The sequence below is a fragment of the Sturnus vulgaris genome, chromosome 18 (assembly GCF_052056855.1).
Source record: "Sturnus vulgaris isolate bStuVul1 chromosome 18, bStuVul1.hap1, whole genome shotgun sequence".
Lineage (NCBI taxonomy): Eukaryota > Metazoa > Chordata > Aves > Passeriformes > Sturnidae > Sturnus > Sturnus vulgaris.
This window is the reverse complement of record NC_142260.1, coordinates 10,618,199-10,690,287: the sequence shown is the minus strand read 5'-3', so window position 1 is coordinate 10,690,287 and position 72,089 is coordinate 10,618,199.

The following is a 72,089-nucleotide window of genomic DNA, read 5'->3' as shown; positions in this document are numbered from 1 at the left end:
TAGGTCTACTAATGCTTAATTTTGCTTGTGAATGAAAGTTTGATTTATATATAAAGTGTTCTGAAGACTCCCACAGATACAGAAATATCTGTATAAATATAGACTGTCCTTTGAAAAGAAAGCAGTTCTATGGATGTCCTGCATTTCCCAAAGGATGCTCAGCTGTAATTTAACAGTTCCAGACTTCTGTTTTTCAGGACTGTAGGAATCTCTTTCATGGAGACTTTTGCATACTCGTCTCTGGGCATGAAATAAGATCCATTTAGATCCATTTAGGATCTTCTTCCCAAATTTCTTCTTTTGTGTTCTTTGTTCTGGCTGGACTTTTCAGAACCTCTGTAGCAACAGGTTAAGCATTTTCTTTTAGATTTATGGTCGAATAATGGATCACTTACCTGGAACAGTTACCTGTTTATCATTGAGTCTACAAACAGGATTTCCCAGCCATTCCTCTTTTCCATCATACTGATGATTTCTTCCCATATCATACTAGTTATTTTGTGTTTGGGACTGCCACATCTTGGCAAATCCTCCTTTTCAATCTATTTGTTCATTGCAGACATCAAAATTGCAGAGCTGTAAATTGGATTGAAAAAGTTTTCTTGGACCGGGTCAAAAGTGAAACAAAGACTTTTGAATGGATACAGTAAGATAATAATATTCCCCAAATGAAGGGAAGAAATAATATTTTTCGTATTGATGAGTTTTCCAGAAGAGCCTGCAGGTTTCACAGAGAGGCACAGTTTAGCAGGGTGGGGTGGGTGTGATAGTGGAAAACTCCTTCAGTGCACAAAGAAGGAATTTTGGTGTTGTCTTAAACATTGCCACACCTGAGTTATTCCCTGCTGCTTCTGTCTCGCTGCAGTTTAGCTCTGAACCTCTGGGCATCCTTTGAACTCTTCCTTCAAAATTACTTCTCCAGGGATTTCAAATTACTTCTCTAGGGTTTCATTCTAACCAAACCTGCTGTTCTGCTTTTGAGGCTGTGTTGTGTGCCTTGCTATGCATGCTGATTTTTAGGTTCAGACCCCTGAGCTGTATTGAATTTGGGTCTCTCCCTTCTAAAGGCAACACAGAGTAAACTGAAGCTGAAAACTTCAGGCAGATCTAAGCCAGAGGAGCTTCTGGATGCTTTTAGCACCACATTAAGGGAGGGAACTGATGGAGAATTCTCAGAGGAGACTTCAGTTAAGTTTTAAGTGAATGAAAGTCACCTGCAAAAGAAAAAGTGAACATTTCTTATCACGTTCAAAATTACCAGGAAAGAAACAATGATCTTTAAACTGCTAGACAAGCAATTTAGAACGTTTAGACATATAATTCCCCTTAAACTCAGCATTTTAAGGTCTATGTTTATTTTTAATAGATTTATTATTAAAAAGGAACTGGGAACTGTTGGAAGTGTGAAATACCCCCTGAAATGTGATTTAGAATATTTCAACCATTTAAAGAGTAGAGTTTCTATTTTTGAAACAGAAAAGGGCTGACATTTTATGCTATTTCATCTTTTGGACATCTCTGCTAAACTTCAACTTAACGCTGAATTGGTTGCATACCAAAATTTGTTTTTTAAATCGGATTGTTATGTTTACACTCCTTGAGCTCAATTCTGTATTTAAGTCTCAACTACCCTAGATACTTCTGTTTCCCCAGGGAGATTGTCTTTTTCAGCTCTATGTGAGTTATATTTCATATTTCATATTTAAATCACTACATAGAAACATTGAACCAGAGTTGAGGTGTGTACAATTAATATAATAACAATCTTCCAGCTAAAACATTAATAATTTTTTTTTTTTCAAAGCCTACATTTAATGTTCCAGAACAGGAAGTCATAGAACATAACCAAGTTCAACAAACAGTACAGAAGGCATAATGCTTATTAATAGCATCACAGCACCATGTGCCAGTGACAGGTGGTGATCTACAAATGCCACCTCACTCCACCCCAAGCTTTCAGTGGGGAAATGAGAGCCTTCAAAAAGTGCAATTTCATGGCAGAGTTATTGGTAGATTACTGTAAAGTAAATTTCAAAGTTAATATTTATGGTGTTTGAAAACATGCTTTTGGGATCAATGGCTGGGTAGGATGCTGCAGCCTGTATTTATATGGATTTGCAAGAGCTGCATGCAGTGCAGTCACATATTCTGGAGTTTCCTAAAATAACCCTGTGTCCTAATTTTTCAAGAAGTGGGAGGAAAGAAATTTGTATGAGAGGGTCACAATTAGAAAATGTAAAATTACGTTTAAATAGAAATCTTTTCCAGAATTTCCCATTAATTTCATTATTTTGTTGAGCTGTAGTTAAGTGTTTTCACTGATGTGATTTTCAAAATAAAAATGTCTATTGGCTTAATTTTTAATCCGTAACTGATACACTCATATTGCTTACTTCTAAAATCAAATATGATGTAAGAGTGGTGATAATAAACACAAAACCAAGTTTTCAACTTCAGTGTGGTGTGCAGAGGCAGCACAAGGAGATAGCATTTGCCAGTTATGAACTGCCAAGAAAGAAAAAGTTTTAGATTTATGTCAGTCATTTTATGAAATAATTTTTTGAGGCTTTTTTGAGCTATTTTTTTAGAGGTGCTTTAAATTAAAGAACATAAAATTAGGATTATTAGGATTAAGGCAATGCTTTTATCCACCATGGTAGGTGTGAATATGTTGAGAAAAGAAGAAGCAAGACCAAAAGTTGCTCTGCCACCCTCTCCTCTGTCTTGGGGGGGTGGCAATTGTGCTGTGCCTGCTGTGACATTTAGGGCTCAGCTCCATCACTTGGCTGGAGAGTGCATTAAATCCTGAACTAAAAAAAAAATAAATATATATATATATATATAGCTATAACTTCAATAATAGAATATTTAATATTGGTACTTACAGATCGACTGATATTTTGTCTCTAGTTGTGTTTTTTGGTTGGTGAGGTTCTTTAAAGCTTCCTGTGATGTAAAAGGGAGTGAGTTTGGGGCCAGGCTCAGACTTCTGCTCCCCCTCAGAATGGTGATGTGAGAGCAGATTTTATTTATAGATTTTATATATTATATATATAATATATATATAATATCAATCATATAATATCATATCTATAATATAATATAATATAATATAATATAATATAATATAATATAATATAATATAATATAATATATCATATCATATCAATCATATCATATCATATCATATCATATCATATCATATCATATCATATGTCATATCATTTTAAATAATAATATATAAAATAATATATATATATTTTATATATAATATCTAACATACCTCTTCCAGCCCTGTCACAAAACTGGAATTCTTCTGTACCTAATTAGAGGGCCTGAAAAAGAGGGAATTGGACCAAAACCCTACAAAATTAACTTCATCAGAACAAAGTGGAAACAGAAGAACAGCCCAGGGTGGCTCTGTAATAAAAACACTGCAATCCTTACAATGCTGGCTCGCCTCATTTAGATTTCTCACTCAAGACCCTGTCTGAGTCTTCCCCCACAAATTTCATCCTTATATTAAGGATGTGCCTGCTGGTGATGCTTATGGGATGTCAGTGGCCTGCTCGTAGCCTCATCAGACAGTAATTTCTTGGGCAGATACTTTTTTCCCCTTTCCCAAGGTGTTTTCTTAGAAATAACATAGAAATTCCTGGGTAAAATCACTGTAATTTTGAGAACAATGCTCGTCAAAAAATCAGTGTTATTAAGCTGAAGAGAAATTTGGTATGTTCGTAATTTGAAATCTGGTGGGGAATCAGGAATGTGACATTTTCTGAAAATACCCCAAATTTGACCAAGATTCAAGGCTTCCAAAAATTGCACTTTGCAGTAAAGGTGTGTTAGGTTAGCAGCTTAAATCTTCTGATTTCTGAACATTCCTAGGAGCAACAGAAGCATTGGGAATGTTCAATGTAGTTTTATATTATGAGAGTTACTCTGAAAAACCTGATGGAAGGCATTGAACTTGGATCCACAGATTAAAAGGCCAAATTAAACTTTTGATCATAACTTCTGCAGGTGCCAGCTCCCCATTTGCCAAAAGGCTCCACCATCCCCTCACCTCCTGGTAGCTACAGGGGGAACTACACCAGGATTTGTGAAAAGCATCAGAAAATCCCATGAGCAAATGAATAATTCTATCATCAGTGTTTAGTGAGTAGATTAAGGAGCTGTTTGCTGCTGGAAAAAAAACCTGAAAATACTTAATGGCTTCTCCCTTAATGAGATCAGTTCATGTGGAAATGGAGTTAGCAGTGGGTAAACATGACCATAACAATATTGCAGTACCTAAACACAGGTTTTATGCTGGGGCTTGATAGCTTTTCCAGGATTGATATTTGCCACTTTAGTATTCTTCTAGCAACCTTTTTGGGTGATGATTTAATAACTATCAAAGTGGGACTTTGATGCTGTACAAGGACTTGTTTTTGCATATTTATGAAGATGTGCTTGCATATTTGTAAATTTGATTATTCACTTGAGAAGATTTATGTGTGTAAATGGCTTGAAAAACCCCGTCCACTAGCAATTTGTTAGAAACTAATCTACTCTAATTTCATCTCCTAGGAATATTTTTAGGGTCAAATATTATTTTTAGTTCAAGAAATTAATGATTAGGCTTCTTAACATTCTGAACTTGTGTTTTCACTCTGACTTTAAGACAGTGCTAATGATTCCTAACTTCAGCTCTTGATTGTGCTGTCACCAGAGCCTGAAACATATCCCAAAAAAAGAAAATGCTTTTTGGAAGCCTTTTTAATTTCTGCCTCAGAGAATGCAGTGGACAGGTGATGATGAAGTGTAGGGGTATTTAAATTTCTCTTGGAAGCCCAAATCAGATCTGTCCTGCTGACAATGTCCTCTGCATATTGAGCCCTCTCTTGGTAAATTTAAATTATTATGATTACCCCCTTAGCACGTTTATGGAGGCCAGACACATGCACGTGAGTTTTCAGAGAAGGAGAAGCAGCAAAATTACTGTAAGAAGTACTGAAAATACTCCATGGCTTCTTGCTTAATGAGAACATCTTGGATCCCCCATCTGCTAGAAAGTCCCTGGTCTCTCCTGCATAAAAATATCTCTGCTGTTCACGTCAGCACCTCCGTGTGTTTATTACCTCGCCAGAACATTGGAGATTTCTTTTGGGTCTCACAGAAAATTCATAATAAGAAAGACAATAAAACAAGCCATGAATGGAAAAGCATTTTTGAGCTCAATTTTAGATTAAAGTGATTAATTAGACAAAAATTATATTATCCAAGTGTTTTGATTTCTTCCGTCAAAGCAACTCATCCTTCATTTTCTCCTCTTTTTGTCTGTACTTTGTTTCTCTTACAAAGACAATAAGTATCAGCGGGATTCCCCTTTTTTCTTCTTTCCCATTTTAACTTTTTTGGATATCAACAGATCAGGAATGTTAGTGAATAAAATGTGAAATACTGATGCTTTTAGACTCCTCTTTTGAGGAGGTTTTGAAAAATTAGAGTGAAAAAGGAAATAAATTTAGGTGAAAACCAGTAAATTAACTTCAACAGACATTGTATTTAACGGTTATAGAATAAGAAAGCAGGGCCAAATAATTTGAAATACTCCTTTTAAGTAGTATTTCTGGACTTTGAACAAATAGAAGTATTTATATTAAACAAAGCACAAAGTGAACAGAAAATAAAAAATAATGGGATGTACTCAAAACTTTTCCCTGTGAATTTTTGTTGAGATCCATTTGAAATTTTTTGAAGGAGTAAAAGAATATTAAATCATATAAGATAAAAATTATGCATCTTTTCAGTGTTTCTAGAACCAAAATGTGCAACCTTTTAGGATAGTCCTATTAAAATGTCCTTAAACCCAGTTATTTCAGAGTAGGTGCTAAGTGATGCAAATAAGAATTTTTTGTCAAGTATATTTATAATCCACTAATTTTTCCTTTGCAGGCGTATGGCAAGGGAAGTGTGGTCATGATGACATCCATCCTTCTTGTGCTGCCAGAATTAAATCTGTCCATGAAATAGATGGGCAGGCACAGTGAACCATTTTAAAGGATGGCAGAGCTCCCCTGGGGAATTAATGCCCAAGCCAAACTGCCTTCCTTTAAGGACTCTACAGCTCCTGTTCTCTGGCCATTTAATATACATGATGTCTTTAAATGCCCCAATATAGCTAAAACTACAATTCAGCTGAAATTTATTCTCTCTGATACCCATCTACATGTGGATGTTTGTGCTGTTCCCTCCTCCTGGCATATGAAGGTTTTATGTTGCATTTGTGAGGGAATGCCCACTGCCATCACACCTCAGGCCATCCCTTGGAGCTGCAATCCATTATTTCTCCCCATGTCTGTCTCAGGGAGCAGTTTCTCATAATTGCAACCTAAATGTTTAATGTGACAGAAGGAAGGATGGATGGGGAGAGGTCTGAGTGTGGAGTGTGGATGAATGAGCTTGGAAAAGGCAACAATGGCTCTTGCCATGCCTTGGTCATGCAGATAAAATTCTGGGGACAAAATGAATTAAGAGTTTCCACCTCTCCTGTTGGATACTGAGGGGTTGTTTGGTTGGTTTTTTTAAAGATTATGAATCCTATCCATGTAGCATTCAGAAAACAAATGCAAGGTGTCAATGGCTCCACCCTACTGAGTTGCTCGTTTAAAGAGATACAGTTTTTCTTTAACTGCTTTAAGGAAACCTTTCCTTGCAGCTCAACAACTAAATAGTTACACCCACTTTGTTTGTTTATACTTTCATACAACATTTTCCTTTCTAAACTCAGCAAATTTCTGCATAAGGTATGATTATAAGTAAATTCAAACACTTGCTTTTGGTTGTTTTGGGATTTGTTCCTGGAAATCTCCTCCTGTGAGATGCAGCTGCTCCCCTGGCTGCTGATCTCTGTGATTTTGGGGGTGCTCTTGGGACATAAGTGACACCCCTGGGTGTCCAGTGGTGAATATCCTGGGGGTGGCCTGGGGTGTCTCCATGGCAGGATCTCTGCTCCTGCTGTGCCACCGTGAGATGACCTCGATTGCAAAGAGACATTTCCCTGGGTGATGAGCATGTGTGGGGCTGATTTCCAGTGGGCAACTCCCCGTGCTGACAGAGCAGTGTTTGCATGTGCAACAAGTTCATTTGGGCACTGCCAAAGCCCTGCAGAGTGTCTGGGAGGAGCAGAATCCTCATTGTCTCCCCAGTGAACACAAGCACTCCCAGATGTGGTGGCTCTTGCTTGCTCCCTGCCCAGCCAGAGCTGCCAGGGCCTTTCAGAGCCCATGTGAAATGGCCAGCATGGCCTGAGAGTGCAAGGGCTCCTCTGGGCAAAAATCACCTTTGTAGCCACCGTGGCCTTCAGGGGCTGCAGCACCAGCGAGACCATGGAGAGCAGCACTGCAGAGTGAGAACTGTGTGCCTTTGTTAAAAAAGGCTTTTTATAACAGCCCCTACTCCCAGCCAGTCCCAAATTCACATCTAATGCAATTCACCAATACTACAGCTCTGGTCGTGTTCAAGAAGAGCTTACAGAGTCCAGATACTGAATTGTCCAGTTTATTGAAACAATAATAAGGATGTTTTGGGATAGCTGAAGGCAGTAATTTGAGGGTCTTAATATACATAATAAATGCTCTAATAAGGGGGCAATAATATACATATTAAATTCATTAATTACCGGGTACTCATATATACAGTAAAAGATCATTTGCCTGCCTGCAAATGTGCCTGAAGAATTGTGCCTCTGCCACGGCATAAATCTCCTGCCACGTCGTGCTTGGGATGCCTACTGCTGTAGGCTGGCTGCCCACAAAGACATCTGAGTCTCCTTGCCTCACTCCAAAGATCATCTCAGCCATGAAGATTTCCTCGTCTTTGCTGAGCTGGAATTTACAGGAGTGGCTGGAGGGCTGCAACATGAACATCAGTGGTGGGATTGAGGCAAAACCAGCCAGGCTACTCTGACAAAGCAGCAGAACCACTGGGCAGTTTTCTGCACATCGAGATACTCAGGGTGATGGAGGATACAGCATGTCCTCCCCCAGCTGCTCCCTCCTGCAGCTCCACTGGCTGACGGCATTTCCTCTGGGCCATCCCTGCAGCGTGCAGCTCCAGCTGGAAGGCGTGTCCTGGAGGGGCACTCAGGGCTAAGAGCACTCCGTGCACAGCATCTTCTGCACGGGCACTGCAGCCTTCCAAGGCACTGCCCACTCCAATGGCTTCCTGTGGCACCGGGCAGAAACTGCTTGACAAGCCTTGAGCAAAGGTGTGTGTGAGTTCCTCCATCAGGTCACTCATCCTCGAGCAACCTCTGGCCAGGCCCACAGCAGGCATGCACTCCTCTAAAAGACTTCCAAGGTTATTTTTCACATCGTGGTCATTGTCCTCTTCATTTCCAGCAGCACTGACATCCCCTCCCTTCTCATCTTTGTTTACTTCTTGCATCATCGTAGCCTTCTTCTGCTTCGATCCCAACATTTCCTTCTTCCTCTGCATCAACGCTGCTGTCTTCAATTCCATTCTTGTCTCCTTCCACACTTGCATGGTTACTTTCTATTTCTTTCCTTGCAAATGCCTCGTGTCCTTCTGGCCACTGCTGTCTGGATCACGTCGAATTTTCTGGAGTGCGAACCTGAGTATTTTTTTTAATTTCTATTTTCTTACCTTTCCACAATGTGCTTTTCCTTAGCTTATAAACTAGGTTGTCTTGCAATAAACAATTCCTGTTTTTTCGAAGAAAAATATTTGTGATCCTTCTAAGCTATTTCTCAGTGGAATCATGCTGAGTTGTAACTAGATTTAGAGATCTGTGCTATTAAAGGAACAAAAGTTAAAATGTGTCTACGCAAGTGGAAAATTTAGAATCGTTTTATAGATGCACCTGAGACATCATGAAGATCATTTTAATTTAATAAAACTCTCTTGGAAAAATTATTTTCTCTTCTTTTGTAATAATAATCCCTGAGAGCAGATACTGTTAAAGCTTGGGAGTACTGGGTAAAGTACTGAGTAAAACAGTGGTGACCCACTGCTCATATGGGTGCACTCAGGGAAGTAACATCCACTGGCAGCAATTCAGTACAACCATAGAAATACCTACTGTGACATGTTTGCTTTTTTCCCCTTGTGTTTGATAGCCAAGGTATTTGGTATACCCTGTGCAGGTATTAGATAATTTAAATCAGGGAATTTTTCCTGGCACTATGCACTTCTTTCCTAATTTTCCCTCTGTGATCCAATACAGTAATTTGCTTTATACCTTTGAATTATTTTGGATCCAAGTAGAAGTTGAAGGTGCTTCATAATCTCCTGACTTTTGAACGTGTGACTTTGCTGTTATTAACCCAGGGCAATGAAGGTGGGTCTATATCTTACCTCTAATCAAAACCAAATCTGCTTCACCTTCACTGTGATAAGCCTGGGCTTTGACTTTGTGTGAGCTCCACAGTGATTTGTGAGTGATACACAGAATGAAAAATCCTTTTTCCAGACAAAGGGCAGGCACGCCTCAGATATTTGCTCAGCTTGTTAGATTTACTTAAATTTCAAACAGCCAGGAAAAATATCAGCTGGGAAATTCTTACTATTGAAAAGAGATTTCAGAACATTGAAATAAATTTGTGTTTAAAGGCTCTGACTTACCAGCTGGGGACAGATCTACTCATGATAGAGATGTATAAATCTCCTTTCCTGGCCAACAACATCAACAATAAAAAATGGCATACCATTTCTAGGGCATCACCTGGATTCCTCTGAATTTCCCAGGTTTGAAGTCATGCCAGATGAAATTTATGTACAAACATGTTCCTGGAGTAAGGAGATCTATGTGTCTCTCCCAGACACAATGTGAGACTCAGTGTAGTAATAAATTGGCTTGATGAGCACGTGTGAGCCACCCCTGTTTTAGTGACAAACACCTCAGAACCAGGTTTGGTTTGGTCAGTTTTTTGCTCAAGGTACTTAGTCAGGTTCTGTTTTTCCCCTCTTGCCACTGTTTGAATTGCATGAGCAGCCAGAAAACCTGTGGGGGATCCCCTGCTATACTGGAAGCTTTGAGAATTAAAAAAAAAAAAAAAAGGTGTATTTGAAAACATTTCCCTGTGAATTTTCTATGAGATCCATTTGAATTTTTCTCACCATCTCCTGCTGGTTGTTTTGCTTACACAACATTTTTCATAGTGGAGTGATGGCTGATTCCAGCCCTGAACTGTTGCACAGGAGCAGATTTGAGCCAGTCTGTGCCCCAGCTGCTTGCAGGGAGGTTGGTTCAGGGTATGAGGGTGATTTTAGGGTAGGAGGGTGCTTTATGTGCTTGGGAAGATCAAAGATCACCATTAGTTATGCTGGGAGATGACTGAAGAACATTTTATCTGTGCTTGAGAAAAGAAGAATCTTTTGCTTCACAGCCAGTTTGTTTCTGGGATTTCTTTCAGGTGCGTTCCAGATTCCAGGCATTCCCTCATGGTTCCAGTGGGGGCTATAGAGGGTAGCTAAGGAAGCATCCAGATTAATATATTTTTGCCCAGGCATGAGTAGAAGAGCTCAGCTGATCATCACAGTTTGCTCAGTCTCCTGTTCCTCTTTTGGCAGCCTCTCTCCACCCCATTTCTGTGATTTCCTACACCATATATTGCTGTACTCAAAGAATTTCTGTCAATGCAAGGAAAAAGAATAACCAGAACTGCATATGATGAAATACTTTTGATTTTTAATCCATTCGTGGGCAGATCCATTTTTAAATGTCACTTTAAAATTGAGGGGTGCAGGTGCCATTTCCAGCTCTACCAGTGTTTGTTTTCCACTTACAGGAGACGTTTCAGTATCATTTAAAAAAAAAACCACAGAAAACAAACATGAAAATTAGAGTTCCTTACAGGTGACTTGAATTCTGCCAGCTCCCAACGTAACTTAGAAAAAAAACCCCAGTATTTTTCTTCCTCTTTCAGAGAAAATTGTGCAGGCCATTTAGATCTTTTTTAGGGGTTTAGCAAAAGCTGAAATTTAAAAGTTTCAGCTGCAAGTTAAGTCAACCAGACCTCTTGCTTTGTGGATTTGTAGTAGCAGGAGAGACAACATCAGGTGCTGAGGGTGACTCTGCTGTTGGCTGGCTATAAAGGATTGAACTGAATTGAAACTAACTTTATAAAGAAAAGATTCCATCTTTTCCATGTCAGAAAATAGGTTGGAAATTAGAAGTTTTTTTTTAAAAAAGTATGAAATCTTTTCAAAACTTATTTCACAGTTTCAGAGGTTTTTGTTTTCATATTCCGTGACTGTTTGTTGCTGGAGGGGGAAAATTTTTAAATAAAAAAAGCACAGAGTGGCCAGTTTTGGTGTGTTGGCATCCCTGGCTTAATCCATTTCCAGCTGACCAACTGAACCTTCCTCCTGTGCATTTTTTATACCCTTTTAAAAACCTGAGGTATCATCCTCTGACTGCAGACTTTTAATTTGACTATAAATTACTAAGAAAGAAAAAAAAAATCTTTTGTCCAAACAATTTTTACATGAATATAATCTGAACTGAAAATCCACATTTCCAAGTAACTTCTTCAAATATAACACCATAAAACAAAACCTTCGTTTAAATGAATACTTCAGGCTGGTTTTTAGAGAGTTAAAATTTTTATCATATCAATCGTTTTCCATTAGGAGCTACTGCATTTTGAAAATAACATCCAAGGAATAAGAGGTGATGAAATTCACACAACAAATAGCTATTCTGTATTCAATGCCCATTAGTTCAGTGCATCATTTCAAGTGTTCATTAGTCTCATGAAGCAGAGACCTTATCTCAGCAGGTTTTATAATTGAAGCTGTCTGCTGTGAGTGAAGGAAAGGGAGATGGCAGAACATTGTTTTAGATGGAGAAATGAATCTTAAAGGGAGAAGGGTCTGTTGAGAAGTTCTGTGGTTCCCTCTTGAATATGGGGGAATATCTGTGTGCAATTCATTATTATCGTAAATAATCTGGCAAAAGTGATTTACAAAAGGGCAGAAGAAATGACTTCTCTTTTCTCTCTCTCTTTTTTTTTTTTAATATATATTAATTTTGAGTTGTACTTTTTGTTCCTCGCTGAAACACAAAAGGACTGAAAAACAGAGGGTTTAGAACACAAGGTACTTAATGTTGGTAGTACAGGTGCTGCCTGCTCAGCCTGGTTTGGAAGGTGCCAAAAGAAATTATGTAATGAAATTATCAGTGAAAACATCTCAATGGAATACAACGGGCCAAAAAAAGATTTTTAAGCATAATTTCAAATAATTGTTGTTTAGTTTTGGTGGGTAATTTACTGAAATGAGAGGCAGAAGTGTTTAACAACAGTTCCACCAATTACTCGGGGCACAAATCTGAATATTTTGGTAATTTGTGGTTTAGAAAAAGGAGTGAACAAATTAACAACTTCAGAAATGTGTACCCTATTAAAAATTTAAAGAATTCCCAGCCCTATTACTTTCCATATCTATCAGAAAAACAAGACAGAAACTCCCCTTATTTCTTCAATTTTCCGACTAGCAAGTATGAAAAGGATATCCTCCAAATCTTGCCATTCATCACAATATCTGATCATGCAGCAAGGATGTTTTGGGTCAATTAACTGCTCTTAATAACATCAGTTTAGTCTACAGTGTGCCAAAATGTCAACTTCAGGCAATGCCTTTAGCTTTCAAGAGAGGCCCCAAACTCTCTGTTTTGCTGGGTTCCACTGCTTTGCAAAACCAGAAACGTGGGCATGCTGTAAAAACTGGCTCAGAGCACCAAGTTTCAGATTAATGGAGACTGAGAGCTAAATGTTTTATCACAAATAAGGGAGAAGAAATGAATAGGAATTCCATCAGGAGTCTATTAAAGCCAACCTTGTTGCTGCAAGCCAAGCTTGCTTGCTGCAGTCACAGAATCGTGTTCATTTGATATCAATGCAGGGTGAAAATATATTTGTCAGGCTAGGCAGAATTATTTAAGGGGGGAAAAAAGGTCTTGGTGTGTGTATTTTTCCCCCATATCCTCTCACAAAGGAAGCAACCCATGAGCCTCCAGTAATATTTTTAGGCTCTATACTGGTCCCAGGTGATGCTTTTCTTTTAGATAGTCTTGCAGTGACAGCAAACCTTTAACTGAAACATCTTTCACTGAAGCTTTCCTCATAAAAGGCTGAAAGAGATAACACAGAAAGAAGACAGGCTGTCAGGAAAATTGATGGTGGGAAGGAATCTCAGCTTTTTTCTTTCACCAAGCACAAACAAAGTGCCTGATCCGTTATTTAAGCTCTTCCCAGTGTTCTAGCACTCAAAAGTGGCCTGTGCAAAGAAAATAAAATGAACTCCATGTAACTCTTCCCACAAGGACATGGCAGGCCCACTCAAACAGGAGTCACTGAATGGTGGTGCCACAGCTGCAATGCTGTGAGGAGGCATTTTAAGGTTTAGTTGTGCACAATTCCAAGAAAGGAGTTTTCTTCTTCCCCTTCACAGGCACAGGGAAAGCAATTATCCAGGATTTCTGCTCCGTGGCCATGGCACACGTGCAGCTGATGGCAAAGCAGCTTGAAGGACAGCAGTAGTTGAAGTGATGTTGTGCTATGGCACCAGAAAAGTGCTGTTCCCTTGGGGTGAGGCAGGGGAGACAAAGAACTCGGTGTGGACTTTTCCCCATGAATTTTGTTCTTATCTAGACTGGGCTCTGTGCTGCTGGTTTTGCTTACAGAACGTTTTTCATCTCATGTTTAGATTTTAGTGCCATTTTGGTGTGAATGACAGTGTCCCCTTGTCACTCTTTTGTGAATGGGACCTGAACCCCAGCTTGCCCGGGGCTGATGTTAATATGAATGACCACGTCCCTGCTGTGTGAGTAAAATCAAAATAGCCAAAGTTAGCAGGCAGAATGCGTACAAACCAGCCTGAAAAGACTCCAAATAAAGCTGCCTGCCTCCATCTGTGTGTGTGTGAGTGTCTGTGTGTGTGAGCACTCCCTGTTTGTTAAATGCTGCTGCTTTTAGAAAGGGAGAAATATTGAATTATCCTGGAGAATAATACTGAGATAAATTTACTTACAATAAATAGAGTTATGAGTTTCTGCTTGTTTCAGACTAAAGTCACAGTTTTCTGGTGTACTCTCATACTTTAGAATTGTCTGTAACCATTGCCCTTGAAACCTTGAGTTCAGTGGCTACTTTCATGTAAAAGATCAGTGAGGTTGGAATCTGTAAATCCTTGTTCTGTCACTGTGCTGCTTTTCAGTGCTCCTCTCTTTCCTGCCTACTTATTTCATTATTCCTCTCAGGCCTTATTTCCTATCCCAGAGTCTCTTGCTAAATTTTCCTCTTTGTGATTTGTGAATTGATTTTTTTTTTTTAATACCTCTCAACAGTGAGAATGTGGGTTTTGCTGTTCCCCTTGGAACAGGCTGCAGGGAATCTGATTCCCACCTTCTCCCACTTTCTATAGGCATTGGTAGAAACAATGAGCACCAGGAGGAGTGGAGAGCAAGCTCTGTAGAGTTTGAGAGTCTTGTGGTGGATCTCAGCTTCAGCACTCAGCCACTGAATTGAATAAAATCCCTGTTGCTCAGGCTGTGTGCCACAAATCATGTAAAAGCCAGGCTGCAGCAGTCACCCCAGGATGGAAAGATTATCCTGGATCTCGTTTCTCTTCCAGCTCCTACTGCCCTGCTTAGAACTCGGGGAAATTGATTTTGCAGCTTAGCCTCCAAGGAGAGAAACTTTTCCAGACTGATATCTCCCAGGAGAGAAAAGTCAATTGATTACCAGGAATAATCCTCTCATAAAAGCAGAGCTGCAGGGTGGCTCAGAGACATGAAGTTTCTCTTTTTAGGCTCAGATTTCTGGAGCAGGAATAAGAAGCAGAGAGTGTGTGTGGAGGCACATGAGGGGCAGATGGGGGGGTCTGGGTGTCATCCAAGTCAGGTGTTTTGTCTCCTGCCTTCTCTGCCTTCCTCTTCCTCCTGAGTTTATCCAATCCACTCTATCAACCTCCACATGCTGTTTATTTCTAGCTTATAGCTTCTGTTTTTCTAAAAAAATACAATTTTTTGCTAGTCCAGGCCTTCATATATGGTTTTCCTTAGACCACAGCTAGAGTTTTGACATAACTAGAATAACATAACCTTAGGAGTAGATTACTATTTTTTTACAATAGATCCTTCTTAATATGGACAGGCAAACTGCTAAACATGCATCTTTTTCAAGAAAGGTAACTCTTTTGCAACTTTTGTCTTATTTTGAGTGATATGAGCAGTCTGAAGGTTCTTGTGTGAGTAGCTTTTCCAGGCAAGGAGGAAAGATTTCTCCAAAGACTGATTGATGCTTGGAGCTCATCCTTTGACCAAAAACCACACACCCAGGGCTGGTAGTTATGCATTCAAGAGAAATTTTTTGAGTACAGCTCTTCTTTTATTTTTTACTGGATGTATAATCATTAGAAAAATTTATTATCAGCATGTTCTTGATTCCTCACCTGAGTATCCAACTTTCCCTCCTCTGTCTTTTTATTTGTACAAAAACTTGGTACTTTCTCCTGCGTTTTCTGATTATTGTTTATTGGCTATGTGCCCCTCACCCTAAGGCAAAATCCACCTGAGAAGTCCCTAGGGAAAAGCTCAGCTCTGCATTGTTACTTAGTAGAACTTTGCATTCTCTGTGTAAGCATCCTGTGGGCATCACATAACCTTAAAAAAGAAAATATTGCTTTCCTGCAATATACTAAATTAAATTTTTCCAGTCTCAGTGGACTAAATTATCTGTTATACTGAGTTAAAGATTTGAATTGTTCTACTTTTTCATGGAATAGGTAATACTAGATAAGATAAAATATTTTGTGTTAGATCCAAAAATGAAAAGATAGCAGAACTCCTGCCAAATCAATATTATCATTTTTGTTTGCTTGTCATTTTTTGTTTTTAATAGGGGGAGGAAAGAGGAAGCAAATCTTGTTCCATCCCTGCTATAAATAATGTTATCTAAAGATGAAGTTAATTTGTTAAGTTGGGAAAAGTTGACTAAAATACAGTTACAGGATATACTTACATTTTTCCATTTAAAAATGAAAGACTCTTCCTCTAGGTGTTGATTTTTAAAGATTTCTGCACGTTTTCCTGGTCTTGGTAGACCAATTGGTAAATTGGTAAAAAGCATTTTAGAATCTCAAAGTTTTAATTTTTAAGAATAAGTGTAACTTTGGTCTTCTCCTAGATAATATTACAGAGAACTGAAGATATCAGTGTTTGGCCAATCCCAGCATTTTAAATTCTTATTGCAGTTGTAGGCTGTTAGCAGTGTAACACCTGTGCAACAGAAAACCTATTTAGGACTGAATTCCTGCAGCTGTTGGCATCTTAGATATTCTCAGCATCTTATTTTGCTTTATCTAAGCACAGTACTGTAATTGTAGATAATGCAATAAAATGCTATAATAATAAAATTAATGGGTAATTATGTGGGAATGATTTCTGCTCAACCACAACTCTTAAATACACTTCTGTTTTTCAGCTCTGTGAGTAGAAGTCTTCCTCGTTAGTTGCTGTAACGATTCATTTTTCATTTTGTGCCATGTTCCATTTCAATAAAGGTTGTTTCAGAGTTCAGTACTCCAGAAAAGGAACACTGCTGTCTGAAAATCAGTTTTTCAAATGTAGCTGAACTGATGGTTCAAGCAGCAATCCTTGGTCCAGCCTCTGATCACTGACAGGTTTCACTTGCCAGGTGCAGTGTCTTCTGTAGTTATTCACAGCTCTCACTTCTGCCCCACGTTTCCATAATTTATGGAAAACAAGTGAAGTAAAACAGAGGATGTCGTGTGTCTCACGTGGTGATGAACCTCATACAAAATGCTCTGGCACATTTGTTCTGCCCAGCCTGGGTGAGCTGCCCTCTGGAGCAGCATGGCTTTCACAAGACCAGGACACATCATCTTCCTCCTCTGCTGTAATCTTTGGGGAAGCATTCTCTGAAGAATAAATGAAGAATGAATAAATGAAATGAATAAATGCAGGGCTTGCAGTGTCTTTAACACAGCGTGTCACTCCTTCAGCCTTCCCCACTGCTTGTGGGAAATGAGCACGAGGTTCACTCTTTGCTGTTCAATTTATATCCACTAAAAGTGATTCTCATATCCCTTCCTGGCTGATTTGTATGTAGACATTGTGTAGCAGCGATTTTAGGGGAGGGAGCCCTTGTGTAGAATCAGGAGCAGAGATAAATTTTATTTGAGCATTTTATGTGAGCACAGCCCAGCATATTCAAAATTAAATCCATGCCTATTGAACAGAACAGCATTTAGGCAATGGCTGATCTGTAAGACCAGGAAAAGAATTTTTTCTTTCTGATCTTCTTTGTGGCAGAAGGAGGAAAGTCTTTTAACTGCTCAGAACATCTGCTAGGGAATGCCAGATTCAACTGCATAGCAGTGAAGGGAGTGTCCCATCTTAATTTTGTGCAATTGTCAATGCATTAAATTTCCCCCAAGTCACTTTGCCCACGACAGTTCTCAGCGATATCCCACCTTTAGCTTCACCCACAAGATTTCTCACCTTATTTTTTGCCCTTCCAGTAGAGGAGGGAGGGAGAGTGAGGCAGTCAGTGCTGGGTGGGTGTCTGGCAGCCAGACAATGCCAACCCACCACAGATGTGCAGGTTCAAAATTGTTTTATATAACAGTAGTGCTCCTTTGCTTTAGCCTGAGATTCCCTTAGTTGTGTTTTTTTCTTTTCTTTTACCACTTTAATATTTAACAATACTTCAGCTACAGCTGCCTCACTGCAAGTGCCTGAACTTTAAAACTTTCCTTGTGAAAAGTTTCCAAACACCACAAATCTTGCCATTGCTGTCATACTTGATGTGTGAGTTCTCCAGAACTTCCCATGGAGAATAAATGTTTCAGACAATTGGAAAGCTCTTGTGCCCTGGTTCTTCAATTTTGTACTTTTTTGGACATGACTCAGTGAGATAAAGATGTTCCAGTACATCTCCTGCAGAGGAACAGGAGAAATAACACCAACTTGTCATTCCAAATAAATTGTCATAAACGATTACTTAGGGGGTGAGAAGAAACAAGTTCACGCTATTTATTGGAAAAATAACAGTATAAAGCAAAAGCACTGAAGGATCATTAGGTTTTGTCATACTGTGAAGGAAAACTGGGAGCTTAGTTGTGTTCATATGTTCAGCCTTTGGCAGATAATCGTTCTGTAATTCTGTGCTGCTTCTGACAGCAGGAAAGTCATTGTCTCTTGATTCCCTCTCCCTTTTATTTGTATGGATCTCTGCTAAGCAAACCCCTTTAAATCATGCTCATTCAGGGAGCACTTTAGTCCAGTGGTCACACAGATGTTGTTCAGTCAGCTACAGAGATGGATTTAAACCTCCAATGCAGTGTTTCCCTGAGCTCAGATCATGCCTCAAAGCACTCTCAAAATGTGGAATGAGAATATCTGACAGTAATGTGGTTTTCTGATTCAAATCCTCAGTCTGAGGCTGTAACCCGATTTCTTTTTTAATTAGTTTAAAATCTCAATCTATTTCTGCCACAGCTTCAGTGTTTCTTCCCCTGCTCAGTCCAGATGGCACTGCAGTAATTTTGTGCTTTATTATATAAACATAATAATTTCATGGCATATAATTCATAAACACTGTCGTGTATGTATAGGTTTGTGTCTATACCAGAAAGGTTCCTCAAAATAAACATGAACTGTTTATCCCTATTTTCCCAGATGAAAAGCGAGCATTTTTGGGTGGGATGTTGCCCATCCTTGCTGGAGGCAGGATCTGAGATCAGATTCTTGACCCTAGGCCTGTTCATCTGAACATCCAAACCTGTGATATTTCATGTGGTTTCTTTTGCTTGCAGCAGAGTGGAGAGTTTGTTGAAAAGATTTTCTGATTATGTATGTTGAGAGGGTGTACAGATGTGCTGGAGAATAGCATTTGAACAGAAAAATAGTTTTCAAATTGAAGTCATAATATTAAAATTAGTATTAATTTTGAGAAAAACGCCTGCAAGGTGCTGTTCTATACCACAGACAAGAGTGGGAGAATAAATTGGTTGGTACCATTTCTTCAGGAGAGGGTTTTGGTGCTACAGTGGTTTGCAAATTGAACGTGAGTCTCCAGTTTTAAATTATTGCAAGAAGAGCAGGAGCCATGCTGGGCTGTATTTGAAAACGACTGTAGCCCAGATGATGTGTAAAATAATGTCTCTGCTTTGCACAGCAGTTCAGCAGTTATGTCTGTCTTGGTGTGTTTAGAAAAGGAAAAAAAGTCCCATCTGAAAAGAGCTAAAGAGCAAGCCACAGAAGGTTAGAAACCCAGATATCTCAGGCCTTAATGACCTGGAATTATTTAGCAGAAGGGCATAATTTGTTTTCCATGTGATTGACAGAACAAGAATTACTAAGCTTAAATGAAAGCAAAAGGGAGGCATCTAATCATTAGTGACTCACTAATGGTGAAACAGCAAAGTAGATTTTTGAACCTTATTTCTCAGAGGTTTTAAAGTCAGGTTGGATAAATACCAGTTAGGAAGGACTTGGACACAACACATATTTGCCTTGAAATGGGGCTGAAATAATAAATGGCTTCTCAAGACCAGTTTCAGACATATTTTCTGTGACTGTAGAATCCAGCGGGAGCTCCACTGAAATGTAGCAGCTAAGTCAGTAACCCCTGAAGATAAAAAGAAATACCACAATCTGTTATTTTCACTACTTTTGCCTCCTTCTAGATGAAAGTCTCCCATCATCACTTTTTGGCTTCCAGTTTACTGGATGACAGAGAAGTGCTTACCTTTATAGCCAATGTTACCTCCAAGTGACATGAAACTGCACCAATACAATATTTATACATTATTTATACAATATTGTGTCTGCTGCTGCTAGGATGATGAACAGCTTGCTTTTTCTCCTCACACAAAAGTAAATGGATTTAAAAGATGGCAAACAAGCGTCAAATAATTCTGTCTCTTATCATTAAACAAAGATTCAAAGATAACAGGATTGATATAAGGAAAAATTATGTTTCACGTCTGACTTCTTGAGCTTGAGAGCATGCTCAATATAGAGTTAACTGAAACTAAATGAAAAGAATAAAATATTTGCATAATAATATTCTGGAGGTCGTTGTTGTTCAGTCTGTTGAAATCTCCTGGAACACACGAATACATTTCTTTGTGAACCTGCTATTCCCCATTTTACCAATTTCATCTACAGCAGATCTCATTAATACTACCAGTAAATAGGAGAAATATTGTCTGATGTACTTGGAGATTAATTATGCTTGTGGCAGCCTCTCCTTTACAGGAAAAGGCAGTTCATTCCAACAACAGCAATTCTTTCCGAGTTCACTTCAAATGTCATTATGATAGAAAGCAATTTTGGGAATAATGCAAATGTGAGTTTCAGTAGCTGGGAGCTATTTTGTTTTAATGAGGTATGAAGGAACACACCTCACATGCACTGCAGCTTCCACTGCTGGCTTGGGAAAGCAATACAGAGACCATGAATATGATTAAATTTAGTACTGCTGTAATTCACCTAATGCTAAAGCTAAATTTAGGTAATTGCTCTATTTTATTTATGCAGATGACCCCAAAATAGTTTGTTTCTGCCAAATTATCCCTTATTAAGGTTCAGTATCTAGTTTTATTTTATTATAACTCTGATCTCTATTGTTAATAGAGAGAGAGCTTGATGTTGTATTTCAGGAAGGAGAAAGCAGAGTTCAATTCTATGGGATCCAAGGCAAAACCTATGACTTTGCCAGGAGGCTGAAAAGGGAGGGAGTGGTAGCTGTAATAGTAGCTGTAATTTTCAGAAACATCTTGCCTGTATGTTGGGATTTTTCCTGTCATGCCCTACTGTGGAACAGCACACTCTTCTTTTCCACATCTAGTGCAATCTTGTTTTTCCCTGCTCTCTGGGGGAGTTATGTCACCATAAAAACGAAAACAAGAGGAAGAGGAAAAAGACAGTAAGAGACAAGTTGAAGGAAAATAAAAAGGCAAAAAAATTACCAGCAAGAAGAGCATTTTCTCTGCAGAGAAACTGGAGAGTTTGTCCAATTGTATGTCTTGGTTTCATAAGGACTACAAATGAGACACACAATATGTGCTTTAAGCATCCAGCCAAATAGTGGATGTGTGCTTCTTCCCTCTATTGAAACCTGCCCAAGCCCTCTGGAAAAGGATAACTGTGTGAAGAATGAGAAATGTGTCACAGGTTTTAAATATACCCTATATATTTAAATGGCTTGTTAATAGAGACTGCAGAATAATTTACATCATGAATGCTTCTCAGTCTTGGCAATGGATTTATCAGAGACCCTGATCTCAGTCCTGGGTGAGCACTGGTCTTAATTTCTGTGTAGGTAAGCTGGAGTGCAACTTTTTGGGAACAGTTCCTTTGATTCCTTGGTTTGGGGCCCTTCCTTTGACTCGAGTTCCTCTGAAGCTGTTTGAGAGAAAAAGCAGAATAAACTTCACATGGCTGTGACCACGTTGTGTCCCCAGCAGCTCTGGCTGCCTCCAAGTTGCATTTTGTACCCCTTCTCCTTTGGCAGGCATCTGCCAGAACTGCTCCTCCTGGACACTGCTCTGTCCTTGGGAATGGGGTGTGCCTGCTCAAAAAGGTAAAATACTTCTGTGGGAATGGGGTGTGCCTGCTCAAAAAGGTAAAATACTTCTTTTTGACAAGAGGCAGGAATCTGCCAGAGCTATTAGTGTTCCCTCTCACCCCATCAGCCTCTCTTATTGAGCAGTGCTCTGTGTCAGGTCTGCCCTGGATGCTGAGTGGATTCTCTGACTTGTGTTATTGGTGTTTCTCTGACAGCTCAGCCAACTCCACTAACTCTGTTTTCATCCCCAGGGTATTTTATACCTTCACCTAGAACGATGAGATTGTTAGACAAGTTTTCTTACTGAGACTAGATCTCGTTTACCAACATTCTAAAGTGTTTTTTCTGTATTTGGGCTAAATATGATCAGAGTTAACAATGATTTCTTAATTTACTTTTATACTAGTGCATCCAGGGAAAAGGTTAGAGGGAGTTTTATGGGTATGAGGAAAAACTTCTCCACCAAAAAGGTTATCAAGCACTGGAAAAGGCTGCCCAGGGAGTGGAGCCACCATCTCTGGATGTATTTAAAAGACATGGTTTAGTGCTGGTCTTGGCAGTGCTGGCTTAACTGGTTGGACTCGATGGCCTTTGAGGTTTTTGCCAGCTAAAATGACTCCATGGTTCTCTAGAACCTCATTTATTCTAACTGCTTCCTTGAAATCACATCTTTAACTAAAGCATCCCAAAATGGAGCAGTGGTATGCTTTGCTGAGTTAATTGAATTCTGTTTTCTGATGTGAGTCTTTGAAACCCCAAATTTCATAAAAATACCTATGAGCTGACATAAAAATGGAACACATGGGGCTTAGGTTGGCAGTCTGAACTGCCCACTGAGAGCAGAGCTTACAAGTTTGTTGTAGTGTCATCCAGAAAGGTCAGACTCTTTTAACAAAATTTATATTCATAAAGCTGCCAACTTGAACAGTCATTTTATAAAAGAAAAGATATGCTAAAAAAGAGGTAATCTAAATATAGCAATTTTTCCCTATATACTATTCATAGCAGGAACCTGGTGTGAATATTGTTTGTTCAGAAACCCACTTACCCTTTAATAACCTATTTTCACCTGCACATGGCTGCCAAAGTTGCTATTTGCAGCCCATAACTGATTTGAACCTCTTAATGTACATTGTGTGTGTGGTCTTTTCAATTTCCTTCGAGCCAACCCTTGCATCATCTTTAGTCCAGGTTCAGGACCAAGGGGAAGACTCAAACAAACAACTCACAAATGTAGCTGCAATGCCATGCTGGCTTTTGGGAACAGCAGATATCAATTTCTGGGCATGTATTTCATGCAGTCTTCACAGAAATTATTGAACAGGGCTCCTGCTGTTAGGAAATAAAAAATGTGAGAATTAAAGCTTGCTCCAGAAGCAGACTTCTCTGAGTGCAGGTGGTGATGGGACAAGGGGAAAAAGGTGCAATTTTTTTATCAGCCATTATAAAGTAGCTGTTCTGCTGCTACAACACCATCAGGCCCCTTGCTTTTACAGAATAAAGTGAAACACAACAATTTGGGAAAAATTCTTTAGTGCTGGTTTGGATCATTGCTGAATTCGGACCACAAAAAAGTTTCACTTCACAATAGGCTGTAAAGCTTACAGGGAGCCATCAATTTGGAAATTTTATTTTTAATCCAGTGCAGTTATCAACTTCAAGTGTGACTGTAAGAAGGATGAAATTATTGATGCTGCAATAAAATAGGAGGATTTCTTTCCAGAAGATGTGTTTTGACACACGTTGCTATGTGTTCTGACACTAAGTGATGAGTTGAAAGCACTGTTGGGCATGAAGCAGCAAGACAGAGTGAAGAAAAAAAAAACTTTGCAGTGGAATAATGTTACCAGAAGAGCTAACACTAAAGAGGCCTGACTTTTCTCACTGGAAAAAAAAAAAAGTAACAAAAAAAACCCCAACCAGAAGTTCAAATATTGTCAAACTTTCTTCTTAAACCACTGAATTGCTTTGTTTGTCTCTTTTAGCTCTAGAATTCTAAGGGATCTTTCTTAGGTTTGGATCCAAGGTGAGTGTTAAAACGAGTAGCTAATAGAAAGCATGTTTGAAATCCTATTTTCTGTAGAACATTGTCTCTACCTCACTGTGTCTGTAATGTCAAACTCTGTATCAGTGAAATCTGGCACCATTTGGAAGCCAATCCTGCTTCCACTGGAGCTCCAGAAAAATTTCTTCCTCGGTGGAAATGAAACTTGATCTTTTCATGGAGTATTTAATTTTGATATTAAACTTGGGAGCTTTTTATTTTCATTCTTCATTAGCTATCATTTTCAGCTGGGCTCAGAAATTGCATGAGTTGAAGAAACCATATGTTTGGGATTATATTTTAGTAAAACTTCTCTGATTTGTTAAAACCTCTTTGAACTGGGTTTCTGGCATGTTCCTCTGTAAATATTTGAAATGAGATATTTGTGTGCCAAAGAACTGAGGGAATTCAGTTTACTGTGGAATATGTGAAATGTCTCTTGAATAATTTATCATAAAGCAACCTAATTAGGGCTTTATTAAGCTTTAATTTGATGCTTTAAAACTAAACAGCAGGAATGGTGCAGTAAAATGCTTTTAATTCCATATGTAGTGGAGGGTGTATCAGCTACCCTATGTTCCCATACCTTGCAGGGGCAGCTCAAGTGCTGCCAGAAGATTAATTCAGTGAGTTTATAAGACAGTGGGGTTTTTTTTGAGTTCTTCTCTATAATTTCAGCTCAACTTGGAAAATCTCTGTGGGGCATTACCACGTAGAGTGCACACATAAAAAGAGGCTTTCAGAGGAGGAGTATCCACACCCACAAAAAAAGAAAGATTCTGCAGTAAACTGGAACTATTTGAAGCATTTATGGAGATTTGTGTGCTTTAAATAAGAAAAAGCCACTTTTATTTTTTTTTTAATTTTTTGTCCACAACCTTTAAATGTATCTTCACCCCTCTAAGAAATGCTGCTTTTCCAAGAAGCAGAACCATCCACCCAACAGGTACAGCTGGGTGGATGTGCACAGAATTGATGTAGGCAGGAAAAATGGGATGCCAGTTTCAGAGGCAGAGCTCCAAGGTCCCTGTGTCCACCTGGGATGTGGTGTGGGAAGTGTCCCCATCACCTGAGAGGTGTCCCACAGGAATTGCATGAGATTTTAACTTGCAGGATGCTTCACAATCAGAGCAGGTATTTAAATAGAAATACTTAAAATGCAAAAATGTCTTGTCAGAATGGCTCCAGCAAGCTGAGATGTGTTTGGTTACGACAGCACAGGCAGCAGCTTCATGGAAGAGCCACAAACTTTCATTAAGAGGCACTTTAGGTGTTGCATGTCTTCCCCTCCTTCAGCTTTCATCAATTGCTCGTTTCTTTTATTTGCATCTGGGTAGATCCTGTCCCTCCTCAAAATTGCTGTTCCCAGACTCAGCAGGAAAGTTGGGAAAAAAACAATTATTAAAATATTTTGAAGGAGAGTTTGAAAGCTGCTCAAAGTGTTTGGGAGCAGAGAACATTTGCATGGGGTATACTCATAACTAATTTTGAGGATATGTTTTTGAGGACAGTACTTTGCTGTAGTTTCATATTTACAACAAATTAGACAAAATAAAAAAATGTTATTCCAGATCCATGTGGAACAGGATATATAATAGTCACATCCTTTCAATTTTTGAATTGGATAATTGACATACTTTTAAAGGCCAGAGCTGCCTTAATAGTTTGTCTGGCCTGCCTGCCCATAGATTAGCTTTATTTTTGTGGCCTCTTTCTTAGTGTGTTTCTGTACAGGCTTCAAGATCTCTCTGGTCCAGTAATTCTCTTATGGGTTGTTTTGCTTAGACAGCTGGAGGCTAAATGCAGGTTTTAAGAGAGAACACAAAATTGTGCAAATGTTCTTTCAAAATATCTAGGAATAAACACGTCTAGAAAAGCAAAGAGGCCTATTTTTCACATTTACTGTTTCATGAGGAACAGTAACTGTTTTTATAGATAAATCAGTGATTAGAGAAATAAGTAACAATTTCTTTTCTTTTTCCTGTAACAGAGCAAGAAAAGGTTCAGAAAAATACAGTCAGCAGTAAGAGATACCTGATTAAAAAAAAAAAAAAATTAGCCATGCCTACGTGTTGGTTTTGTGAAAGCTAAGAACAAATATTTCAAATTCAGGTAGCTCGGGAAGTTGGAACAATCCTCTGAATCTTTAAGTGCACACATAATCTTCACAAAACCTTGGAGATTTCCCCATTAGTGGAAAAAAGTGTCTGCTCCAAATTACAGCTCCTAAGCAAATGGTGTGCTGCCAGGACTTCACACAGGAAAATAAGCAGTCCTGGAATTGAAACAGATCTTTTCTTCTCGAGGAGCCTAAAACCCTGAACAAACTGTGCTCATTCCCTCTGTGAGGATGCACCCCTGTGACCCGAGCAGCCTCTGCCATCCCTGTGCTCACAGCAATTATGCAAGTGCTGTCTGCTCTCTCGTTTGGTGGCATGAATGCCTTCAGCCGTGCTTGACATTTATCTGAAGCTCAAAACAGAGAACAAATTTGTCTTCTGCACTGGCTTCTGAGCCGACGTTGATTGTGAGCAGAGACTTCCCTGCTCAGAACGTTTATGAAACTCCCTTTTAAACTCAGCTTGCCTTCAGTAGTGAGAGAAGCTGGAGAGTGAGACTGGCTGAATGTTTGGTATGCAAAACCTCGGGGTGAGAGAAGGTGGGACGACAGGCAGGAGCTGGAATGCTAAAAGAGAAAGAGCTAAATCTTGGGAGGAGCAAGGTAGGCAGAGCTGGAAGAAGATTTACTGTCAGACTGAACCAGGTGTGCTTGCTTCACTCCCCATGTGTGCTGCCAACATGTTAAACACAGAATTCTGCATTTCACAACGAGAATATGAATGTGTTGAGTCGCCAATATATCAAACACTCAGAATTCTGCATTTCACAATGAGAATGTAAATGTGTTGAGCTGCCAATATATTAAATACTCAGAATTCTGCATTTCAGAATAATATGAATTGTGTTGAACTGCGATTAAACATTCAGAATTCTGAATTTCACAATGAGAGAATATGAATTTGTGTTGAGCTGCATTTATATATTAAACACTCAGAATTCTGCATTTCACAATGAGAATATGAATTTGTGTTGAGCTGCCAATACGTTAAACACTCAGAATTCTGCATTTCAGAATAATATGAATTGTGTTGAACTGCAATAATACATTAAACACTCAGAATTCTGCATTTCATAATGAGAATATGAAATGTGTTGAGCTGCAATTATAAACACTCAGAATTCTGCATTTCACAATGAATATGAACTGTGTTGAGCCCCTGTCCTACAGTTTTCTTGACATCAATGTGATGCAGCATAAGCAGAAAGGGCAGGAGGTGCTCAGTAGGAGATAAAGACATTTCTCACACAAGAGGAGCTTTGGGGCAGGAAAACTTGAGCTCCTGTATCATGATGGGACAAAACTTGGGATCCTGATTAAGCTGCTCAAAATTAACTCATACATCTCATTCTCCTTTGGTAACTCATTTTGTGTGCAGTATAGGCATATTTGGAGTAGCTGTCCCAGGGTATTCATTAGGAAATGCAGATTTTTTTGTTTGTTTGCTTGATAGAATTCAAAATATTATTTTTGTTTACAGTTTTCCAGCTCTTGAAATTGCAGCTCTCAAAGCTGGATGTATATCATTAGACCACAAGACTTTTTTTCACCATCTTTATTCTGGAATCTGTAATATTAAATAATTATTTGCATGGAAAGACAAGAAAGAAAGCACAGTTTAAGGGTTTTCCTTATTATTCAAGGATGAAATATACTTCAACACCTAAGGGAAAATAAAATTGGATTTGAAGAACTTTGGCACTTTTTTCCAAAGTCTTGGGGGCACAGGAAATATTAGAAGTATTTAATTTGAGGGCACAGGAAATATTAGAAATTGGAAGAAAGGCCTAATATTCAGAAACAAGGAGATGCTCCGAAAGTTATGGGAATAATGTCCCTGTGTACAGGATGAAAGCCTTTGCAATATTAAAATTTCTCAGTCTAACTCAGTAGAATCAAGTTTTACACAGACTTCTGTCCCTGATTTTCCATTAAACATTTTATATAATTTATCTTTTTAGACACAATTACTTATCATCCTAGGTGTTGCTCCCTTCCAATCTTGCCTACAAAGAAAATCCAGATAATAGCTTATCTTAATACTATCTAGCTATGCATGAAAACTATTTCTTATAATTTAAATATGTTTGAATATCAGTACTTATTGTAAGTGCAGCTTTCAGTTCTCTTTTAAAAGCAGATTTTAAATCTAATTTTTAAAAAAATTTATTTTTAGTTAGCCTGCTTTGGCATTAGAGCTGACAAGGAAGATGTAGCAAAAAAGGAGAGGAAGGGGATTTTGTGTCTTTGTGCACTTGGGATGAGTTGGGGGAAGTGGAGCAGATGCAGCCTTGGAGGAGAAGAAAGAAGTTTATTGGGAAAGTTTGTTCCCTCCAACTCTGGTTGTGTAACCCTGAGGAGACTCAGCTGCATACTGGCCTTGTCATGCACATCATCCAGCCTCCCATAGCCTAATGGTGATTAGGAAATGAAATATTTAAACATTTTACTTTTAAAAAATAAATTGCAGCAGGGAGCTAATGTCAGGTATGAGCCCCTTGCACAGTCAGGAGATAATTCCCCACGGTGGAACAACACATATCAGAAATCCATGGCTCCTCAGGCTTTCCTTTGGGATATTCACTCCTACACGTCTGTTTTAAAATAGCGCACATTAGGATAAGTGACAGCAATTGTGGCAAGCGCTGCAAGGCAGTAACCCCAGCAAAAGGAGGACAAAGGTGTGCAAAGCTGACACTTCCTCAAGTGTACTGTGACCACTAAAACAGTAATTTGCTGCTGAAGTCCAACGCTGTTAAAGAAAAACACTTCAAAAGATGTCAGTTAAGAGTAAGAAACTGCCCTCCCCTAATCTAAAATGAAAAAAATAAAATCCTGTTCTGCTCTGTGTTTGCCACAACGGTGCTGCAGAACAGGAGCACGGAGCCATGGATTGACCTGGCAGTGTTTGCAGTGCCACGGAGCTCACCACACTTACTGCAAATCTCCAAATCTCCAAAGCCAGGCAGGAGAGAACACAAACAAAGTGATGTCTCCAGCACTGCCTCTCCCTCTGAACACAGGAACTTCCCAAACACCAGAATAAGAAGTTCTTTGCCTGTGCAAGTGTTTTTTGGTTTTTTTTTTCCTCTGCTGGCATGCTTTGTCTCAAGTTTTTTTCTCCGGATAGGGCATAAGTTCTCTTTCCTGGAAACACCCGGAGTTTTAAAAAAGCAGAAGTGTGTTCTGAAGCTTTCCTCTCAGTGGAATATGCAATGTGATAACACAAAGATCTCTCTCCTCTTCCCATCTGTTTAGTGTCACAAAACTTGTGGGAACATAATATCTCTGAGGCCATATCCCTCTGTCAAATTTTGTTAAAATTGAGGAATGTGTTCCAAAGCTATTGGAGGAGATAAACAGTGTGAAGTTATAATCCAGATTTCCTTAGGATCAAGGGGGGAAAAAAAATAAAAATCAATGTTCCATATCTCTGTGACAGAAAAGCAATTTGACATCATTAGAAAAATTGTTTGCTAGGTTTATAGCACCTGTGAATTATGTTAATGCTGGGTTTGTCTTCCTGGCCTTTTGTTTAGATGGAACAATTTAGTATTTGCTACCTGGGCTTCAGGAGCTGCTCTTGGGACATTCTGGTCAATCCATTCTTGTCACACCATCAGCATTTGGGGGAAAAAAGGAAACATTGAACAGTTGTCTCACTTTGCTAGACTCTGATACCTAAACTGCAGAAGCCACCATAAGCACTTACCGAGGAAAAAACATTGTTTATTTGCTTTTTCTTTTCTTTTTATAGGTAAAATATTACAGCTGAAAATGCAGTAGCAGAGGGGAGCCAAAACATGCAAAATACGAAATCACTCTATTATTGGTTTTGTCTCTCTGTTCAGTAATTATAGAGTTTGCTTTCAAACTTTACAGTTTACAATCTTCAATCTTAAGAAACGATTGCACCATGAGAATGGTTAGCTGCTGGGGAAAATTAATGAATGAAGGTAGCTTAAGAAATGTCATCAACACTGCATCAAACACAATCTCTAACTTCCACAGTTTTGCTTTGGCTTGGTGCTGCACTAATTTTGTGCTGATTGTATCTTTTCTCCATTAAATGACTCTGTTCTCCTTCTTATTATCTTTTTACAACTCAGTGTTGGTTTGTTTTTTTTTTTTTTTAGCTACCAGGGAATTCTTCACACAGCTGAATTAGGGAGGAGCTGGAGTCACTCATCAGATGATGTTATCATGAAACTGCACAGGGTGGGGGAAGGTTTCCCTCTGCCCACAAACTCCCAGTGATGATGGATGGCTGCTAATGGAACCCTAATTTGGTTTTACATTGCTGGGAGTGATCCAGTGCTCTGCTGCAGGAGTGCAAATGGTTTGCCAGATGCAATTTTCCTGCTCTTACTAAGGAAACAACAATTGCTTTTTAACAATGCAAATGAAGATCATCAGCATAATGATAGCTCTCTCAGCATTTGAAAAATTATGTGTGTTCGACTTTTTACAATTATAATGAAAGTATTAGTAGACCTTAATAACACCAAATAACAGTTTTATACTTCCAGCCAAAAAAATTCCAATATTTTATAGATTTCTTTTCCTCCTGGGTTCTAAATCCCCTAAAGATAATAATTTCAAAGAAACATGTAAAATTGTGTGCATTAAATTATTTTTGCCTCTTTGTTTGAAGGATGGCTAAGTAATCTTGGCAATTGTTTTGGAACTTGAATTTTGTGAACTGCTGTGGCTCAGTGTCAGCCACCATATATAGAGATATAAGATATATATATAAGATTCAGTTTTGGAAAATACTTCACTGTAAGGTGCTTTTCCTTTAAGAAAACCACTGAAGACATAGAATGTATTTTCAATTGATTGCTGTATCTTCCCAAGATCTCTGGACTGAGGACTGATGGCCAGGACATTGTGGTTTATCATATTTCATACACCCAAGGGACAAATCCTCTTCAAGAGCTATGCAAACCTTTGTGTAATTAAAGAACAGATAGTAGAAGAATATTAGAGAACTGAACTCCAAAACCACTCTCTAAAGCCAGAGGTTGCATTCAAGGAAATAGTGATGCATCAGCCACTGATACAAATGCCCTAATATATTTATTTAAAACCACAACTGTGTTAGTCATTTCCTTGGGCATTATCTGTGGATTGTGCTTTCTCAGCTTAGAAAGATGCTTATGCTGCTTCTATTTGCACTGCAGCATTCTCAGCAGCAGAAAATGCTTTTGTGTAAGAAACTTTTTTTCTCCTTCTCTCCAATGTTTCTCTCAGGCTTTTTTTTTTTTTTTTTTGAGGATGCAAGCATAAATAGATGCTTGTCTTTTCCAATGGCTAATGTTAGTTATTCCATGGGACACAGGTCTTTGGGAACAGCCTGCTCCAGTGTGGATTCCCCTGTAACCCCTCTGCTACCATAACCTTGCCATACAAACCCAAAACACATTTCCAGAACAGAATTCCCAGCTTTTAGGAGCTCTTTCTCCAAAAGCTTTCAGTCCTTGCTCGAAAAGAAATGAAGACGTGTCTAAAAGATCCCACATCTTGGCTGGGCTCCACTCCTTTGGTACTTGGCTGTTCTCTGGAACACACTGTCAAACTCTGACTTTTTTCAGTTCTCTGCTCTTGGTGACATCCAGCAATGGACTTGAGGATTTGTCATATTTTCAAGCCATTAACAAATGGCCTTTTCCCCTGCACTATTAGATTGTGTTGGCTCCAGTGAGTTCACCTCATTAGAGTGTTTGCATTTTCTCTAATAGGGATAATTTTCCTGTGCCCATCCTTTCTCCTCCTTATTTATCATCTGCAGGCTGTGACTTTTCTAGTCAGTAATCAGAGCTAGCAGAGGTTTGGTAACGTGTGGGGTTTTATTGCACTGCTGGAGCTGCAGCAGCATTCAGTTGCTGCAGTCAGTGATTTATCTGAGCAGGTGCTGCCAATTTCTCTGTTGTTTCTGCCTGCAAACAATTGGAAATCAATGGCGTGTCCCGACCCTTTTTGTGGATAACACTGATTGTCTTGTCTGTAAAGACTGCTTTTGTTTGTCTCTGCCTTGGAACCAGATGGACTATTCTGTCTCAGATGTTTGGATTTTTTTTGAGGCATTTTGGATCCAATCTTCCAGTGTTTGAGGCTCTCCTTTTATGTAATATCATTATTTTTTCCTGTAACGTTTTCATTATACATAGCAGAGTAACTAACCTAAACCACCTTTTCTTCTGCTCTGATGGAGAACTGATTTGCACCTAGACTGCTGCAGTACTGACTGACTGTTTAATCAGAAATTGGTCACAAAGTTCTCGTGAATCTTTATTGGAAAACATCTTTCTCATGTTTTTGTCAAGTCCTCATGTTTCCTCAGTGCAGTCTGGGTTGCCTCATGTAGGGGAGAATTGCAAACACAGCAGCTGCTCCTGAATTAGCTTGTCAGAACCTGGGTACCAACAAAAAGGGAACTTCTGTACAGAGAAGCCATCCTGAAATCCCCTGCAGTTGTAGAAAGTTTCACAGCTTTACCCATTCTGCATGAAAATCAAGTGAAGACAAAAGGGGCAAAAAGGGCTGCAAGGGTGTGTGTAGTGAAAATAAGTTTGTGGTGGAGTGTGGGGAGGAAAAAGAGTTATGAATTAAAAAGTTATTTATAATTTCAACGTTCATTTCAAGTCAGGAAGGTTAGCAGAGCTTTGTTTGACCTAGGATTCCTAAACAGCTTTCCCTAAGAGTGAAACCTGGTGGATGCAGATGGACTGATGGGAATGTGCTGCTTCTCACAGTGCGAGGTCCACAGAGCAAGGTTAAAATGCAAAAGCTGACAAATTGATTCCAGCATGTTTGCTGCTGACACAAGGCTTCTGCTGCTTGCTTTAAAATGGTAAAACAAACAAGTGGACAGGTTCTCTGCTGTGCAGGGTGGGCATTAGGGAAAGGGGTGGCCCTGGAACGGGACAGATGGCTGGGACTGCATCCCACGAGGGAAGATGGAGTGTGCTTAGCCAGCTGGTAAACAGGAACATGAAACCTTGGCTGGGTGAAAAATGTTGATGCTTTTATCGACAGGGCTCAGTAAACTGTAAAGTAGCTGCTGCCATCCATTTTCAATGCTATAAATGTACATGTTACCTCAGTTCTGTTCAAGCTGTGCTCCACTAATCTGTATTTCACTTCCCCTAACTTGCTTCAGCTACTTTTAGCTTTCCAATTATTCCTCTCAGATCTTTGTGGCAAATGAGAGAATTTTAATACTATGCATTATTTCAGTTTTGGAGGGTAGGTTAAATATTGATTTTAGCCTTAGAAGACAGAACCTGAACTGCTGAAGGAATATACTACAAAGATATTTCAAAGTGATTTATCTGACATACAGAGTTTGTGTTGAAGCAATCAGGCTCAATGAAACAAGAATATGCCAGCAAAATCCCAGGCAGTGAATTCAAGTGGAATGTGATTGTTGTCTTTGCAACATGACACTGTGGAGATCAAAAGTGACAGTGGGTTCAAGAAGGGATTAAGTAAATTAATTAATTCATTAGGGATGGGATTGCTAAACCATCTCCTGAGTTCTGGAAAGTTGATTTTGTTACCATTTCTGTCCGTGGATGGTTCTACAATGAGAGGAAACTGAATACAAACTCTTGGACCTTCCTGAGAATGTGGTCAGATTGCTTTGGACTTGCAAAACAAATGTAGACAGCTGAGGCTGTCAGCTGCAGCAAAACCATTTTACAGAAATTATTTTGTACCTGACACACCTGACCTTTGTTTGTCAGAATATTGACTTGGGTGCAAAAGATTTTCAAACACTGGTCAAAAGTTCAGTGTGATTTTATTTATACATAATCATGGGTTTCAAAGAAGGAGAGACATTATTTTGGCAAAAAAGGCTTAAAATTTTAATTGGAAGATAATAAAGTAAATAATATTAAAATGATGAACTTAATCTAGCAGTTTTGAAGCATTCTGGATTACTGTAATAGTAAAAGCAAATAATAGATAAATAGGTAAAATGAAGACTTCCATCACTGTGGGTTTTTTAGGTTTTCCATAACATGGAACAGCTTGCATAGAGAAATTCCATTTTCTTTAACCAGGTTTATGGTTCAAGAAAAAGGCTTATGCCAGCTTGTAGAAGAGAGAAATAATAGAATGGCTCTTAAACCAAAATCTTTAATTAGCATTGTAATTTTTATTATAATATATTAAAATATATAAAAATAAAAATATAAAATGTATTAAAAATAAAATATATAAAATATACATAATAAAATATATTTTATTAATTCCAGGGTTGGTTTTACTGGACTTCCTCACTGAAGAAAATTCCTTCAGCTGCTGGATTTGGCTGAATAGCCCTTGTGCTTTTTCTAGAACCATTCACCTCAAACCACCTCTGGGAGGTGTTCTAACCCATTTGGCAGCAGATCTCTCTCTCTCTCTCTTTTTTTTGCAGCTGTTCAATTTTGTATAAATATTTCAATATTCACTGGAGAAGGTGTTGGCACTCAGGTGCTGCCCCTGCCAGCCGAGTGCCCTAACCCCACAGCTATAAACTCGTTTTCAACGCTCTCTATTTGTCCCAATGAATATTTCAGAGTTTCATATAAAATTGAACAGCACGAGGAGAACTGAGACTTTGCTCTGTTGCAGCTTGGTACCAACGTTCCTGCTATCCTGGGGAAGAGGGAGAATGAAGTTCATCGTGGGGACCTTAAATACGGGGTGAATTTGACAAGAGTCACAGAAGAGTCACAACTTTTTCAAACTCAGCTGTAAGGGAGTTTCTTGCTCGTCTCTCTGTTTTAATTTTATTTTATTTTTTTTTTTGCAAAGTCCCCTTAGGATTACTTTTATTTTTTTCCAAAATAGCAAAAATGAAATACTTATTGATTTGCTGGAAGCCTGGAAAATGAAAAACATTTTAGTGCTAATGCAAGAAAGATTTCTTTTATTTGGAGACTGTAACTCTCACACGATGGGCTGATGTGCTGTTGCCTTGTAACCTGCTACTGAAAGCTGTCCCCAGCCAAGCACCAAGAGCAGGAGAAATGAGAATTTATCTGTTCATCTATCCAGCCAGTGAATAAATTCAGAACTACAGTAGGGTATTCCCATGCCAAATTGTATCTGGTGTGTGTGTGTGAAATTAAAAAAGGAAATTAAGTAGAAGAGAATACTGTTGAAATTTCCATGTATTATCACAAAAGCACAGTATTAAGCATTCAAGTGTTTTTCAGTAACTTTTCATCTCTCCATTTCCAGTGCTCTGTTTCACACTCCTTTGTTCCTGTCCTGTGATACATAGCAAAACAGAGGCAAGCAGACTAACAGTGGAAAAACTAAACCATAGCTTTTGCTAAATATCAAGAAATAACTCTTGGGAAAATTGAGTAGGAGATGTTCTTAAATTTTAGAATTTAAAAACCTAATCAAATCTTTCTGTCCTCTGTAACTTGACACCAGCTATTGGCATGTGTCCCTAAATACAGACAGATATGGATACAGATAGGAACAACTTGCTGGGTAATTTCCCCTCTTACTATCTTGCATTTTGGAAAATCAGCACTTTTCAGTTTTCTAAGCTTTTTATCTGCTTTTACTTTCAAGTTAGTTAAGTGCATTCTTCTAAGAGGAAAGAAATTTACAAAAAACAAAATTACCATTTATGAGAACTAAGAACACTGAGATTATACTTGAAAGTGTTTTTTGGATGGGGACTTCATTTGGAAAAGATCATTTGCCTCTTGAGTGCCTGTAACTTGTTTGGAATACACTGACTTTTTTTTCCTGAAGTGAACTAATAAATGTTTGTCTTTCTCAATTCTGTCCAGATAAATCAAGCTCACTACTTTTCCCTCTTCCCTGGAGAAATCTGAGGAAGAAAAGTGTATTCTTTCTCTGCAATGCTGCTCCCAACCCTGGTGAGCTGGAGGTGAGAAAGTCTGCACAGTCTGTGCTGAGCCTGGTGAAGTTCACTGGGAAGCAGTTTGTTTTACTGATATAAATATCATGTATTATTTTACTGAGAAATAATGTGCTTTGTGCTCTTTATGTTCACGAGTCACTGCATGCAAAACTCAGAGATGGATTTTTCCCATTCCTTTGGACTCCTCGTAGCTCTTCCTACCTGGGCAGTAAAAATCCACTGATGTCACTTGACACACATCCAGCGTGGGCTGGAGGACACTTTTTAAACAATTGTGTAAAACCACATCTGGTGTAAGTTTGTCTCCTGAATGTAATAAAGTGTAGAGGAACAGTGACAAATTTCTAAGATGCACAGCAACAAGACTAAATGGTGACTTCTTAAAAGCAATTAGGCCACGGTTTAAATATTGCACTGACCTCCACATCCAATAAATGCATTGAGAAATTATTTTTTCACTAATCAAGGAAAGATGTTACTGAATATATTCCAATTTAGAAATATTTACAAATAATTGAGATCTAAGTCAATCTGACAAATTTCCTTGGGGTGCTTTTGTGGTTTCTTGCTGTGTTCTTTAATTGAACACAGTCGTAGCAGAGTAAACTCCAGACTTCTTTACCTCCCATGTAGCACATCTTAGTTTTGCCTTTTAAATCTATTTTCTAAAAAAAAAGTAGTGTCTAAGACTATTACAGAGGGAGGAGAGGTAATGGGAGTAGTGGAAAGGATGGTGTTTTAGAAGTTGGAACGTTTGGGGATGTTAAAGGAGCAAAATTGTTATTTTACCCTGATGCTGGAATATTGTTTGGCATCTGTTAAACACTGTCCAGTCGTCTGTATTTAGGTGCATTAAATATCCAGGGACTTGTCTATTTACAAACTGTAGGCAGGTTAACTCTTGATGCTGGAAATGCTTTGATCTGGTCCTCAGCCTGGCTGAGGCAGCTCCTGCTTCAAAGTCTGGAAAAAACCACGAGGAAAATGTTTTCTGTTCAACAGAACATTTTTCTGCCCACTAACAGCCAATTTGGGGAAATCTGCTGTGTGCTCCTCAAAGTGCTCCAGCTCCCAGAAACAGACAGCAAATGTGTTTCAGGGATAGAAGGGAACTCTTCTTTAAAGGCTGTTTTCATCTCCTGTGAATGTTTCACCCATGGGCTTCGGTTTGGAAACAAAGTGAGCACAGCTTTTCCTCAATGCAGCCTTGGAAGGTTTCTTCTGAGATATGACAGCTACACCTACACCAGCTAGAATTACTATTTTATTTCCCTTAGAACCTGTCCTCATTCAGCTCTCTCTCACTGGTGCAAAATAAAAAAAGCAGAATTTGGTCCTGTTGCCTCCAGCAGTGACACTCACAAAACGCTATTTCAAAATGTTTAGGTTTCCCCTTGGAGGTATTTTACAATAATAAAGCTAATGATTTACTGGGCTGGAGGTAAATTTGAATGGCTGAGTGCAAAGGAATCTTGGAAAGGCCTGCTGTAGAGTAAACCACTAAGAGGTGAGGAGTAAGATGTGTGAGATCAAACTCTCAGCTGATTTCCACTCTCCTGCCGGATTTTGTCACTGAAACTGCTTTGTAACTGCTCAGTGATGCATTTTGCCTGGGGATCCTGTGTTAATCCTGAATTTAACCACATCTACTGCAAGTCCCTCCCTTCCCACCATGGATTCTGTATGAGTTTATATCAGCATTAAACTCTTAAGGCAGATACACTCTGAAGTAAACACCCCTCGACTTACAATTTACTGAAATGATGAAATGTCCCTGTTGCACCCTTCCCATGTATGTTCTGAAGAGGACAGCTCCCTTTAGCTGACAGTACACTCAATAACATTTTTTCCCTGCTATCATTTTATGCTATGTCAAAAATGTACATTTTACGTAGATTCATTGCCAAGAGTTCAACACTCAAGAGCAGTCTTAAAATAGAAAAGTGTTGTGCATGAAAAAGAAAAATGAAGGGATAAATTAAAAATATAAGTAGTGTACATTAAGATCTAAAATGAAATATTTGCTTTTCTTTTGCTTTATATGCAAGAAATGTAAAAACACTTCCTTTGGGCTTGTCAATGAGTGCATTGCACCTTTCTGTGTGAACATTTGTAGACAGAAAGTTGCTACAATTCCTGATGAGTTGTCTGTGGCTCTGGATTATACAGCACAGTCAATATTAGTCTTGCCCATCATAGCAATAAGTAGAGACTTTCTAGGCAGTACAAAGAGAAAGAGAGGAAATTCTCTCATAATCAAAAGGGTTTTTTTGATTACGAGCCATTTTGCCTCTTTCATTAACCAAGGCACTTCATCTAGCTCTGCTTTTTCTTTTCTGGGATAGGGACTGTGATTATACCTTGTTTTCTCACTGCTTCTTATTTTTGACTTGGAAAAATTCAGTTTTGCTTACACTATTGAGAGCTGTTGAACTGGCTCTGAAAATAGCAGATTCCTGTAAAGTTATTCCTCAGTTGGTATAAAAGAATTCTATTTTTTCTGTTAAATATTTATGTGCTATTGTTATTAATTTGAGGCTTAATATAGATTTTGAATGTATTTTTTCTTCTTTTTAAATATTTAGATAATGCCATGACATATCTCTATGTCCAAGAAATAAGATAATCTTCTATTTTTTATTCTATCAAATTTCAAATACATTAGATTAAAATGTGTTTAGCTTCTGTTCTCTACGCCTTATGTAATTCAATATAGGTGATAGTCTGATTAATGGGTATCTAAATATTCTTGTTAGGCTCAGTTACATATTAAACCAAAAATCTGTCTGAAAAAACTTTTGTAACTATTCAAACAAAGATATGTGATTAATGCCACTTCCTGTAGCCTCAGTGCTCAGCTTCGCAAAGGTTATTTATGGGATTAATTAAATCAGCAATGTGCTATTTCCCATGTGTCTGCCATAAAAATAAACTGCTTAAAAGCTCCAAAGAGCACAGGATGCCTGTGGCAAAACCTCAGTCTGAGCAGACAGCCTGATCTCATTTCCAAGTGATCTTTCCACCCTTGTGAGGAGGAATGCACATTTCTGCTGCACTGTCAGTTCTGTCCTAGCTGCTGTGGTTTGAAAATGAACCAGCACACAGCTCGGGGTGTGGGATCACGATGGATTTAATTGAGTTCTTCAAAGGTTCTCACTGAGAGGAGAATCTAGATTCTAATTAAAGTATATCAGCTAACTGGACTCTTCATTTTTCCTGGGCAGTACTTCAGAGTTCTTCTCTGCCTGACAACATGCTGCAGTGCACTCTGCTGAAATGAAAATCACTTCTAATTTAGTGTGGTAACTTCCTTATGCAAAGTGCTCCCGAGTTCTGGGGAAGCTTTAATATTAATATTTTTTGCTTTGTACTTCACAGGTTTTAATCTGATAGCAACACATCAGTGGAAACAAGATTCAAGGGTTGTTAGAAAACCACGTGTGTCTCCTTTATAAACTTTATGGAAAATAAAACTGTGCATACACTGGGTTTTTGTCAAAACATTACATAAACAAAGATACCTTTGGTGTATATAAAATAATTTTGGATTTCAATTTCCCAACACCTTCTTTTTGATAATGCACTGAGATTGTACACTTTTTATGAGCAGCAATTTACAGTGACATTCTGGCTTGTAAGAGAGGACAGAAACCTGTCACAATCCTGTCATCCATTGAGATCATGCTTTTACTCTAAAATGGCTTAAAGTCTCATACAGAATGATGAATGTTATTATCAGAATGAATTTATTTCCTCACATCCATTAAGGACCTGAGGCTCTTGCAAGGTCTTAGCAGAATAGTTTGGGCTCGAGATACTGATTGCTGAAGCCTTTAGTTCTTCCTTCTTTCATCTTCAAGTAATGAGCCTCACCATTATTCCTGCAGTTTTACAAGACTTTGGGGGACTTAAACAGGATTTGTTCTGTGAGCTTTCCCTGATGTGGCTGGGAAAAGGCTTTGTGTGCTGAGCAGGGCAATAAATGCACTCTGTGAAAAGAGGGAAGCAGAAGAGCAAGGGCTATAACAGATAAGTAGGAACAGTGTGTGGGATTGGCAGCTCTTAATTCCCCTCCTGTGGAGCCTGTGCTGCATGATATTGAAGGTAAAAATCAATTAAACGCTTAAGACTGATAAAATTCTCATTAGCAGCATCTCAAAACCCTGAACCAGCCAGGGTAGCAGGGCTTGAAGATAGAGAAAGGTGAAGAAAGGGAAAGGGAAATTCCTTTGGAAAGGCTGTGGTTCCTGGGAGTATCCAGGTTATTGGTCTGCACCGATTGATTTCTATTTCTTATTCCTCTTCCTATGGATCCCTGTAAAATCATGGGGGACTCATGAGATATCAGGATGAGTAGAGGTTTCTCTTGCACTTCTGTTCTTCAGTTTAGGTAACTGCCTTCCACAGGAAGGGACTTTGATCAGAAAATTACTTTTGTTTTTTTACTTCAGCAATTGTACATAACGCTATATGAGCTGATTGACAAATCCCATGGTTTTTTGCTGTCCCTTAGGTAAATTTAAAAAAAAAAAAGGCTTCTAAGGTCTGTGACACATAAAAAACCCATCAGTTTTGCCTCTTGCATCTCCCAAGTGCTTGGTGCTTCTGCCAGAAACTGGATTTCTGCTTTGGCCTCTGTAGGATTATGCCCATTCCAGAAAAGGGATTTGTGGCCATATTTCACAGGTGTGCTGCCACCCTGTGATTAATCATCACAATTAATGGTGATGATTAATTGTGATTAATCATCACAATTCCCAGCTACTCCTGCTGGTGGCAATGAGAAGAGAGAAAAAGGGAGTGGAGTTGGTGGACAAAATTATTGAGTAACTGCACCTTCCTCCATGCACCAAAGGAAGAAAAACTAATCTGAGTAAGAGCTATTGGTGCCAGTGGCTTTTGTGTAGAAAACACAATCAGGCACATGTAAAATAAAACCAAGTCCAGAACAAAGCTCTAATCAGCTATTAATATTTCACATAACTATTCTCCTAACTTCAGTGCTTCCAAAATGGGTAAGAAAAATCTCCTTACCGTCAAAGCCAATGAAATAATATGTATTTAATATGCAAATAGGCCTCTGTCTCCTGTTACTCTGATGTTCTATTTCTTAAAAAATGTGCATGTGCAAGCAATATAGGTCACAGTATAAATGGAAGTAAAAATTGCTCTTCCTGTAATATTCATTGCTATGAAGACGGATTAACAAAATTATAATTTAAATAAGAATTTAAGTAATCTCTCTTTTAGCAGGAAAAATGTGGGATTCAAACCATATTTTTCTTCTCTCTGTCATCTTCCCTCAAGTCCCATAGTAAATGCCAGAGTATGCTGCACTGTGTCAGTTTTCCTTTAATATTTCACACCGGTCCTCAGGAAGGGTATTTTAGGAAGAAATGCTCCTTGATTAATCTGGGAGAGAGATTTTTTTATTTTTTAAAGTATTGACCAGCACCTGACCTTTAAATGAAGGCAGCTGTGGCAGCCTTGGAGGGAAGCTTTTGGGATTTGCCAGATGGCAAAGCTGATGATATTTTCTTGGTGGTTGCTCATTGTAGAGGAGGTGCTCAGGGATATTTTAGTTCTTTTCTGTCTGTGTCCCATCGTGTCCATTTGACCACCCCTCCCTCCACTCCCTTTTGATTTGGGGTTGATTTTTTTGTTCCCTCAGTCTTCAAAAACCCTCTCTGAACCCTTGGTTATTCCCTTGCTATCAGCAATCCCTTGGCAGGGAGCTGTACAAGTGGGAGGAACGACTTGGGCCAAAATAAATATGGATTATAACATTACTACCAAGATGTTCTGGCAGGATTAAACACTTTGCTGGAATTACTCTGAGTTTCCAGCAATATAAGTGAGATCAAAATCTTCATCTGAAACTGCTGAGAGATTCTTTTCCCTAATGTGATGAAAACTGTCAAGTGCAAAGGAGTTTGTGTCGATTCATAGTGTGACTTCAATGCTGGCTATACAGAATCAAAACTTGTTTTCCTCAGCTATCAAAATGTTTCCTCATTTTTTGATCTTCTGACAGTAAAATAAATCTTATCTTCTCTACTAACAAGAAAGAGAAAAAGTCTGTCACAAAGACTGGTAATGCTTTTATAGTTCCTTCAGTGCTGTGCCAAAGAGAAGCTTCAGAGACATGAGAGAAGAAAATAGAAATTGTGTGGCTCAAAGCTCCTAGGAGTTTGGAGATTCCAAAGTTAACAGCATTAAAAATGCTATTTTATTACTGTCTAGAGAGTTCTTGTTTTCTAAATAAAGAAATTAAGTGCTTATTAATGGAGTTTATTTCAAGTAGTAACAATTTTCTGTGAGCCTTTTCCCCTGTCACATTATGTAGCATTTAATGGTGTTTTGTTGCCATGTTTTATGCATTTCAGGCTCTTTAGCATTTCAAAGAACAGAAATTACACGGAAAGAAGAAAAGCAGTTATCACAAGAGAGGTTTTATGTACTAAATATGTTGGTGAACAAAATGAAAGCTCTATAAAATATCAGATTTCAAAACATGAGTGAAAAATTAATTAGAAAGCCTTCTTTATGAGTTAATATTATTTACCTAAAAATGATACCTCTTCAATCACTGGCTGAAAGCAAAACATTAACTGTTTTATACAAGTAGATCAATCATGTTTCATAGGAAAGGGAAATTATTTTAATGTCAAATACATTACTTTCATTTTTATTCCATGACACAGCTTTATGAGGTATATATTTTTAAAAAATGGTGTTCATGGGCAGGTTCATTTGCTGAAGAGTTAGTGACTGAAACAACTTTTAGCTCTCAATATTCACTTTTACTTTTGTGCCTGAAGCACACCTTCAAGATACTGCAGCATGCTGTCCTGCCTACTCTGGCAGTAAATAAATATAAATATAAATATAAATATAAATATAAATATAAATATAAATATAAATATAAATATAAATATAAATATAAATATAAATATAAATATCACGACTTTCAGAGGGGTCTGCCCTGCTTTTATTCACATCTGAAGTGAATTTCCCTTGCTTGACTGCTGTTTTTTTGCCATGATAATACAGCCAGCAGTCTTCCATCTATAGAATATATATATATATAAAATATTCTATACATACATATGCATATATATATATTCTGTGTATATATATATACATACATCTATATATATACACACACATATATATATTCCTTGCTCAATTTATACAGCATTTTATTTGAGGACTTTGCCCATCTGATTTGAATACAATATAAAAACTTAGAACTCCTTTTTTTCCCATCATTTCTGCTGATCATGGACTCATTTCAAGAAGCTGCAATCTGGTAAAGCTTCAGGATTTGCTTCCCTTTTTCACAAACTTCCATTATGTTGTGGTCTTTTACTATAAAGAATATTCTTGTGTCTCTTCCACTGTTGTAGTAGTTCTGATGCTTTTTTGTGTTTCTCCAAATAAATTAACAGCGTTTATCTGGCATTCTTCCAGTAAATACTTCATAAAAGTTTAGCTCAATCTCATCAAAGGGCTGAAAGTGAAGGTGGGTTTCTGTTTATGAAGTGGTGATCGCTCCACTGTCAATGACAAAGAGTCATTGTTTTCTTTTAACTATATTGCTTGTCAATTTTCCTATTTTAATTTGAGAAACAATATTTTCAGGGTAATAGAAGCCCTGTTAATCAAAGAGAGGCTGGAGTAGAAAAGTTTAGAGTTTACAAATTTCTAAATACTTGCTACTATCTGGCTAGTAGTCATTATTGATAAACTTTCTATTGAGATTACCAAATTATTCCAATTGACAAATGTAATTTCAATCCTTGAACTTTTAACACCAAAATTTAGAACGGGCTCCCACACCACATGTTGGTTATGTGAACATTTTATTTTTTGCTTCAGAATTCACTGATGCAGTAATGTGTTTGTTTATTCTTTTCATAAGGTCTCAACAACTGTTTTGACTGTATTTTGAGTAATTACCTAAATTTTAGTTGTTTTCCTGTTTCCAGAGGTTAGAGACAGCATGGCTGCAAACAATTCCGTGTCAAAATCAATTGCCTGGAGTAAAAGAGAGAATATTATGAATTTTCTTCTGCCAGCTGAGCACTTCCTCTGTCACATCTCTGTTTTGTCAGTGCCTGTGCACAGAAGAAAATACAGAATTGGAGACTCCAAAAGTTCCATGGTAAAGGGAGCAGCTCCTCTGGCATTGCAGGAAATCAAACTGCAACAAAGTCCTTTGCCACTATAACATCACCAATAAATGACCCTTCTGGGGAAAGCCCTCCCTGGCTGCTCCACCTGCCTTTATTTGCTTTGTACCTTTGTGCAGGTGGGCTGGGGGAGCTGCCTGAGCCACTGCACGGAGTGTGTGACCACCCTGGGCTGATGGCAAAACAGCTCCCGTGTTTTTCTGATCTTGGATGCACCTCCACTGCAAATTCAAAGAAGTTGGGCTGCATTCGAGGAAATTAAAAGTAAAAAATTCAAGGAAATGAATGGTAAAGCTGTGTTTTTAAAGTTTGGATAAAACCATGTGTTCTACTGAAGTTTTTTTGAATATGTACATTAAATATCTAAGTATTTGTCTGAGTGTGGGCCTACAGATTTTGCATTTCCTTTCACTCTTCCTCGTGTATTTCATATTAGAAATTCTTTTTTTTGGTCGATGTTTATGATATTTTATCATGCATATCTAATTGCTATTTAAATTCTAAATTGCAGAGGAATGGCAGCAAGGCATAAAGAGAATTTGTTCTTTATCATGGAGGTCTGTATTTTGTGGTGGACCAAATAATTTTTCAGTCTCTTTAAATATGAGTCCCTCCAACTGAACAGGATGACTCTTTCATACACTGACACATTTATTTCTTTAGTAACATGTATTCTGAGGAGAGTTTTGAGATATTTTTTGCAAGTTGAAGGGTAGAGCTGTGAACTCACATGGTGTGATTTCCCTCGATTATTTTAAGTATGATATCCTGGGACTAGATGAGAAAATGTTGTCTCGGTGTAAATGTTATTTACACAGAATCAGGAAAAAAGACATGATTATGTGGTACATAAAAAAAAAGTAATTTTATGTTTAGGAGTTCCTTATTTCTTTGCTTTTGCAGGATTTTTTAAATAGAAGAACAGGTTTTCTGTTGCACTTCTAAAATGCATTTTCTGTCCACTTTGGTATTTCTCTGTGATCTGCTTGCTTTGTGTTGCCAGCTTGCTCTTCTTGGAATGATTTATGCTTTTTAGAGTAGCTTCAGAAACTCTTCCATCTAAATCTGGAAGTAACATTTGCTTTTCAGATGACCTCTTTATTTAGGAAGTTGGTGATGTACTAGAACAGATATTTGTGAGATTTTAATGAACTAACTGAAGTTGCTCAGGGCTGCCTTGTTTGTCCCCATTTCTAGATTTTTACTGTTTGGTTTTTAAAGAGATTTCCACTCAGTGTCTTCCAGCTGAAATTTAGAGTAAAATATATTCTGGCTGTCTCCTTTATGCTTCCTGCTGAATTTCACTGAGTTACCTTGCAGCTACCTACTGGAAGTGGTGGGGTTTTTATTCTCTATTTTCGTAGGAAGGGTATCCAAAGGATTCGATTTTTTAGATATTATTTCTTACCTCTTCAGGGTTTTTGTACAAAACTAGACTGCTTTGTGAAATTTTTGTGTCTATTTATCCATCCATCCATATGAATTATTGTAATTTAAGTGTATTTATAATATTCTCTCCTATATAGATTGCATCAATTTCAGTGTTTTACATTTTAAGCCAAAAATGTATTCTTGGTATACATATAACACTACAGCAAAAACTCTCAAGTTATCAACTAAAATTGCCAAACAACAACCCTGCCATTCAGATAATTTGTTCAGATCTGATCTTGAGGGAATTTATCCCAGATCTCCTGTCCATCTCCTCACGCTTGCATTTCCTAAGGAGCTGGAACTCTTTAGCAGCTACCGAGCAGAGATCAGCTTCTGGCCCCCAAGGTTAATTCTCCTGCTGATGTCCTCTCTGGATAAGGTTGGTTTTGCTGCACTAGAGAGCTGAATCTGTGCATTATCAGCAGCTGAATAAATGAGGCATAGATGGCAATGCAGAATATCTTCAAATCAAACTAATGCATAAAATCACAAGTGAAACATGGTATCTTAAAATTTGTCATTTTCTTGGTAATAAACATGGTTTAACTTTATCTCTCGATTTCTCATGCCACTGTTTGAAATACTGCACTATTGCAGCTGAAATTGCTATACATTGCTTTTGTAATCTTCATATATTATCAATGGCTCATGAAATTCAGTAAGAGAAAACAAAAAAAGCAATCAGGCCCTGGATGCCTATAGATGTATCCATGAAGAAAAGATTACCAGCCATCTCTGTAAAATCAAATGATTTTTTCCTTCCCCCCTGACAGTTCCAGCAAGTTTCCACTAAATTTAAAGGGATAGGACAGGGTCCTTCAGTGTCTACTCATTTATCTCTGCTAGGAGTGGCTTAAACCCAGAATATGTAACATAGATAATCCTGAGAAATAAGCTGCAGGGAAAAAGAATAAAAAAGCCTCAACAGAAGGACTTTTCCCCACTGTGACATTTAGCAAATATTATGAAATAAAAACCCTGCTAGTGGCTGCAAATGTGGAGATTTGGGCACAGCTGTCTTTTTACACCATACTAAATATTTTCAAATCTTTTTTCTTCTATGACAAGAATATCTCTGTTTTCCTGCAGCTCATGGAAATGAAGGCATTGGTGGGGAGGAGAGAATAGTATTATCTCCTATTTAATATTAACTTAGAATTCCTTACCCCTGTTTGATTCAGCTATTCCATTCCTCTCTCTTGAGTCAGGCAGTTGAAACGAAATAATTTACAAATAATTTAGGTTGATTTGGCTAATTCACAGGCAGAAGTAAAGACTGTTAAAGTAACATTTTTAGTTGAAAGGATAGGAGATGGTTTACATTCTATTTCATATAGAAATAATGTTTAATGGCCTGTGCAGGATGTGCTATGCTGGATCTTTATTTCAATATAATGTGAAGACTGGAGAAGAAAGCCATGCAAGCCTATTGAGGGATTCATGTGGGAATTACTGCTAGTGGCAATTAGCCAGGAACAGCACGTGTTGTGTGCAGTGACTAGAGAGGGACATGGAAGAGGAGGGAGAAATAAGATGTTTTATTTTGGTGTGGAAAGCTGGGTATGAATGCTGGGTGGCTGTTGTGGAACACTTAAATACACAGTGAAATAATCTTTTCCACTGCATTGGAAGAGACAGCTTAATTCTCTCGGGGCCTACAAGCAGCATTTGCTATAAAATGCAATGTTAATAATGGTGAAGAAAAGAAAACAAAAATTGTAGGGCATCCATTTCTCAAATGTGTGGGAAGGAGGCTGGGAAAGCCTGGATTTCACTGGATTTCACTGGATTTCACTGGATTTCACTGGATTTCTCTGGATTTCACTGGATTTCACTGGATTTCACTGGGTTTCACTGGGTTTCACTGGGTTTCACTGGAGCAGTGTGAGTGCAATGCTGGCACCTCTCTCCTCTGCTGGAGGGTTCCAGCTCAGAGGTTCCCCAAGGATGTTTTGGAGACAGCAAAGGTTTGCCAGGTCCTGCACTGGAGAGGAAAATCCCCCACCTGTGCCAGACAGCTCAGCTCTGGAGGTGCTGCTGTCCTGTTGTGCCCAAATGAATCTTGCCCTGGATTGTGTATGACATCCACATAAAGTCAGTGTAGAATTCACCTCTGAGAATATAAATTTCACAGCCTCGTGTCGGTGAGGGTTGCTCAGCCATGGCTTCTAAACTCTAGTTACACTTGAAAATAAAGCAGTAATTGTTGAAAATATTTCCAATTATTTCTACCCCCCCAAAACCCAACCAACCAACCAAACAAAATCCCAACAAACCAAACAAGTCAGATTTTTGGTTTCGTTGATTTTCCCAAGCTGCACGTCAGGTTCTGTCTCTAGGTGATGCTCTGCAATACACTTAATTTTCTATATGGTGTGCTCACTTCACATGCTGTTCTGTATGACTCATGACTTACATAAGAATAATATCATGCTCCAGGGGAAAATATTTAGCTGATGATTTGCACCAATTTTTTTTTTCCCTGATACTGTTCTTTTGGTTTGTTTTATTTAATAACGAAAATAAAGGGCAAAATCATCCATTTGTGACTCTTATTACTTTAGCACTCATTTAGGGTAACCACTACAGGTTCTGTAAATATATTCAAAACACATAGAAAATGTGTGAAATTCCATGTACACACACTCATGGTTCAATACCTCAACACTGACTTGGACTTTGTTACATTTTTGAAGACCATTTTGTATGAGTGAGGCTTTCCTTTTCTAAAAGAAGACTTGCTAAATATTATGAATTTTTTTGTTGTTGTTTAAGATTTCTCTCTAAAAAGGTTTTTCAGTCAGAAGGGAAGATATCAGTCTTTACAGAATATTTCAAATATTCAAAAATATGCAATCCATAAGTGTTTATTCCCTCTGTGTGAGAGGTTTCTTTTCAAGTATTGTGACCCTTTATTTACCTCGTAGCAGTATACTGAAGAACACTTGAAGTGCAGCTTTTTCAAATTTGTGCTGTTAAAAAGTGCTCAAAAAGGTTGTGCTGTTGTGAAATGGAAGCATGTAAGGAAAAATTATTCGTTGCAAATCATTTAGCCAAATACTTCTTAACTCTCAAAAATATTTTGTATTATCAGGGCAGAAACAATGTGTTATTGTAAAAATATTGTTTGAAATATATGTGTGCTCTGAAAATAAAAATTCATAATAAGCACACCTGGTCCTTGACTTGTTGATTGGCCCTTAGCTCCTAAGAAAGAATTACAACATTTTAAGTAGAATTCAGAAATAGTAAGGGTTCCTGGTAGGTAATCACCATTGTTAAAATATAATGTTTTTTGTGAGGAAAACATGTTCCAAGGGATCTTCTTCCTACTGTACTTCCAAAACCCTGCAGAAAGCTGAGATGAAGCAGCTTCTCCCTATTTTGGATGAGCTAAAGAAGAAAAAACTAAATAAATAGTAAAAAAAAAAAAAAAAAAGAACTAAATAATAAAGCTAAATAAATAAAACCAGAGGAAGACACTTCTGTCCAGCCACTTGGGTGTCTCTCTCTGGGAGAGAGGAAGGAAATATAAATTTCTCCATTGCCCTGACCACAGGACAATTTCTAACCACAGCAGGTGATGTGTCCTACAGGCGTAAAGTATGAGAACAAATAAACCCAAATTTGCTCAGATTTATAGAGGAATAACACCAGGCTTGCTGCATTTTGTAATTAGAAGATATTTTTCAAGGTTATTAAACCAAAAAAAGAACAAAATAAATTAAGTACCCAGCTAATTTCTGGCATCTCAGATATTGATTTTACTTTATACCTTGGTCCCAGTGATTCTTGTACAGCACCCACTCTGTCAATATGGGGAGGAGATATTAAAAAAAATAATTATTCAATGGTCAGAAAGTTCCTGTCCCACTGCAGCAGGGAAAGCTGCCATCCTATGTGAGACCCTGGCTCTTTCATTCCTTGCTCTCAGCCTCTCTCCAAGTTGCTTTCAGGTGGATTTTGTGTCCCTTGAATTTGAAGAGTCTTAAAAAATAAAGCGAAATGTAACTCCTGTTGTCCAGGAAACACAAAACAGTTGACACTTTAACTGCTCTGCAATAGAGAGAAACAACAGAGGAAGACAATGGCATGGAGAAATTAATGGAGATATATTTTCAATCATATAAAAAAATTCACCCAGAGAAATGAACTTATTGTCAGCTAGAATCCAAATGAGTTTTAAGTCGATCATTTATTTATGGAAATTTCTAATTACTTTTTTCATAACTTATTAAATTTATCAGAAACAATTTCTTTTTCCACACTGAATCCGTACACAATAATTATTGCTGTGGTTCTCACATATCTCCTTCTGACAAAAGATTATTTTTCCAGTATAGGATGGCAGAGCCACCTAGAATAATTGAGTGTATCATAATGTGCAGTAACTGCATTACTCCAAAATGGAGAAGCTGAGGTGCTCTTGCCAGTTCATGCTCATTTTGCCTAAGAAAGGCTTTTTATTTTTATTTTGCTGAAATCACAGTATAATTTAGGTTGGAAAAGACCTTTAAGATCTTTGAGTCCAACCATTAATCCAGCACTGCCCTGTCCACCACTGACCCACGTCCCCAAGTGCCACACCAGCACATTTTTACAAACCCCCAGGGATGGTGACTCCAGCACTTCCCTGGGCAGCCTCTTCCAGTGCTTGACAATCCTTCTGAGGAAGAAATCTTCCCTAATATTCAGTTTAAGGTGGTTGTTTTCCCAGCCCTTCCAGATACCATGGAAGCTCTTATGACTGACTTGTTCAAGTTCAAAGTTACTTAAATTAAAACCAGTTTGTTGCTGAACTCAAGTGTTATTAGGCAATTCTTGGTTCCAGATAGGGATTAAAAACAAAGCAAAGGAGGAAGAGGAGAGAAAAAAAACAAATGTGTGAGCACTTTGTCCAGGTATGTGAACAGTGACACACAATTGATATTTTATTGAACTGGGCCCTGTTTTCTGGGGCATGGCTTGGAGCAGACACTGAATGGTTTCAGCACCAGGGCAGGGCAGGAGTTACAGCATCCAGGTACTGGATTAAAGTTGAATTTAATTTTACTGGTTAAAGTTGAATTTAATAATGTTGAGTGCAGTGTCCTGGTTGTCTGTTAGGGCAGTGGGGTAATGACTTTGTAAACAACATCTGTGCCACCTGAGTTTCTGACTTTTCTCAGAATTTCAGCTTTTGGCATTGCCTCCAGTTGTGTTGTCACTAGTGCACCATGTGGGAATAGGCAATGATTCTTTGATTTCACACCAATTATTGCCCTGCTCCTTGCCTCATTTTGTTTTGGTGACTCTGCACACTCCACCCCTGCAGTGCCTTCAGCTGGAGCACACAGAGCTGCCAGCTCTGACATCCCCTGTTCCCAAAGCTCTGCTTTTGCAGGCAAGGGACATTGAGGCATGTGCTGTGTAGACACCAACACAATTATTTCATCACCAGAGAACATATGTTAGCTGGGACATATAGCAGTGCCTCGTGTTACTCATTGCTCAACACATGCCAGAGATGTTGAATTTTTTTTTTTTTTTTGCCCTAGCTTATGTCAGACATTTAAAAATACATATTTGTTTTAATATCTCCACATGCTCAATGTTTCGTTTCCTGAAGTTAATGCTAAATTAATTGATTAACCAGCAGAAGTTGTTTTCTGTGCTTTTCTTTTGGATGAACAGTGCAATTGTGGCATCCTGACATATTTAACAGAAACCACTAACAACATCCTCAATGGGTAAATGGGCTGCAGAGATGTGAAATCACGTGAGAGTTTCCAAGGAATTTATGACAGATTATAAAGTAGATTTCTCTATATGTTTTGTAACATTTTTAGGCCTGTGCTTTTTGGGTTTTCTTTGGTTTTTTTTTTTAGGCTAATGGTGTTCTTTTTCATGAGAAGAACATTTTTTTTTTCTCCAAAAACCTTATTTAAAATAAGTTTTCTTAAACATATAACATAAACCTTACTCCTGATCTGAATTATAATGAAGACTCTTATTAATGCTGTTTATATTGAAATATTTGCAAATAATATTTTACATTAGTTGGCAGGACAATGTGCTTTCTGGCACTGCACACAGATGCTTTCTGCACTGATAATCAGTTCTGCTGAGGCACTTCAAAGAAAATACATCAGCAAAGAAAGCACCAGCTTTATCAGTGCCTGAAATTGCATGCACTGTGCTAAGCAAACATTGTAAATTATAAACTAATTTTATCTTCAGGAAAAGGAAGCTTTTCTTCAAAACTAGAAAAAGTTAATAATAGTTAAAAACACTGTGAATTAATCAATGCCAGAGTCATGTGCACAGTTCTGCACTGAAGGAAATACTTGCTGTTACATTCAAGTGAACAGGCATTTTGATTGGAAAAAAAGCATTAACATTTGTTAGTGCTGTTTTCCAGGCAATGTTATTAAATGCCACCTCATTCAAAAGCAGAAATGTGTTAAGAAATTAAAACCCAAGCTGCATGAGTGTGCAGTTCTGGTGTGTATAACACTCTCATAAGGTAATCAGCATCTCCTGATGCTTCATAAAATATAATCACCAGCCTTGATGTGGAAGAAAATTAATTTTATATATAGATACACACATATTATTTGGATATTGAAGGAGTTATGTTGGGCAGGTGGTGGGGGTGAGGAGGAGTGTGTTCAGCAGTTTTAGGGTTTTGAGGTCTGAAAGTGAGGAGTTCACATGAAATTATCTTTGAGGATATTAAGATGAAGTAAGAGATTACATATTCCACTGTTTTGGAGAACTTGGCAACAGGCACACAGTACAATACATCTCTAGAAACTGCTTATTAAAATGATTTTTTTTTTCCTTCTAATTATTTCTTCTTACATGTTCCTTGAAATATAATAAAGGAGAATTGCATGTGTTGTAACAATATAAAAACCTTTCTCATTCCACATTTCCTGCAATTTTCTCTGAGACTTAATGAAACCCTTTCTTGGGCTATGTGTGATGGTCTAATTATCAAGAAGTGTAAAGTTTTCTGTAAATATGGAAGGGAAAAAGGAATATTGAAGCTGAGGAAAAGAAAATGAAATCATAATGAATCTTTATTAAGATGCAATAGCAATTTACTAGCTTCACCAAAAGTATAAATTTTTGCTGGAGTGCTCAAGGGGCATCAAGATCTGAAAATGTGCTGTTCTTGTTTTCAGGCTAATGGAGAGTGCTCTGTAATAATGCAGCCCTCCATTCCAATAGTTATGCATTTATTTTATTTCATACTGAAGCTGCAAAGTACGAGTAGAGTGAACTGAAAAACAAGCTGATTTTCTAAAAGTGAAAATAGAGATAAAAATAGATTTTTATTCCAATAGTTATGCATTTATTTTATTTTATACTGACGAGTATTGTGGAACCCAGGCTGCAAAGTACGAGTAGAATGAACTGAAAAACAAGCTGACTTTGTAAAAGTGAAAATAGAGATAAAAATAGATTTTCAGTGCTCCAGGAAGCATTGTTCGAGTTGGGAGGCCCATTAGAGTTTGGGAAAGCCACAAATGATCTGTTTATGGCAATGCATAACTTGCAGTGTTTGCAGATGAGTGGTCATTTGCTGGGGTAACCCAGCCAAGCACAGGGAAATGGGAAGCTGGAAATAATGAGGATCATGATGAATCATTCTGAGAAGGCAGCTCACAGTGTAATCCAGGAGAAAACTCTGACTTTTAAAGCTCTGTTCACCACAGGGAGACTTTAATTGGCTTTACTTGACAGATATAAAAATTTATTGGATGTTTCTGTATTTATTTTTAAGTTATTTCAGAACTAGTTTCATATAGGTTTTTTTTTTTTTTTCCCCGTTCAATTTAACAGAATTAAAATAACCTGAACGGTGTGGCAATAGTAACTGGAGTTCAATCTGGAATAGGAAAAGCTGTATTTTGAAAGCATTACATGTCAAACATGGACATGGTTAGATCAGTCACTGTGCTTTTGTGCCAGGCCATGTTCATTTACCAGGCAGCTCTGGGGTGTTTGTGTTTTTTTTTTTATTTTGATTTAATTGAACACCTAATCTAGTTTGGGACAGGGAAAGGTGGAAATGAAGCCCTAACTAGCTGTACATATATTACTCTCCTGAAACTGTTGTTGTGCCTTCAGTGGGACACATAAAATATGTTTTTACAGCCACATCCATTTACTACAGAGGTGACAGATTATTAATGTGTAGGCAGAATCTGTTGCAGTCCTTTAAATGCTGTGTGAAAATTAAGCAGGTAGGCACAGGTAAATCTGTATGTGCAGGAAAAAATCATAAAGACATCAAAGAGAGAACCAGGTTTACAGTTCAATAGCCAATGGAAAACCAAAACACATGATGCTAAGGGCTGGTGCTCTGCTTTAATCCTGTTTCAGGGGTAAAAATAAAGAGAAGTGGGGCACAAGGCAGTCTTGAGAAAGCATCTTCATGTCGACTTGCAGATAAAGAACTGCCTGAAGAACTGAAAGACAAACATTTTTACAGGGCAGGTTTCAAGGCAGTTGTAGTCCTCTCCACAATAAATGCTTATTTAGCACATTCATAAAGTATTACCAAGGTGGTTGCTTTTGTTGGCAAGTTTTAGAAACTTTATACTCTGGAATGAAATGACTGTCTTCTTGGAAGACAAAGTGAATGTTTTGTTCTGAAAACATTCACAGTGTAATGCATTAAATGAAAGAGAGAAAGAAGAATACTGAAATAGGAAAAGGGATATTCATCCAAGGTAATATTGATTCGTTTTTATTTACACATTCTATAAATGTCAGGCTAAGCTTAAAAACAGGTTGGGAATAGGTCTGCATGGTGTACACAAAAATCAGGAAGTATAAATTCATGCCTGTGTAAACTGTGTTAGTGTGACTGCAGCCCTGCCACTATTCCTCTGCTCTGAACTTAAAAAATAAAAAAATCTTACTGTTCCTTCTAAGATTGCAGTGCCATAGGGCACCCATTTCCTATGGATGTATATATTGCATCTGAACAAACAGACACCTTGATTTTTATTAATTTTTTCATTTTATCAGACTGTTTTTCCATTAATTGAGAATCTAGGGGGATGTCTGGATTTTTACCTAATTCCCCATACCATTGTGTACACTTAAGATTCATCCTTTAGTTTCAATCCAAAGAAGGCTCAGGCTTTTCTTTTCCTGTAAAAATTTGTATGAAGTGACAGCAGCTCTTCATGCTTCAAAAGCTGTAATTACCAATACAGCTCTCCACTATTTCAGCAAGAGAAATGTCAGAGTTTTGTTTTTCACTGGTGCCAGCTGCTTACCTAAGTTCAGTCACTCTTCTGCTGGATAAAAATTAAATAGACATGTTGGTAACGAGTCACACAGTGTGTTCATCACCTCCAACAGGGGCAGTGAGATTGTCAATGAGATTTTGATTTGACAGAGGACTCCTGTATAACACAGAATCCTTGCTGAAAACAACATGCAATGCAGAGTTGTTTCATTTACATTAAGACATCAGTAACTGAGGCTGTTCTGCTCCTATGATCAATGCTGCTGAAGAAAAAAGAAAATGAGGAAAAACTGTCAGCCACTTTTCTTTAGAAATTAATGATTTCGAGGTCCTTAAGTTCTCATTGCATATAGTTACAACATGACTATATGAACTAAATTATCTTTAAACTTAAGAAGGGGAAAATCTAGGAGGAATGTTTATTGTCTTAAGGAATAACTTGACAGATATCCATCGAAACTATCCCAGACAAGCAAAATCTTGCATGCAGCCTCTGAATTGGGATAATTTTTATTCCCATAGCCTTTGACTGTGCAAGGCTTTAACACAATAGAACAAACAAAATCCATCCTATTAGTAAAGAGCTGTAATAGAACTAAATTTTTACACCTTTGAATAAATAGTTGTTGGAAAAGATTTTACTCAGAGATTGTGCTATGTCTCAATTCCCTTCTCCTTCCACAGAGTAATTCTTTGTGTATTAAAAAAACCAAAGCAAACAGAGACAGAGAGAATAAGCTGATAAATACACTCGTGATCCCGATGTTCTATCACAGCAAACATCACTATTCTGTTTTTATTCCTGCCATCCGTGTGCACTGTTAGATGTAGGGCATGGAGTGATGAAGTCAGATATTCACAGAACTGCTCCCCTTTGGGCTGTGCACTCTCCTGCAAGGATGGGCATGAGGCCAAGGAGGGAGCCCAGCCCACTTGTGCCAGTGTCTCTGCAAGTGCTTGTCAAGGGGATGATCCCTTGTCCCAAGGGGATTGCTGTGCCCGATCTCCCACAGCTGTCTGCATGTGGGAGAGCAAAAATCACGAGCTCACACCTTGTAGCCATTTCCCAAAGTCACCTGAGTCCTCCTGTCTGAGGGCTCCCTTGTATTGCACAAATGCAGAAAATGGATGACTTCTCTGGTGTTTTCCTCACGGACTGTATCCCCTTTGTGCTGGTGATGGGTGTTTAGTATCAGTCCCTTCTAGAGAGGATAAATCAAACATTAGACATGGGAAATGTTCACACCTCATTGATGAGTTGGTAGCACATGTTCAGGTGCACGGGGGCCAGGGCATAGCAGGGAATTTTCACCATAGATTAAATCTCCCCCTTCAAGAAATGAATGCCTCTGCAAGTTAACCAAAATAACCAAAAGTTAAAAGTTAAAGCTCCTCTAGAAACAGGAAGCCTGGAGGCAGAGACATCCAAAGGTTTGAAATACAGACTCCCTTATGTTTTATCACCAAAATAAGAAGCTCTGTGCATTGTTGAAACAAATTCCTTATGTAGCAGCTATTTTGAACCTCACAGTTTGTGATTTAGCAAGCTCGATCTAAAAAAAATAACCCTGTAGGTATGCTGAGGTCCTTTCCTGACTGAATTGTTTTTGAAGAAGATCAGGAAAAATCTTCCCTCTTTGTGAAATGTGTGGATTGTTGGAAAGCAGCTCTTTGCATTGGCATCCAAAATATTCTAACTTTCATTTGATTTGTGAGGTAGGACATGAGTAAGTTGGGGCATTTTCTCCCATGCAAAATGCTCTCTAATAACTTTGCTTTGCAGGTGGTTCTTTGCATGGTTTTATCATCAAGTCATAAAATTTCTTTGTTATGTAAGAAATAATAGAAGCTTTTTCTTGTGATAATTCTTCGAGGAAGAGAAGCTCATCTGAGCAGTGGCCTGCATGAGGAAAAAAAAATAGATTTTCCGTATTAAAAAGCTATATCATCTAAATATTTTATTTTAATTAGGAAAAATGCATTCATGCCAAATATTCCTTATGTATTTTAAAGTCTTTCCAATCCTGGATGGCATTATCTTTATCTGGCTTCCCATCAGATTCCAGAATATTAAAGAGTAACTGTGTTGGAAATAATGTAGGTTAGTTTGTGACTGGCATCACAAAAGATCCTCTCCACAGCATTGTCAATAAATTATGTCACTCATCTCAGTGCACTTTCTACTTTTCATCTCTCATACAACTTGTTTCTAAAAATGGCATCCCAAGCTCTTACTTATTTACAAGACCATCTGGATGGTCGATGTGTAAAAGAACTTTGACATTTGTAAGCATGAATTAATTAAAGAAAAAGTTCTGCTTTATTGGGTGCATGTTTCTTGCTTTTCCTTATATCATGCTTTACAGGAACCATAGATAATACAGTGAATTTCACAGCTAAATCTGGTTTTAATTAAAAAAAACCACCAACTTTAAATTATGGTAAATAGGGAACGAAACCTAGATTTTCAGGAGAGACAAAATATTTCAAAATTCTGATCCCTTGTGCACTTCCATGGCTCATCTCATGCTGTTGCATGAGATTTTAGAGAAAATTTTGTGCTGTACAGATATGAAATTCCTTTAATTGATGGGAATTCTGAAAATATTGATGGACTGGGAGAAGGAGGAGGAAACATGAAACTGGAATAAATAAGGGATGCATTCATGCTGGCTGATTTGACTGATAATTTTAAGGTACTGAATGTCCTGGAGAGATAACTCCAATAGTGCTTGGATAAAGAGAATGGAAGTAGAATAAAAATAATGAAAGCTGCAGAAGAAAATGAGATTTGAAGAAAGAACCAAAGAAAAGAAAGAAGTGAATTAGTTAGTGTTGGCCGAAAAGACAGAGAAATTATTTTGCTGGGGTGAAAAAATGAACATATTAAAGAAAATTGGTTTGAGAGGTGGAATGACATTAGGAATCCTCTGCCTTCCTTTCCAGTCTAGACAGGAAATACCTGTGACAACCTCCAGCCAGAACATACCATTCCTGGCAGGGTTATTTCATGAGGAAGTTGACAACCTACTGCTTTTATTGCATGAGATAAAAATACATCTTTAATGTATCTGGTGGAGTGCTGTCTGCAGCAGCCTTGTTGATGATCTACGTGCATATAGATATGACATGATATAATTAAACCCCTGTTATTCATAGTCTTCAAAAGAGAAGATTATGCACAGGCTTCTCCTTTCCTGTTGTTTGTTCAATGTCAAATTAGCTCTCTTGTCCATATGCATTATGATACTGCCTGTAATTAAATAAGCATGTACTGTATTCCCACCAAATTGCTGTCTGCTGGGCTGCTTTGCAGCTAAATCAGGGCTGGGAACATGCCTTGGGTTTAAATCAGGAGTAGGGAAGAAAGCTGTCATCTGTGGGACAATAACACAATTGAAAGAGTTGGAAGTACAGTAAATGAGGCAAGGATTTAAAAGATTAAATGTGGCCTAGTGGTAAAATGTGGTGGGCTGGATTTTGTCCAGTGATGGCTAAGACTAGCTTATGACAGGATGCCAAGCTCAGCCTTTTCTGCTAAATGTAGATACTGAGACTTTCAGAGCCAGCCTACACAACAATTTGGATCCAAAACAAAAAATTTCTTCTTTATTACCTTGATCACTCTGCAGTACCAAAACCCTCAGTTTTCAGTTAGCTACTCTGTGATCTTCCTTTCCTGCATATTTACTTTGTGGCTCTCCAGATCCATTCTGGACTTGCAGTTATAGTTGCAATTAAAAGTATACTGACACAATTATGATTGCAGCTGTAGTTGCAATAAAAGAACAGGTATACATCAAACTAGTTTGTCTTGACAAAATAAATCAGGTCTTATTGCAATGTGATTCGATGTTTCCAAGTTATAGTTTCTGTTTCAATCTTAATGCATCCATCTGTTAAATGCAGGAAAAAAAATAAAATGTACAACACACTGGTAGCTGAAGCAAGGATCTAAGTCCAAAACCCTCAAATAAACCAATTATTCTTTCTTGAATGCCATCTTTGTGTGCTCTAAGGTCAAAAATGTCTGAGGTCACAAATGAAACTAACCCCCAAAAATATCAGGTAGAGAATCATGATCCATTCCAGGGGTCACAGGATAATTGAGGTTGGAAGGCTCCTCTGCTCTACTGGTAAAATGCTGAAGTGTTTCTTCATGGCCATTCTGAACCTCTGTCATTTCAACTCCTGCCTGGGATCTGTCACCATCCCACCACCCACTGCTGGGAAGAGGCTCACGTTGTCTTTGGGGCTCCTTTCACTTTTATTGTCTCTTGAGATGAACTTCAAAGATAGCAGAATTGGCCCAAGTTGCAGGCACAGGACTATGTAAAGCAAATTTTGCCAGGGCTTTGCCACTCTAAGAGGCTTGGGGAGAAGCTGGAGCAGAATCTTGCAGTCTTTTTAACTGTGCTCTTTGTCATCTCAATTACTTCTTTGTGCCAAGAGGAATAACTGCATTTTACTTCAAGGGGATGAAAGAGAATCCTAGGACTTGAGTAGAGAGAGAGAGTTGTGCATCCTAAATCTAAAATAAGAGCAGCAGATATTTTTTCTGATGGTCCTGTGACCTGCCCCTCATTCATTCCCATGTCTGCTGCCTGAGTTCTTGTATTGTTAATTTTAGTTCTTAGACAGGAGCTTGCCCAGGTGCATTATGTAGAAGAAAAGGAGCTTTTTTTCTCCTTGCAGGTGAATGATCATAAGAACTCGAACAACCTGATTATCATTTTAAAATATTTCTGCTAAGTTTTTTTTTCAGCCCACCATGTTATTGACAAAATTTCTGAAACAGCCAAAGCTGATGAAATGTGGCAGTTGTTAGAATGCTGCAGGAAGCAGTGAAGAGTAATAGCTATTTCTCCCGGAAAAAAAAAAAAAGTTAATGAGAATGTCAGTTAATTGTATACATTCAATGGTTTTGAAATCTTACCCTGTGAGTGTTCCCAATGCCAAGCCTGCTCAGTAAAACAATAAACTTGTTTGTTCATGTGAGGAGGGGGGAGATTCACTCCTCGTTCCCCAGCCTAGGACTTTGTTTTCAGTTGGATCAATTTGCTACATAGATTTCCAGTAATGCAGAAGTGCTTTTGCAGAATTAACTTTGTCTGCAGAAATTTTTCTTCTTGTGTTTTGTTGGTTGGTTGGTTGGCTGTTGCTTATAGATATCTGAGTGAAGGAGAATTTTTCCTTTAGTTCTGCTCCTTGCTTTTGCTCTCTACTTTTTCCTGTGGTTGTTTGAGGTTTTTCTGAGGACAGAGGATCTCATTCAGAGTCCTCTAAGGTGAGAAGGGCCCTTTCATTTGAAGATGTATTGTGGCTAGACTCAAAATCTTAAATAAGTTGACACATAAAAAAATAACAACTGTACTGATAAGAATAATTTACTGGCCTGAAGACTTTAAAATGCAAATTGTCAATAAAAAAGAAAGGGAAAGTAAGTGTTATACTGCCTGAAATTAATAGATTGAGGTCTAGGGGGAAGCAATGTCTTTATATGGGATAGAGTTTATTTTTATTTTATTTATATATTTTAGTTTGGGGAGTTTTAGCTGAACTTGGGCCTAAATTTGCCTGAATGCCATGAGCCTGTTGTTTCTCTGCTGGTTTGATGTTGCCTCTCTGTCATATGAGCATCATCAGTGTGTCACTCCAACAGCAAAACTGGCTTTATGCTGTCCAAACAATTGGTTTATCCACCATTGACCATTTTTATTTTCACACACTATTTATGGCCCCTGTCCCCCTGCATTCAGCTGTGCAGTGCCAGCACAGCCCCTCTCTAAAGCAGGAACAGGCACAGCAGGTGATGATCTGCAAAGGAAGCTCACTGTGATCCTGGAAAAAAAACATACCTGAGGGATTTTATGGAAGTGGGCTGTATCAAAAGTTACTCTGTGACTTCTAATTTGTGCTGGAATTGAGCAGAGGAGGATTGGTTGCTCAAAATTGGATTTCTGCTCCATCTAATGAGAATCTGGATGCAAATATTAAAGCAGCTCTAGGCTTGATTCTCACGAATATCAACAGCCCACACAGGCCTGCTCTGGGAGAAATTTGTGGGGTTTTTTTGTTTTTTTTTGTTTTCTTTTGTTTTGTTTTCAGAATTTCAACTCATTTATAATCCAGTATTATGATATTTTGATAGTTCACATATTTTTACTCTCTCTTCTTGTCACTTATCCTAAAAGCTGAGCTTCACTTTAGAATGTGTATTAATACAATGAGCTGGAAAATCTTGTTTAATAAACGTCTAGTCAAACAAATAATTTATTGCTGCTTGGCTTTTCTGAAGAGATGTTTATTTAAAACCAAAACCTGATGTGGAACCGAGTGAGCTGGTGCTAAAGGAACAGCAGCATACAGGATTTGCTTTTTCAATTTTTAAGTTCATAAACTGTGTTGCTACTGAAAATAATAAGAGGCCAGATGAAAACACACCTACTTTAAAAGTGAAAATACTATGGATAGGGAAGAATTTTACCTTTATTAATATCTAAATTTTAACTAATAAATACATTAATGAAGTAATTAAGATATTAATTTGTATCTATCAACTGGACTTTGTTGCACAAGGATAATTTTCAGAAAATATTTTAAAAACTCAAAAAATCAGCTAAGCAGCATATAATTTTGAGAAACCTTGTATTTAATTGTCAGAATGTCAGTTATTCAGATGAATTATTTCTATTTTCCTGCAGACAGCTACAATACTCTATTATGATCAGATTTTTTTTTCCTGAGATTTTGCTTTCCAAACATTCTGCTCTTTAATTTATTCTGCTCCAGCTGAAATCAAGTTTATGTGGCAGATGCATTGTTGGAGCTAGGCACATACTCTGCAGTTTTATGCCTGATTTTGACCACTGTAAAAAAAAAAAAATCACTTGTGCATTACACAGTCCCCATTTTTACTTTCTTCTAAGAAGTTTTTTTTTTCTTCTTCTAAGAAGTTTTGCCTTCTCTCTGCTGTTTATTGGTGAATAGCAAGTTATAATTTGTTTTTATAGTGGTTATACAGTGAGCTAAATAGTGTGACACAAAGTACAAATTTATCCTGGAAAGGAGATGCTTTATTTCTTCTATTTCTTTTTTGTTATTTCTTTGTCACTGTTCTTTACCCCTTCTCTCTTTGTCTCTGCTAGATAGTAAGACACTCGTTGAATGTAGCATAAAAGCAAAATTATTAATTAAAGAACAATAATCAGGGACATCTACACCAGGACACATTTAAAAAGATTCAAACACTATGTTGCATATTTTTTTTCATGAAATTTTTTAAAAAAGTTAAATGCTAGGGAAATATATTTTCTATTCCTGTGAAACTAGAAGCATCTTTGAGAAGGTGACGAGGGAATAAGATGCTGGAATTGGAAGATTTCTCAGCATTTTGTGGAAAAATGGCACCTAACATATCTCATTGCACTACTTTTGCAAAGTTCTTCCATAATTAATTCTGTCCATCTGCTTCTCTTATTGCACTGCAGGTTGTGGCAGAATTTACTGAATTCAAACACAGCAAAACCACTAACTCCTGATATTTTGATGAATGTGCAACTGCCCTTTCCTGCAATATCTCAGTTGGACTGCTGCTCTGTTAAATTTTGGGAGGAAGAGAAAATCCCTGCGTGGACCTGGCTCTCTACACCAGACCACATTCAATCTCTGAAACTCTTTGCTCTTTTTGTGCAGGGTGGGTGCTGAGCACGCTCAGGTTTTTGTGTTCCCTCCAGGTAAAGCTGCTTGGCTGGAAGTGCTGGCACACCCAGGCTCTTCAGCAGCCACAGAAAGGCAGAGAGGACTCGAGAGCTGATGCACAGCAGCAGAGAGGACTCGAAAATTGATACACAGAGCAGCCTCTTTCTTCCCAATCCCTCCTCGTTTGTGCTTGACAGCAATGAGTCTCACCCCTCCTGAGCAGAGAGCTGCCGTGTCAGACACGAGAGTTAAAGGTCAGCCCTTATCATTCCTGGCCATCAATTGAAAGCTTGCAAAGGGCTGCTGGCAGCATCTTTTTCTTTCTTCTTTATTGCTGAAAATGTCAGAAATGGATCCCCACAAAGCCTCCTGGTATATGAAGGGAGGGACAATGTCACCAAGTGCTGACTCTGTCGCTCCTGAGGTTTTGTTCAGATATGTTTGCCATCCCCATTCAAACTTCACTGCTGAAAGAAGGTGAGGAGGAATTGCTGTAAAAATCTGTAATTTACTACTGTAGTTTGTGAAAAAAGGAATATTTTTAAAAAAATTATTTATTTTATGTATTTTTTAGCACAGTACTTCCCTCATACCTCAGTTACCTGCAAACCCTGGTGCAGTGTGGGACACTTAGTTCTAAGTTCTAAGATGTGGGTTCAAGATGCCAAATAAAAGAAGATTACCTGGACAGTGTAGTTTAAAGTATGCTTTTCTCACACATCAGTTTACAACAGCCATCCCTTCATCCACAACCACATTTCTTACATCTGGACGTGAAGTGAACAGAAGTTTTGCTTTGGGGCATTTTTCTGCCAGGAGATGTAATTCAGGAGCAGAGTTCCTTTTGAGCACTGACAAAACCAGATTGTTATCCCAGTAAAGTCATGGTTTCCTTGAGGTTTATGCATAATCCCAGACTGGCTTTGTGAAACATTTATGTTGTGTCACCACAGTCCTGAGCACCTTAAAACATGAAGCATCTGAAGGATTTATCCTGTGGCTGCTGCCAGGATAACATAGCCTGGGAAACCCTGAGCAGAGGCCACGGGCACACAAGGGCACCTGTTTTATCATTAATTTTGGGTTTTAAAATTCATTTTGGGTTTTATCATTAATTTTGGGTTTAAACAAGCCAGGAGCAGTGCTGCACTGGTTCTTCATCTGCTTTTGTATATGAGGCACTTGTAGCCAAATGCTGTTAGAAAACTCAATTTCTTTGGCTAAAGTCAATTTTACAACTTTGTGCAAAGCAAGCTACTGCTAAAGAACATCTCCCCACTTCTCTTTTGACAACAAGTGCCCAAAGCTTGTATCTGTTTTTAGATAAATCATTACGTTTAATCTCGCAGCCTTATTAAACAAATATTTGTCTTTACAGTAAACTTTTCCTTTGGGTTCAAGGGGAAAGGAATTAACAGCGTGTACAAAGAGTGGAGTTCTTGTTTGGAAAGGCTCCAAAGCCTTCTAACTCTCATGTTTCAGTTGAGAAAAGTTGAATTTAGCGTTTCCATGGATGTGATGGTCTTCACCTAAGACTTTCACACAGGCAGTATCAGATGCCCAAACTGTGGAGGGTGATATTCTGTGAGAGTCTTCCTCTCACTGGATACTCAGCAGCACTTGAAAGAATCTGGGCTGCTCCCGAGCTCAGTCAGAGCTGGAGATGCACAGGATGTTAGAGGCCAGGCTCTGCAGTCACTGAAGTTGTGAATTCAGCCCATTTCTCTCTGCTAAACACATCCCAATGAAGCTCCAACAGACCAGGGGGATGAGTGGGAATTGCTCTTCTGAGAGGAGGATTAGCTGTGATTCTCAGGAACCTCTCTATCTGCTTTGACAACCAGGGAAATAAATCCTTAGGATGCCTTTTCTGTCAAGAGTCACCGTTGTTCAAAAATCTGTGGTTTTTCACTGAGAATAAAGTTTCTGCGTGCAGGTAAAGATTCAGAACATCTGCTGTGATTGTTAGCTTTACACATCACCTAACCCGAGAAGAATGCTTAACTTCATGCATGGATTTCTGGTCAAGAGGATAAGAAAAATAGTGCTTGATTATTTATTGATTTGTTTGTTTTTATTCTTTAAAACCATTCGACACTAGAACTAAAAACTGAATTCAGACTCCACTGTCCTGGTGATTCCAGCTGTGGGTTTGGCAAATCCCTTTAGTCCATGTTTGTTAAATGCCCTTGTTTATCTACCTCAAATCTTGTGTGTCATGTGTTTTACAAATAAGAGAAAGACTGAACTCCTCTGTGCTTTGAAAAAAAAAGATCTTCCTCGAGACTACTAGAACATTTTGAACCTGAGGAGAGTGTTGTAATTGCTAATTACTGCTGTATGTTAGCACTGCTAATAAACATGTTTCTCAAGCTTATTACTGCTACTCAGAAGAGCTCCAGGCCAGTAATAATATATCTAAGAATTTAAATAGACTGCTAGAGTGTTTATACAGCAAAGGTATTTTTGAAATGCAGCAGCAACTCACCACCATTTCATATTATACACAACAGCACAGGAAATTTAATCAAAAGAGTAAAATGTCAACAGAACAGCTGACAGCCTTTAAGGTATTCACGCTTTTCAAGCACAGAAAGTTCTCAACAGCAGTAGTTGCTCACACAAAGATTTATTCCCTCTGAAGACTTTTTTTCATGGCTCATAAAGAGTGATGGATGAAGTTAATTTTTAGTTTAATCTCTTTCTTTTCAGTTCAGTAATTTCTTTGATACTTTGCAAAAAATTAGTGAGAATATGGAGCCACTCACCAGTCATTAGTGATTGTGTGTTTCAGACTGTACACAGGCCACAACAGGTTCCCTGACATTTCTGGAGAGTGGGAAGAAAGTTTTCCTTTCAGTAACTTTTTTTTTAAAGCAGCATTTTAATATTTATTCTGCACAACATATAAATAATTTTTTTTAAGCGTGGCAGAGAAAGAGCATTGAACTGTGTGTCTAAACTTTTGTTTTTCTTGGGTTTTATATTCTGAAACCTCTGTATTGTGCCATCTTTGCTTGGAAAATTGCTCTTTAACTATGTTGCTGTACTTGGAACAGCAGAAAATGTTGTCTTCTCCCCCAAGTCATGTTTTTCTTTAGCTCAGTGGACAATATTGTATAGGATCAGGGCCATGCTGGTGTTCTATTCAGATTTTCCATCTTGCATCTATGATTGCTTTATGCTGGCTTAAGAACTAAAATCAACCATTTTGCTCTTTTAATGCATTTCAAAAATGTTTTTGACTTCAAGGCTTGCAATTAGTGGAGTTCATTGTATTTAGAACTTCCCAGCTCTTCTTTTTGAAGGAATCAGCTATTTTAATTAGTTTTCTTATCAGAATAGAGAAAAACAATGGAGAAAAAGAGAAAACAGCTATATATGTAGGAGATAATTTTTATTCTTTTGAAGTGCCACATTGAAAATTGGCCCCTCAAAAATCAAGTTGGATGAAACAAAGCAGGAAATTACTTTTGGGGAAAGATAGTGGAATGTCAGACCCAGCTTTGGCTGTGGAATGGGTGCACTGCTTCCTTCACACCATTGAGGCTGTGGCAAAGTCACCCATCATTTTTTAACAAAAAGATTTTTCTGATGTTGTAGCTACTGTGTTATGCTTGTACATAGTCAAGGAGCCCATAGAAACAGTTCATTTGCTTTAGGCTTGTGTTGCACTTGAGGAAAGATACAGAAAAATTATAATTTTTAAGTCCAGGAAAAGCACTGAGCTAGAGCAATGCAATTAAAATCCATAGAACATTATAAATAGGGTGCATTTGTAACAGCAGAAATACACAGGACATTTAAAATATTTTTCTAAGAGATACAGCTACTGCAACACCTGTGGTGTTGTAGCATCATTAATTTACTTTTTAATATATTAAATTCTTCTTTTTCCTAGGCCTAGTGCCATTCTATTTATTTTTCTAACTATGGCTAGAAGTATCAATGCAAATTATATCCAAAAAGAGTATTTTTACTTTTCTTCTTATCATTCTGTTTTGTTCTTATTGTTGATATTTTGGTTTGTTTTCCTCTTAAACATGGGTCTTTTCAGCAAGGACCTGCCTTGTGTCAGAAAATCACAGTCCAGGGCCCCACCAGTGCAGTGGATCCCCTGAACAAATGCTATTTATCTGTAGGAGTTTTAGCAGCTGCTTTTCCTGTGTGGAGCTCTTGCTTAGCTCAATCACATCAAGAGCTTCACATGGTGTGCACTCCTGGATCTGATCATGCACAGCTGCATGTACTGAGAGTAAAAGTTACTTTAATTTTCTAATTATTCTTGCTATGGAATTATTGAATTTTTCTTCTAGTTATTAAACTATTTTGTGAATCATTCCATCTACTAATTTCTAATTATTCAATTATTCAAACTATCCCAGCTAATAACTATGCTAGTTATTCTAATAAAATCAGATACATGAGGTCAGAGGTCTGTCCTAGGTATAATATGTTCTTCTTATTAATTTCTTAACTTATAGCTCAAGAGGAACATAATAAATGGGAGAAATTACTTGAAATGAAGGTGAAATTCTGAAAAGATTGTTGCAGAAGGCTGCTAGGTAGTGATAGTTGGCTAAACACTGATTTGTCATCACGAAAAAGGAGGACACATTTGTGCTGCTTGTGCAAAACTCTCTGAGCTTAGAAGGAGTTGGAGGATTATGCCAATATCTTTACATGGGTGAGGTGACAGCAGGAGGTGGGCAGTTGTTTGGTTGTTTTTTATTCTCTTTAAGTTGACTTTCTAGTTCAGTATTGCCTGGAACCAACTTTTGGTGCCTCCTTCCTAACACACAGAGCAATATATAGAAATTGCCTTGGCTGAGCCTCAGCGAAGTTCAAAGCCCTGTTGTTGATTTTTTTTCTTTGGCAGTATTCTATCAGAGAAGATGGTTGTACACATCTTCTTCTACAGTGTTGGATTTTTTTTTTTAATTGCCCTGGATTCTTGTCCCCTGTCAAAACAGGCAGGAGAAACTTTTGCCCTGTAAACCTTATCATTATATGAGTGTTCAAAAATGTCCCCATTTTCTCATAAGATTTTTTAAAAGATCAGGAGACAGCCTCAAGATCACTGACACCAACTTTTTGACAAGAACAGTTCATCTTTTTCTACCTTGTACTGTAAAAAGGGGTAGCACTTCTCTGACTGTAATATTCAAGGAAACAAGGAATGGTTCAGGCTGCATTTGATGGAATCACAGAATGGCCTGGGTTGGAAGTGACTTTAAGGATAATCTAGCTCCAAACTCCCTGCCTTGGGCAGGGACACCATTCACTAAAACAAGGCTGCTCAGAGCCCCATCCGAGCTGGCCTTGAACATTTCCAGGGATGGGTTTGCCACAGCTGCTCCAGGCCATGCTCCACTGTCTTCACACATTCACATGAAGAGCTTCTTCTTAATATCCAACCTAAATCTACTTTCTTTTATTTAAAGTCATTGCCCCTTGTCCTGTCACTGCATGTCCTTGTAAAAAGCTGTTTCTAGTCCCCCTTTAGGTACTGGGAGGCCACAATGAGATCTCTGTGGAGCTTTCTCCTCTCCAGGCTACACAAGCCCATTTTTCCCAGCCTTTCTCCATGGAAGAGGTGTTCCAGCTCCCTGACCACTGTGGCCTTGCTCCAGCACGTTCACATTGTGTTTCTGTTGGGTGCCCCAGAGCTGGATGCAGAGCTCCGGGTGGGCTCTCAGCAGAGCAGAGCAGAGCAGAGGGGCAGGATCCCCTCCCTTGCCCTGCTGCTCATGGTGCTCTGGATGCAGCCCAGGGCACATTTGCCTTTCTGGGCTGTGAGTGCACATTGCTGGCTCCTGTTGAGCTCCTGCCAACCAACACCCCCAGCCCTTCTCCTCAGGGCTGTTCTCCATCCATTCCCAGCCCAGCCCGTGTTTGTGCTGGCCATTGCCCCAGCCCAGGTGCAGGACCTGGCTCCTGGCCCTGCTGAGCTCCATGAGGTTCTCCTGAGCCTCTCCAGGGTGTCAGTGTCCCTCTGGATGGCATCCCTGCCCTCCAGAGACTGCACACAGAGCGTGGTGTTGGCAAACTTACTGAGGGTGCCCTGCATCCCACTGTCCACATTGAGAACAGAGATGTTAAACAGTGACAGCTCCAGTATCACCCCTGAGGAACACCACTTTTAACTGGTCTCTACTTGGCTGACCACAACTCCTTGTGTGTGAGCATCCAGCCAATTCCTTATCCACCAAGCAGATAAACTATTGAAGTGGAATTGTTCAATTATTTGCAAAAAATTTGCTTTCATTTAAGAGAGATGCTGCTGATTTTATCAGATGTCTGGATCAAAGGCAGTCAGCATAAGCTTTTGGAATTTGTGTGGCTCCAAGAGCTTTATTTTATCATCAGGGTGCAGCGTTCACACTGTGGGGAAATATTTCTCACAGAGCCTTCTGCTGGAGTGCTGGCTTGGCCCTACACTGTGAGGATTTTTTTTCATTTTTTTCTTTCTTTCACACAGCCCCTCTTCTCTTTTCCTGTTTCCTCCTCTTCCAGGCTGAACTTCTAGTCTGGAGAGTGCAAACACATTTCTCTGCACTGGGAATGCTGTAATTAGCAAAAATTCTCTGGAATTTGAAAAGACAAGCAAAGGTCTCATTCAGCAAATGGATTATTGTTTGTGAGAAAAGGAAGCAAACCCAAGAATTAAAATTAAAATCAGTGGCATCTGAGAAAGCAGGACATATCTCAAGGCCTTGGCATTTGATAATTACTCTGACATTATGATTTTTCTATTATAAGAGCTCCCTAAGAAAGCTGATGTAGGAGAACTAACAGAGGGTAAAGAAGTAGAAACCCTTTAGCAATGGCTTTATATGGATTTATGTAACAAATCTCGTTTCAGATTAAATAATTGTTTCTCAGCTCATAGTTTTCAGCTACACTAGTAGAAAAGGATTTTCTTCCAGCCTCATTAAAAGCATATGTCTGCCAAATTAGCAATTACAATGCTATTTAGCTGACAACCTCTTGCATTGAGTGACATTCCTTTTATGAGGTCTTGTGCATGAGGTGTGTATTTTGTAATGTAACAGGCTACTACTAGTTCTTGTCCCTTTTTGTTTATCTTAGTTCATCCTTTAAAGTTGACAGCCTGATGAAATAAAAGCAAAAGATATTTAGATGTACAGTCTGGCTCAACTTTAAGCTAGATAAAAAGGCCATTTGTTCTTCTGCGTGGTGGCACATAGAAGCAGCTGCATAGGTTGATAATATTGATAATACTGCATTACTGCAATCACTTTTTCCTACAGATCTCACACTGAAAATGATCATGAGACTTCTTCCTAACACAATGAAAAGAAAAAAATCCCTCAATAAATCAGTGCTGTTATTTAAAGCAAAAACCCCCACAATTTAGATAGTTTTAAATGAACTGAACAAGTTAGTGCTCACAGATGTCTTATATAGGCAGAAATTTATGCCTAGTAACTCTTACCTGATTGTGGGTGAGAGCTGACATTTGGTGTTATATCAAATATCCTTTATTTCATCTTCAGCTTGAGAGTTTCAAAGACCTGCTGGCTAATCTGAAAAATTAAAGAGTAATTTAGTATCACTGCAAGAATAGTCTTGATTCAGTGGTATGAAAATGATCATATTCATTATCAGGTATCTCAAGTATAAGTGGGAAAAAAAGACATCATTCAAGACAAAATGTAAGTGGTAAATGTTTCTTGTAAATCAAAACAACTTTAAGATGTAGTATTGGAGAATTGCATTAGATGTGAATTTGGGACTGGCTGGGAGTAGGGGCTGTTATAAAAAGCCTTTTTTAACAAAGGCACACAGTTCTCACTCTGCAGTGCTGCTCTCCATGGTCTCGCTGGTGCTGCAGCCCCTGAAGGCCACGGTGGCTACAAAGGTGATTTTTGCCCAGAGGAGCCCTTGCACTCTCAGGCCATGCTGGCCATTTCACATGGGCTCTGAAAGGCCCTGGCAGCTCTGGCTGGGCAGGGAGCAAGCAAGAGCCACCACATCTGGGAGTGCTTGTGTTCACTGGGGAGACAATGAGGATTCTGCTCCTCCCAGACACTCTGCAGGGCTTTGGCAGTGCCCAAATGAACTCGTTGCACATGCAGAGCACTGCTCTGTCAGCACGGGGAGTTGCCCACTGGAAATCAGCCCCACACATGCTCATCACCCAGGGAAATGTCTCTTTGCAATCGAGGTCATCTCACGGTGGCACAGCAGGAGCAGAGATCCTGCCATGGAGACACCCCAGGCCACCCCCAGGATATTCACCACTGGACACCCAGGGGTGTCACTTATGTCCCAAGAGCACCCCCAAAATCACAGAGATCAGCAGCCAGGGGAGCAGCTGCATCTCTGTATATGAACCTCCCACAGTCAGTGCATTTACTCTACAGATTAGTACCCTGTAACTACTCCATTTAATATGTATACTATTACCCTGTGGGACACATATTGAGAAAGTAAGAAAATTACAGCCTGAAAAATATTCCAGGCTGGAGCTTCTCAGCTCTGTTCCCAGCTCAAGGCTGGGGACAATTTCTCCCAGGGTGATAATTTGGTCACAATAAAAAGGAATTAATACCAAGATAGAAGCCCTGTTGTGGTGTGTGCCCAGGCCCTGGCAATGGGGTGTCTTCCCTCTGAACCAATCACCTTTTCTCTACTCTGGGAGTTGCAGTCATGCTATAAAACCAAGTGTGTTTCTGAATAAACTTGGCTCTTTCTTCCTGTCATGAAAGAGACCATGTAGCTGTGCATCTTATTTCTGCTGCACTTAAAGGGTTCAAACCCCTTTCCACGGCCACATTGCCCGAATTAGTGCATTGAACTATGTGTATTAGTCCTGTCTATTTAGTGCACTCAGCAATCCTGAACCTTCCTTGTCACTGTTTCAATAAATTGGACTATTTCAGTATGTGGATTGTACAATCTCTTCTTGGAGTCAACCAGACCTCTACTCCATACACTGAACGTTTTTCAAATTTTTTCCCATAGCTGCTTGTACTGTGTTTTGATGAGTGTATATGTGTACAAAAATACTGACGAGTAGCAATGAAGAACATCTATTTCTATTTATGGGGACTTAAAGCATCTTTGGATTGGGCTGGTATTCATCTGCACACACTCAGCACTGTCTTATGAAAACATGTGATTCAAAGATGTGTGTTGTACATTGGGTTACTTATATCTTAAGAATATTTTTAGGTGAGCAGTCTATATTTCATGAACCCCAGTAAAAGAATACACAAGTTTGGCATAGCAGAGGAAATGAGGAAATGCAGAATAAAACGACAAGCTGGAAATTCATAATGTAGTTGTGGGTTTTTAAATTCAAGCTCAGTAGCTTTAATATATTTATGGATGTCACTGTAGATTTACAGTGTGCAATGATGATAACAAGGTCCAGAAATCTGATGTTCTGTGGAGGCTTCAATGTCTCAAAGGGGATTAGCTGTGAGTTCTGATTTGAAGTAGTGAAGCAAATTAGATACATAATTTTTGCTTATCATTCTGCATTGTTTTATGAACTGCTACTTGTACAGAAGATACTTGACCTGGATAATGTATATTGCACAACTCAAGAATCCACTGCTGACATACATACATATGTATATTTTATTTTCTATATATGTAGTGTTTGTTCAGAAACCGACACAGAACACAAAGTGACTGTCCTGATAATAGTAAGGATAAAGTCTACATTGTTATTAATTCCGTTTTCTTTGAAATGATCCTTAGTTCTGAGATATATTTGCACAGGAAGTTATTTTTTTATGTATTGGAGGCTAAGACACAAGGCAGTAATGTTGCTTCTGTGTCTTCCCAAAGTGCTAAATATCT